Source organism: Leptopilina boulardi, unplaced genomic scaffold (genome assembly GCF_019393585.1).
Source record: "Leptopilina boulardi isolate dan_hultmark-lab unplaced genomic scaffold, ZJU_Lbou_2.1 LbouV2_122, whole genome shotgun sequence".
NCBI classification, from domain to species: Eukaryota; Metazoa; Arthropoda; class Insecta; order Hymenoptera; family Figitidae; genus Leptopilina; species Leptopilina boulardi.
In genome coordinates, this window is record NW_026137666.1 from 2,782,831 (window position 1) to 2,854,919 (window position 72,089).

Genomic DNA, 72,089 nt, shown 5'->3' on the forward strand with positions numbered 1-72,089 from the left:
AATCATGAAATATTCTTTAACTTTTTATTCAATTATTATTATATATATCACTTACATTATAGAAAATATTTAATATTCAATAAATTTAATCAAAATATATTATATTAATAATGAATAACAACAGTTAAATGTTTAAAACAAAATTTTAAAAAATTTTATTATTCTATTATCGTTTATTCATTGATATGGTAAAAAATTGAATTATCGAAAGTTAAACATCGATCTCGAGACATATAGTTGGTGAAACTTTGTTCAAAAGCGCATGTGTAGCCATTTTACCCAACTTTTTGAATAATCATTATATACAAAACATTTTTCATCACACATGCACGATTTAGTCAGTTTTACGCCCCACCGAGCGAGCTTAAACTCCAGCTTTTCGAGCGGCGTGCGCGGGTGCGTTTAAATTAAAAATTTACACTCTAGGGAGTCAAAACGTGACGTCACACACATGAAACAAATCATTTACACACACTTTTCAGTCTTTCGTTGTTGCTGTGCGCATGCTCCATACCGGCGCACGCAGGTCAATGTTTTCTGTGAGACAGTACCTGCATGTCTGCTAGATATACTAATAGGGATGTCATTGGCACCGACTCAAAAACCTGAAGTTTAAACTCACTGGACGGGGCACAAAACTGTCAAAATCGTGCATTCGTGATAAAAAATATGTTGCATGACATGGGGAAGGACCGATTTACGGAGAGAACTGAATTTTTAGCACGAGTCGAGCACTGCGAATCACTCAGCCTCCACCCTCGCGCCTTCGGCGCTTGGGCTACAGCTTCGTTTATCTCAGTGCTCGACTCGTGCTAAAAACATTCGCCCTCTCCGTAAATGGGTCTGTCAAGAAGACTAGAACCAGGAGGGGAAACTCCGTTGTAAAGATGCGGCATGACAAACAAGCCACTAGAAGGCGTGGCTTATCGTTCGTGCATTGCTATTCAGACGAATTTCAGTGTTCTGCGCATACTTTCTTGACACTGATATTTGAAATGTAGCAGACGCTGTTTTTAAGTTTCTGTTTATGCGGTTATGGCAAATGGTTTACCCATAAATTTTTTGATGCGATTATATTTAATTAATTATATGTAACTAGCAAAATTAAACGCGCGCAAGCGCGCCAAATTGAGTGTTTAATTGTTTGTTATAAAGAAATTAAAGATTAATATTATCAATAATAATTTAATTTATTAGAATATTATTACATATTAAATGATAATAATGAAAATTATATGTTTACAAGCCTCGGATTATACGACTTTTTCTGACTTTTTTCAAAAATAAGACTTTTATCGACTTCTTTTAATAAAATGCGACATTTTTTTTAACATTTGAAAAAAATGTAAATAAAATACATTTTTCTAGTATAAAATGTAGATCTTCATCATATCTTCTTCAATTAAATTATTTAACAAATTTTAAACTAAAATGATTCTTCACTACATTAATTAATTTTAATAATTTTAATGAAATACATCACAAATTCAATTATATCAAAATTATTTTTCAATTAAAATTTTTATGAAATTTAACAATTGTTTATAATTTAAAAAAAAAAATATCACAATAAAATTTAATTATTTTTTAAAAATTTCAATTCAAAATAAACTAAAATTCAATTATTACCCAAAATTTTAATTCAAAATCAATTAAAAATCCAATAATTATACAAAATTTTCAATTTAAAATTTAATTATTTACCAAGTTTTCAATTTAAAATGAAATAAAATTCAATTATTTTCTAAAATTTCTATTCAAAATTAATTAACCAAATTTTCAATCAAAAATGAACTTAAATTAAATTATTATCCAAAATTTCAATTAAAATTTAATTATTTACCAAGTTTTCAATTTAAAATGAAATAAAGTTCAATTATTTTCTAAAATTTCTATTCAAAATTAATTATCCAAATTTTCAATCAAAAATGAACTTCAATTAAATTATTATCCAAAATTTCAATTAAAATTTAATTATTTCCCAAAAATTTTCAATTTAAAATCAAATATAATTTCATTATTCTCAAAAATTGGAATTCAAAATTAATTGAATTTTCAATAATTTGAATTTAAAAGCATCTAAAATTTAATTATTTCTAAAATTTTACATCGAAATTTTTTTTTTTTGAAATTTAATAATTTCAATTATAACTCTAAGGAAATTCAATTATTTTTAACTATTTTAATAATATTCTTTGAAAATTCAACTATCTGAAACCATTTTTCAAATTATTGTATTTTGTCCGCATTTTCTAATAAATTTTTAGTGAAATCATCTAAAATTTTAATTACAAAACACTTAAAGTTTCAATTAATTTCAAAAATCTCAATTTTAAATCTTTGAAAATTCAATTAAATTTAAAAAATGTTTTCCAAAAATTGTTTGATAAATTATTTTCAGTTCTGGAAAATTTAATAATTGTTTGAAAATTAACAATATCTTTGAAATTTAATTATTTCTAAAAATTTCAATTTTAACCCTTCGAAAAGGATTATTATTAAAAAAAAAAAAAAATTTTATTTAAAAATCTGTAAAATATTTTTGTTAAAATAAAAAACAAATCCACATTTTTTTGGAATATAAATCGACTAAAACGACTTTTTTGTGTCTTTAAGTTGATTTGAGGCCTGTGTTTTTATAATTAATATTTAATAGGTATTCGTTGGCACCTGGTACCTTAAAAATTAATTTTTAAAAATAAATGTTTTTCAAATTACTATCTTATACGAAATTTCCTGGCGCATCTTTTTTCTCATCATACATTTTTTGTACAATTTTTGAATCAATATACAACTTTAAAAAGAATTTCGTTGGTAAACGTTGTGTACTTCAGCTTCGTGAATTGAATTTTCGAATTTGGAATTTTAAAGAAACTTATTCCGAAATTTGGAAACACAATTATACAACTTTGGCAAAAATGAGAAAAAGAATTGTCAAAATTTGACACGTCATAAGATTACTATTCAAAAAAACACGTGAAATCAGAAAAGGCCAACTTCAAGTTAGGACAGAAGGACAGACCAAGCATTTTATTATTATATAATTTACCTAACCAAGCAGACGCAAACATTTGCAGCTGCTTGCTACGAAATTTCCCCTTCAAAACCTACATGGATAGTATGCGCAGAATTCGTAAATTCGTTCTATTAGCAGTGCACGAACTTAAACGACACGCCCACCGTGTGCACGCTTACCATGCCACTACTCACTGCGGTAAAGCGTGGAAGTTTCACCTCCTGGTTCTAGTCTTCTTGGGGTCTGTCTTCCCCATGTTAAGCAATATAGTATTCTCAGTGTATAAATGTGTGCCTCAATGTATTCGAGTTCTTCATCAAAACCTCAACCTTTCAAAACCTCAATAAATCTGTCGTTCTTTCCTTCTTCATTTCCCCATTTCTATTCTTTTATTCATGACTCACCAATTTTTAACAGTGCCGATATTAAAATTCACTTCTTCGAACTAACTGTTAAATATTACTATAAACTTTTTTGATTTTGAATACTGTATATGTGAATTTTAGAAATGTTGAGAATTGATTTACAGAATTAACAGTAACTATATTGATTTACAATATTGTCCATGAATAGCCGCACTTTACTATAGTAAAGTTAAAGTCTCCAAAAACCGTGTTTTTTAGGGTTTTCAGTATTTTTTTTCTCCTTAACCTGACGTGATAGACACTTCTATATAGGCTTAAATTAAAGCTTATATCCTACACTTTAAGACTCATATACGCAAGATAAAAAAAATTAGGTTTTTAAAAATTTCCAAATTCTTATTATTATGCGCATATGGGACTTTAAGCGGACATTCCAGTTCAAAATAAGGAAAAAGAAGGCTTTTTTAGCATGTAGGTATTTCAAAAAGAACCATGACATTTATTCAGTAATTTTTTTTACATGTTATAAATAACTTATTGAAGAATAAGAAAAAACAAATTTTCCACTTGTAGTCCAAGATGGCGGCGATGTACAACATTTTCAAAAATGTTCATTTTTCATGGGGTTGGCGATTCCGAGATTTCTACAACACATAGAGTCATAAAATAAAAAACATTTTCTTCGTTAGATATTTATCTATGGATGGAACCTCAAAAAAGTGGAATTTTCGTCACCTTTTTTTTAGGGTACGTTTTTCCCAAAACTTGAAAAAAACACATGTTTTTATTAGGAATTTCTGTTATAGAAAAAAAGGGAAAAAGAAATTTTCTACTTTTTGAGGTTCCATCCATAGAGAAATATCTAACGAAGAAATTGTTTTTATTTGAGTACCCGGATCAAATAACTCAACCGACGCTCGGACGAACGCTCTATTACCAGTCAAGTAGCAGTGACAGCCTGTGGGCGGCTCACTGCTACCCGACTACCATTAGAGCGTGCGTCCGAGCGTCGGTCGAGTTATTTGATCCGGGTACTCCTTTAATGTCTCTATCTGTTGTAGAAATGTCGGAATCGATCCCCCCATGAAAAAATGAACATTTTTTGAAAATGTTGTACATCGCCGCCATCTTGGACTACAAGGGAAATTTTTTTTTTCATATTCTTCAATAAGTTATTTATAACATGTAAACAAAAATTTCTGAATAAATGTCATGGTTTTTTTTAGAAATACATCCTAAAAAAGCCTTATCTTTTTTTCCATTTTGAACTGGAATGGCCCCTTAAATGTACGTTTTAAACTTTAATTTAAGTCTATCACGTCTGGTTATGGAAAAAAATACTGAAAACCCTCAAACATACATTTTTCGGGGTCTCTACCTCAATTTTTTCAAATTATTTTTTGTCTTGCGTATATGGGTCTTAAAGTGTAAGATATAAGCTTTAATTTAAGCCTATATAGAAGTTACTAGCACGTGGGGTTTAAGAGAAAAAAATAAAGATAACCCTCAAAAACTCTGTTTTCGGAGACTTTACCCCCTTTTTATTCAAAATCCTGACGTGATACGCAATTTTGGAACCCGGGAACACAAAAATGCATTGGAAACTACTCTGACAAATAAAAAAAAAAGTCTTATTTTGTAGACCTGTGTAAATGCTGGAAAAGATGTTATACTTGCCGAAACGAATATATCAACACAAAAAGTTTTGTGTTGATAATGTTTTAATTTTCTATATTTCCAAGCAAATACAGTACATCTTTAATTTAGGTGATCCACTTCAGGAATTTTTACTCTTAAGATAACTATTTAATAATAGTTATACTTTTTTTACTATCAAATAAGTTAAGAGGATTATTTTTTTATTATTATTTTTAATAATAATTTAATTTTCGCCAAAAAAGTCTCACTTTCCTTTCTTAAAAAAGACAGTGCATCCAAAGCACATGAAAATGTATCGAAATATCTCGATGGTATATTCATTTTATGAAAATCATCTTAAAGTATTGCATTTATTTGTTGTAAATGTTTGCAGCTGTCATGAATCAGAAGCGAACATAACCTACATTTAGTTGAAATCATCTGATTGGCCCAAGGCAAAATGGCGCAAGCTTTTTTAAAATAATGAAATTTATTAAATTATAATAAAATATTTGAAATAAATTAAATTATTATGAAAATAATATTACCTTGAATAAAAAAGTGTTTTTAGTTTTAAAAAAAATTATTATCATTTTCAGTACAAATATAATAGATTATTATTTTTCTGTTTGAAACTTTCTCTATAATTACATGCCTTTTTGCATTTTGTTAACAATATTCTTAAATATTTAATAAAATATTTGTAATAAATTATAAAACATAAATTAAAAATTAAATTGAATGGACAAAGAATAGAAACAACGGAGACGGTCAAAGGCCGTCGGAGGCGCTAGTTTCTTTAAAACAAAATGTTAAATTCAAATTAAAAAAAAAAATTATACATACAGAAGACAATAACGAACAATTGAAGATAAAATTATATTTTTTTTGGTTTGAAATAAGAATTGTGGACCTTAAAGATTGTACACAATGGGAAAATTTCAGTAGGGAGGCGTTATATATAATATATATGGGGTAAAATTCCTGTAACGAACTAAGTGAAAAAAAAGTTGATCGGATCGGCCTGTAACTTGCACATAGTTTAGCCCTAGGGGTGAGTACTTTAACCAAAAAGTATTGTTAGGTTTTTTCAAAAACTGTAGGAGAGGGAGGGGGATGAATTTTTTTGAAAAAATTAAACTGTGAATTTTTGAAGAGTTATAACTTTTAAACAAAAGAATGAAAAAAAAATTAGACCTAAATGTTTTCGAAAGGTTTTTTCCTGCTCTTTCGAATGGTGCAAAAAAATTTTCAAAAAATTTAAATTTTGACCCTTTTTTTGAAAATTAAACATTTTTTCGAATTTTTTTTAAGTTCGGTCCTTCTTATTTTTTTTATTTATTTTTTTTTAAAGCTAAAAATGTGTATTTTCACCACAAAAAATATTGAGATGTCTTTTTTTGTTATTTTCGAGATATTAATTAATTAATTAATTAATTAATGTTAATAAAAAATGAAATATTTCACAAATAAATAATGTTATTTCAATCCTGAAGGTACCAATTGAAAGCTAACGTAATTCCGCATCCAACGAGCCCTATATAAATTATTTTGGATTAGAGGATTTTTTATAAACAATTGCCATGTTAGCCATTTGTTTATTAACAATATACTAATTCAAAGTAATTCATATAGGGCTCGCTGGATGCGGAATTACGTCAACTTTCATTTAGTAACGTCAGAATTACGATAACTTTATTTGTTTAAAAAATATATCATTTTTTATTAACCTTAAAAGTTAATTAATTAACTAAAAATTGTAAATATTATATAAGTAAATAAAAAAGATTTTGACATATATGTTTTCCAAAGGTTCTTTTGTGCTTTTTCGATTGGTGAAAAAAATTCAAAATTTGACCCTTTTTTCTGAAAATCAAAATTTTTTTTGACTTTTTTTTAAATTTATTTTTATTTTTTTTTTGAAAGTTAAAAATGTGCATTTTAACCTCAAAAAATATTGAGATGTTCGGGAGACCGGGGCAATTCGTGACAACGCGAAAAATTTGAAATTTCCGCTACACGAATTTATGTCTCACGAAAAATCTGAGAAAATTTCTGAAGGTTACGCTAGTAGACATCTAACTGATAACGAAGTTTGCTAAGCGTATCTGCAGTGCTATGTTATTAGTGACAGTCACGAAGTAGTATAAGGAGACGTAACGCCATGCATTCAAAGCAACCCCAAATGCGTGTCCTAGAGTTACTAAGGTTTTCGAATAATGCTCTTGTAGCGCCTCTACTGAGATAAATCGGAATCAAAATATGTCGTCTGCTATCGCGTAAACAACTGTAGTTGACAGCAAAAGTGTTTTGATCACGAAGTGGTTTTGATAAAATATTGTGTAATAAATAAATAATAAAATAAATATTGTGAAATAGGGTAACTGCACCAGTGGTGGATCATGCACCAGTGGTGGATCAACTGCGAGAAAAATGGTCATTTGTGTTTACACGTTTGTAAGTAAATGAACCGCAAGTGTCGGTAATTGTTAAGAAAGTTATACAGATCAATATTACTGTAAGGATATCTGTAGGGTTTGTAAGGTTACTGTGTAAGCCTGCAGTAAACTTGAGGCCATCTTAAAACTTCCGCCTTACAGTAAGCTTACACAGTAAAGCTAAGGTAAGCTTACACAGTAAGGTCATGGTAAGTTTACATGGTAAGGTTGTGGTAAGCTTACACGGTAAGGTAGTTGTAAGCTTCCTTTAAGGTTACTGTAAGGTTGATGTAAGGTTACTGTTAATATAAAGTAATATGAAAATATATTAAAAATAATTATATTATAATATATATTATATTATAAATTTTTTTGTATAAAAAATTATATATTTGGTAAAGTACTTTATGAACCCCAATAGGGTTTGTCAAATAAAAGTTACTGCGCAGCCGTATGTGCCATAGAAAACTACTGCGCATAAATATTAATAAATTTTATTTATTAACAACATTCTATGTTTACAGTAACCTTACATCAACCTTACAGTAACCTTAAAGGAAGCTTACAACTACCTTACCGTGTAAGCTTACCACAACCTTACCATGTAAACTTACCACGACCTTACTGTGTAAGCTTACCTTAGCTTTACTGTGTAAGCTTACTGTAAGGCGGAAGTTTTAAGATGACCTCAAGTTTACTGCAGGCTTACACAGTAACCTTACAAACCCTACAGATATCCTTACAGTAACCTCACAGCAAGAAGTCGTGCTATGTGGGAGTGATCCAGAATAGGATCATTGACAAATTATCTTTGATGGAGCATTAAAGTAAACGGAGGTGTCAAAATCAAGTCTAACCTTGAAGGAAATGTCTATTGGAACTATCTGGTCCATAATACTATAAAGAATAACCTCGAATTTGTCTAAAAGCAACCTAACAGAACTTCAAAGTCAAAATAAGAAAGTTAAGGGGCTTAACTGATCCACCACTGGTGCAGTTACCCTATTAAATATTAGTGAAAGTAAATGAAAGGTACGTTTTTCATTAAGAATTTAATAAATAACTTATGTTTTGAAGATTAAAATTACAACATTTATCATAAATATTACTTTATTTTAGGTTATTCATTAAATATTTGGAGAATAAAATAATAAATATAGAATGTAGTTGCTGAAGCCAAATATGGATTTTACAACATTCAATTTTACAACTTGCAAAACCAATTTAAGTATGATAGAATTGCCATCAGAAAAGTGGTGCTACATTAAAGGAAATGAATCTTTCCTTGCTTTTTTGAAATTAGAGAATGATGATAAGGCGAGTGTAATAAAAAGAGTTGTTTTGTATAGCGATTTAAGTATTAAAATTATTATAAATAAAAAAATTCATCCTTTTTCAAGGTTTGTGAGAATCGAATCTGTGGATGACTTAATTTCATTATTAAAAGCTGTTGACGAATTAGAATAATCAAATAAATGTTAAAGATTAACGTTTTTTATATAACAAAGATAATAACTTATAATACTTGTATACTATAATAGGAAAGCATTAAAAAATAAAAAACACTTCGGAAATAATTAAAACTCTAATGATATAATATTAACAATAATAAAACAATAATAAATAATAAAAATTAAATACTGTTCGAGCCGAAAAAAAACTTCGATTTTCTCCATTTTTTTCTTCTTTTGTAGTTATTTTTGATCCACATCCTTTTATAAAACATGACATTTCACTGATAACATTAACAAAGCACAAAGTGCCAGCGCGAAACACCGGTTCAAGACAATTTGTCAGCACATGCGAGCACGTGATAAATTTTAATTCTCTATTTCTCCACGCGCGGCGTCCTCATCGCATTATTAGAAAAATGCGTAAACTCTAGGACACGATTTTGGGGCTCACTTTCACCACAATCTACTATGGGCGTTACGTCTCCTTATACTACTTCGTGGTGACAGTAAACGTGTTTTCGCAGCAAAAAAGTAAAACCTAGAAATCTTCGTTTTTTTTGTTTCCACGACGAATTTTTCAATTAAAAATACCGTCCGGTAAGTAAAACTTTGTTGTCTATAATCTTATGAATGCATTTGAAACGTAGAGTATATGCTCTATCATCTCCCATAAGGTTTTTTTGAATCGAAAAATAACACATGATGCTGGGGTATTTCGTGACATGAGCACCAGGGGAATTTCGTGACACATTACCCTTTGTTAAATTAAACATTTATCTCTTTTAGATCACAATGGTGCGAAGTTATATTCGCAAGACGCTTGCTGTGGAGGGGAAAAATTAAAAAATGCTATTTCCGCAGTATTAAACAACGATATGTCTGCAAGAAGTGCATCATAATAATCTGTCCATGCCTCAAGCTACGAGCCTTGCCCGAGCCTCAGCTTTCAATCGAACGACTGTCATGGAATTTTTTGAAAATTTACAAAAAGTTTATGAGCGAATTTCTTATCCACCACGATCCATCTTCAATATGGATGAAACCGGGCTCACTACCGTACAAAATCCAGGTAAAATTGTGAGTCGTCGACGTTTTAAGCACATTGGAAAGATAACTTCCGCTGAAAGGGGAATTCTTGTGACAATGGCGTTGGCTGTATTGGCTCAAGGGAACTATATACCACCGTTTTTTGTCTTTCCACGAAAAAATTATAAATCCCACTTCTTGTCCAACGCACCAGTCGGAAGTGCCGGAAGTGCGAACAAAAGTGGATGGATGATAGCTTCTGACTTTTTGTTGTTTTTAAAGCATTTTCAAAACCACTCTCAATCTTCGGCATCCAATCCTGTTCTTTTAATTTTTGATAATCATAAATCTCACATCTCCATTGATGCACTTCAGTTTTGTCAAAAGCATCATATAACAGTTTTATCATTACCGCCATACTGTTCACATAAAAAACATAAAAAAATAAAAGTCAGAAAATTTCAGCCCTCTAGCTAGTCATTAAGGGAAGATACACTATAAGAAACATGCGCGGCGGGACAATTTGTACCATCGGTAGTTCTAGTGTTAATTAAAGTTAATAAAATATTAAATATTTTACAAACAAATAAAGTTGTTGCATTTCTGAAGCTACCAATTAAAAGCTGACGTAATTCCGCATCCAACGAGCCCTATATGAAGTATTTTGGATTAGTGAAATGTTAATAAATAACTGGCTAACATTGCCATTGTTTATGAAAAAAATCCTCTAATCCAAAAAGTTCATATTGTTCATTCGAAAGAGCAGGAAAAAACCTGTCGAAAACATTTAGGTCCATTTTTTTTTTCATCCTATTGTTTAAAAGTTATAACTCTTTAAAAATTCACAGTTTAATTTTTTCAAAAAAATTCATCCCCCTCTCTCTCCTACAGTTTTTGAAAAAACCTAACAATACTTTTTGGTTAAAGTACTCACCCCTAGGGCTAAACTATGTGCAAGTTACAGGCCGATCCGATCAACTTTTTTTTCACTTAGTTCGTTACAGGAATTTCACCCCATACACAGAAAAAACTTGGTTTCAAAATGAGTAGCGTACGCTACTCATTTTGAAGTGCACCTAAAATGAGTTAGGTTGGTGGCACCACTGTCTGAGTCGTTTAGCATTGGCTCATTTTGAGTTGCAACAAAAATGAGAGTAGGTTTTTTGTGTATAGGGGAGAGTGACAAACAGTGGGACAGTTTAAACAGTAGGATACTTTAATTTCCTGAAAAACTACTTAAAGAAACTCGACCAAAATTTAAATGTAAACCATGTTTATGACAACACACTATCTCCAAAAATTTTAGTCACATTGATTCATTATTTACGAAGAAAATTGAAAAAAAATGTTCTTTACGTACCAGAGTAAATTTTTTCTTGAAATACAATGCTGATTTTTATATAGATAGGACAGTTTTTAAAAAAAGTGTAATTGTTACTTCGTTTATTTATGTTTTTAAGTATAATATCCAATAATTTAAAATATTTTAAAATTTCACAAACAACTTTTATTTAAATAATTTATTGTGATTGCTTAATTTAAACAGTGGGACATTCAACACTTGGACAGGCAAAAATTTAAGTTTATGAAACGTGGAGTTTGACAACACTGATTATAAGTTGTGTCAACTATACGCATGCGCATTTATACTTACACAGCGACTAAAAATGTGATTTTTTTATGCTAAAAACAAAAAAAAACAAAATTAATAATTATTACAATTATTGTTCGACAACATTTAAAAAGTAACACTTGATAAGAGAACGACTATTCAAATTTTGCTCCAAATTGTTTTTAGGTTATGACCAAATTATGACGTAAGATCAGCAGTACTGTAAACGCGAAAAAATATAATAGCAATTTTTTATATGAAACTTGACATCGTATTATAAAAATGTAAAATATTATTAAATTATGAGTGTTTTGCAGCATTTGTTAACGTTATTTAATGCAAAAAATATATATTTACAAAGTATGAAACAGAATATTATTATTGAAATAATTATTCGGTTCTTAATAATAGGTGTCCCACTGTTAAATAAACACAAACCTTCAAAACAAGAAAAATGTATCAAGTTTCAAAAACTTCAAATTTTTTTATTTAATCACAATATAATCTTAATAGAATATGTGCATTGTATAGAAAAGAGTTCAAACTTTATGGTAATACCAAAAAGTGTTCAAAAATATATAAAATTGACATATTAATATGTCTTTGAAAAAAGTGTCCCACTGTTTGTCACTCTCCCCTATATATCAGGGTGGCCCTTATTATTTGAAATTTGGAATTTCTTAAGTCGCCGAAGAGAATTCACTTTAAAATGTCAAAAAAATGACCTGTGCACAAGGACAGCTCGATTAATGAATATTAATTAATTAATTTTTAAAACATTGAGAACAAATGAAATAACAGTATATTACATTTTGGAAGTGGACAGTTGTTAAAATTTTGAAATCGAGCATTTTTAAAAAGTTTTTAAATTTTGACAAGATTTTAGTACAAGTTCTGGTACAAGAACTTGTTCCAAATTCTGGTGCCGAAATTGTACAAGATCTTGTATATGTTCTCATGAACATGTACATTTTCGTGTACAAGATCTTGTACAGGGATTTTCAATAGGGAAAATATCCACTAAATGTCTCATCGATTTATTTTAATGAGTTCGAGAAAAAAATTCCTGAAATTTACATATTTTTTGACATTCTATAAAATAGGCGCCCCTTTTAAGTTCTAAAATAAAGTGTCAAACTTTGACAAAAGTTAATACTACCGTAATGTAAACTAACTGGAGAAAAGTTACTTGAAAAAGGATGTGGGATGAACAAAAAAGAAAAAAATTTCAGTGTACGGTAACAATCATTTAATCCAACATTAATATATAAATAATTCACAACTGGCTCGATGCAAGCTCTAATCCGTAATTGCTGTCGGCACAAATTGATTCCTAAATTTCTCAAAATTCAACATTTTTAAAAATAGCATTATTTTTTGAAACTGCAATTAAGATATTTCATACTATCTAATGGGTCTTAAATATATTTGACAAATTTGTGAGTGATAACAAGTTTTCGATGAAATTCTTATGTACAAAACAAGATTATTGGAAAGAAGAGGTTACTAAAAGGTAATAAATATGGCTACGAATATCACTCAATTATTAACAACTTTAATTTCAAACTAATGTCACTTTAGAACTGATTTCTATTCATATAGTAAATGTTGCAAACTTATTTTAATAAAAAATATATTAAAGCGGATTAAAGTGACTTCAAATAAATTAATTTATTCAATACCAGACTATTGTTAGTTTTAAAATGTTGTGTAATCATTTTTATACATTTTAAAAAACCTCTTCTTACCAGAAAATTAAGTCACGATAGAAAATTACAGAATATTTATTGTACCATGTCAATATTTCATAAATAAATTTTATTAATTTTGTCACATACTATCACGTTTTTTGAATTCTTCCATATTTCAAAATTGTGCCCAAGATTAAATTACTTTTCGCAAAGCCAATGTCTTTTCTTAAATATGAAATCTGAAAAATTTGTTTTGTCAAAACCCTAATTTTGACCCAAACACAATATTGACGAATTACAATAGATTAAGGAAAGTAGTAAAGACGATTAATTTTAACGTTAAAAGATAATAAATTAAGTCAAAATAATTGAAAAATGATTGAAAGATAGAAGTTATGTTAGAAAATAATAAAAAATTAAAAAAATTAAAGATTTCGTAGTTAATAAAAGTCTATCTTACAATTTTTAGAGGTAGGATACATGAAAATAAATAGTAAGAGTAGAAAAAAGAAAACTTAGAGGACGGAAAAATATAATATAAGACTATTTATAAATAATTGATTAAAAACAAATTAAACCATAACTACAAACATAGGTACATCGTCGCACATATACATGATCACATCTCACATAAGTTTTTATACAAAAATATATTTGTCGATAAATAAATACATACTACAGACAAAACATGCGAAATAATATAAAAATCTTCCGGCGCAAATTAGGTTAAAATTTGAAAAATTAAACTATATAATAATGACGTTAAAACATCTTAAACTTGTGTGGAAAACACAATGTTTTTAATATGTTTTAAAATCTAAAACTAAACTTTTGGGATTAGGATTTTTTGTCCCATATTGTAGTTATCGGGGTAAGTAATTTCATGGAATTTTATAATTTTTTCAAACTTTTATCGAATGTAAACGATTGTTAAACTTTGTACTTTTTTATTTGATTTACCACTTGTTGCTAATATGTAGAACTTATATATCAGGAAAGCCAGCATAGATCAGGAATACATTTTCTGTACATATTACGGTTGGCTTTTAAAACATTTTAAAAATGTTTCTTAAACATATTACAAAATATTTTTTCCAAAAGGCGTAAAAATTTTTGAATTAAAAAAAAATTGTTTACATAATCTTACGCATTTAATCTGAAATTTAATTACCGGCTTTGAAGGAAAATTTTCTAAAAGACAAGCTTTCTAAAAAAAATTTGTTTTTAGTTTTTCTAAGATATAAATTTAAGTGTGTTTTTATACCAATTAAAAACTAAACTCAAATCACTTAAGAATTTTTTCGTGCTCAACGAATGCTTTACATTTTAATTTTCATCTCCTATTTCACTGAAAAGTTAATTCTAAACTTCACAGAACTTTGAAGTAAAAAGTGAGGAAAAAAATTGTGACTTTTTACTTTAAAGTTGCGTAAAAAATTTAAAATTTAATGTTTTCAAAATTCTTTGTTCACTGTGAACAAAATCTTTAAATTTATATATTTCAGTTCATCTTATCTCGAGCTATCATGTCCACCAGAAAAATCAGTTATTTTAGTAAAATATTTGAAATTACTTTAATTATTACTTATTTTTATGAAAAAGTTTCTTACAGGGATCTACTACTCTACAAGCCATCTACTTACAGGGATTATAGTTTCTATAAACAGCATAATTGGTGGAAAACCTACATTTACCTGTGGATGTTCTAAATTTTTTGACGCATGTACCGTCCAAGTTTCTTTAGATTACCACTGACCAGCATAGGAAATTTAAGAATTTAGTCTGTAGAAACAATATATTTTACGTTTCTGTGATTCTGTGAGTTGGCGTTTTTGGCTACACAGGAAATTTTTTTGCACGTTTCCTGAAAGCTAAAAAAACTCTATACTGAATTCGATAATTCTTTTCTACGTAAATACTACATAAATATAATTCCTCATACAATTCCTGCTTTTTAAGCAAACGTGTGTAATTCAAATTATCACAGTAAAAATACATTACATTTTCTAATTTATAAATTAGAAAACGTTCCTTTCATAAATTTTTAATATTTAAAGGTGAATTTAACTTCAAATACCGTCCATCATGGCAAATTTATTAGAAAAGCGGGTATAAAATCAATTGAAAAGGTTATAAAATTTTATGTAAAACTACATCTAGTGCAAATATTTTTAATAAATAACCCTAATAGCAACGGACAATTCAAAATATCCTATGGACATCATATCCGTATCCGGAAATTTAGATATCTGTAGGATGTCCTACAGACCAAAGTTGACCAAAGTCAACGTATGAGAAAAATTAATCAAGTTTCTGATTTTTGCAAAAATTCATTATAATTTTTACACGTCCTTTTTTTCGGACTGACAATTCTGTCCAGTATCGTACCTATATACATACATATATAGGGGGTTGTTTGAAAATCTCAACAGTCCAACAAGTTAAAAAAATTTTTCATACCTTTATTTTCCTTTTAGTTAAATGGTTTTAAAAATATATTTAAAAAATCAACTCTATAGACTCATAAAGAATTTCGTTATATAATTATTATTTAATATTTTCTAAATGTTAATTTATATTATTAATTTACCAAGAGATAGAATTATTAACCATACTAATTTATATTTTTCTTTAAAGTACAGAAACAATGATAAATTGTTCAATGTTGAACATTCTGAAATAGTTTCTGGCATATTGTAATCTCTAAATTTTTACACCTTCAATAACAATTCTACAAATAGTACAATTTGATATTTCAATATTTCTGAAAGGAAGAATGCAGTATACTTTTCATATTCACTTTCCCCAATAACTGTAAAAACAATGTCAAAGTGGAAAATTTTATCTTACTTTATTATATAATAGATTTGTAAAAATATAGTTACTCTTTTGCGGATTCAATATTTTTGCCGGTAGCTTATACGTCTTTTTATTTGTCTATTATCATTCATTTAATTCACTGTTCCTTTGTTTAACTTCCGTACAATGGGTGGGCGTTCTTACGTATATATACATCAAACGGCATAATTTGACTGTTGTCTTTTAAAGAAACATCACTTTAAACACGAGATCGTCTATCGTTGAATTGCAATTAAAATAATACAAAAAAGATGTCATATGACGGCTTAATATTTTTTTAAAGTTCAATCCTACGATTATAATAAAAAGAAGACAAATTTGAATTTAAAATTCTTTGAAGCCCCTTAAATATTATTTATTGTTCCCTAAGTAAACAAACCATTTCGTATCATATCACACAATGTAACTTGGTTTGAGAAGACCAATATGTACAAGGCACATAACACTAATGAGTTTTTTTTAAAGGTATTTAGTGTTAATCCCTGCCAATTCTTTTATGAATTTGTTGATGTTTGATAAGATGAGCTTTTTGCCTGAAAGCTTTACCACAAACCTCACATCTAAAAGGTTTTTCACCAGTATGTGTCCTCAAATGAACTTTGATATTGCTTTTGTTAAGAAATCCTCGATTGCATATAGAACACCTATGAACGGGTTTCTCCTTTCCACCAATAAGTCCCGATTCAGTCCCATAGGAAAGAGATGTAGAACCTGAATTTTTCTTGGAAGGATTTTGTGAACCAGGATTCGGTCTGGATCTTTTCCTGGGATGCGATGGTGCTGCATAAGATGAGTGTAAAAGATGATCTGGACTACAAGAGGTTGATACTCTTCCTGGGGGACTAACAGGTGGGTAAGGGCTAGTTGAAGAGGGTGTCTCACCACATGGAGTATTTTGAAGGACAGCGTTTCCGGCTTGAAGCCTAGCCTGAAGAAGCGGCGCATATCCATGAGTTAACAGATTTTGTAAAGTAGAACCATGTTGCTGGACTTGATTAGATGATGCTGTTGTTGTATAAATTTGCGAATAAGGACTGGGTGAATTTTGCTCATGAGCTTTTGGAGAACAAGCAGTATCAATCCATTCTGCAATATCTATCCAATCTCTTGATGCATCGGGATCGTGATCCGAGTTGGGTTCATTACCTCCTCCAGGTACTGTTGTATCAGCAATAGCAGATCCGATTATTTGGGCAATGTCTTCAATATCGTAATCGACTTGTTGTGTTGACTGTGGCAATTGTTGCTGCTGTTGATGCTGATGTTGGTGTTGTTTTTGATTACCTTGAGGGCAAGGTGTACTAGAAGAAACAACTGGAGCTTCATAGTATTCTTGATTTGAAGACGGCGATGGTGATGATGATTGCAAAGTAGGTCGCTGAGCTGAAGATGCTATTGCATGATAGTGATGACCCGGAATTCCGTTAATACTAAGATGTCCAGTGTAACCAGTAAATGGTGGAAGTGGTTTTAACTCGGCAAGAGATTGAGCAGATGCTACACCCACTGAGGAACCAAGTAGAATTGTGTCCCAAGCATCTTGTAAATCAGATGCAGTCTGCTTGACGTCAGACGTTTCTATAAAATCTGGCCCGGAAGCACTCCACGGTGATAATAAAAGGCTTTCAACGCCTACTATTTCAGCAGGTGAACTTCCAACAGTAATTCCGCTCGCTTGACTACTATGAGGTGGTTCAATTCCAGAAGATGTAAGATGTGGTGGTACAGTAGGTGCACCTGACTGGGTTTCGTACTTCATGTCGATCACGGATGCAGTCGTTCGAGATTCTATATGTCGGGAATAAGATTCTCTTTTCGAGAAACTAAGTGTTCTGCTGTTAATTACTTTTTGTGAATTTTTATTACACGTAAAAAGAAAATTGGAGAGAGATGTAGAGACTAAATCTTTTTGCGCAGCATGTGAAATATTTTCAGTTAACGCAGAGTACCCTGCTTTAGTGACACCTTCTTTTTGTTTAAATTGATTTCTTTCTTGTTTTGGAATATATACCGATTTTACGTTCTTATTTAAAAGATCTTCTTCCTCTTCTTCTTCTTTTATACTATTATTTGGTATGTGAAAAGAGGAAAGAAGGGAACTTAAAATTAAAGGATTTAAGGGTTGAGAAGATTTAGGTGAAGGTAATACTCCGATAGTTCGATCTTCAACACGATTTGTATTAGAATGTTCTTCTTTTATCCTAATATTAATTGAAGAAAAAGTATCATTTGTGGGACCAAATGCATCATCAACATTAATTTGAATATCCGGAGAAATCTCAGCAGTTGGAGATACTAAAGAGGAAATAACGTTACTCTGACCCTCAGAAAATGCTCTTTTTAGTAAATACGAATTTTCCTCTTCTATCGATGTAGAAGATGTAAGTGAAGAAGACAGTACTTGTTTATTACTTATGATTGAACAAGCAGGTAATGAATTTGAATCTTCTGTTAAAGATTTTGAAGCATCAAGGCATTTCGTGTTTACAGAATCGAGATTTGGGCCAGCTTCCTGCTCTAAAGTTTTAATAGAATTTGACTGCAGGAAATGTTGTTGTGACTGATTATGATGACGAAACTGTTGGTTCGAAGATGAAAAAGACGTGAAACGATGTTGCAGATTACAATAATGAAAATTATCATTCAGTGGTCCTTCATCGGTATATGGTTGCCTTGGACTTGATATCGAGGGACAAAATGAATTGGGATTCCACCAAGGATCCAATTTATACCCAGATGTGCTGCAACCGCCTACGGCGCCGCGAGGACCTGTAACAATAGATAAATAGTGTTTTTTCAAGACAATCCTTTAAAAACTTATTTTTTGTAAAATAATTAAGAAATTAAGTTTCAAAACTTATGCTTAACTTTAAAGTGTTTTAAAGAACTTTCATCTGTTTAAAATTTCTGTATGTTGTTTATATAACATTATAAACTTTATATCTGGGCATTATGTCTGAATTGCCCCAAGAAAAAAAAAATTTCTGGGATTAATGATTAAAGATGTTTTTTCCATTATTGTCATATGTATGCGGTTAAATTTTTTCAATTATAGGAATATGTATAATTAGAACACAGTTAATTTTAAAGTAACAAATTAATATATCAATTTGATACTTTCAATTTAATTGTGAACACAAAATTCACTTTTTTGGCAACTTTTTAGTATCTTGGTACGACACCATCATCAGAACACTAGTTAAGTGAAGTCTAGTAATTGAAGTAAATATTAACCCACTAGTCACATGCGCATTATTTATGTAATCCAATGATAATAATGATATTATATGCCCTAAAATACAGACAAAGAACGTCTTTTTTGCACTTTTAGGTTAGAATATTACGACCCTAGTATTGGGATATTTCATTAATTATGAAATTCGACAAACCATGAAAAAATTAATTGAATGTTACCTATACAAATAAGATATTGTACTAAAGCATTTGCATTGTCTTGTACATGAACACTTTAATGGTCAACACACTTGGAACAACAACCATGTTCATATTCAAATGATTTTGATTCAAATATATTTTCCCTCATTTTGAAGTGCGAAAAAAATCATGAATATTGTTTAAGTCATAATAAATCGGTGGTTAAATTTTTAAAAACACCATTACAATGCTTATCGAAATCCGCATCCAACGAATCCTATATGAACTATTTCGGATAAACGGGTGTTAAATTAATAATATAAATTATTTAAGTAATTAATAACATTTGAAGGAATGAAGATAAAGCGTCAATTCTTTTTTATTTGAAAGATCATCTAATTCTGTGTCAAGGAAAGAATATTAAGTATAACTAAAAATCAAAAATTAATTATAAAATGTTATTTAGATAAAGACTGAAAAATACCATGCCGAGTAGGTAGGCATAATTAATTTGGATTGTTAAAAATGCTATTTACACTCGTCTGATTTGACACAGAATTAAATCATCTTCCAAACAAAAAAAGAATTGACGGTTTATCTTCATTCCTTCAAATCGTGTAAATGTAAAAATACTTTTCCTTTTCGCGCGCTTAGTTTAACATTTTTTAATATATATTCAATCAACTTATTCTAACTAAAAAGATTAAAAAATCTAGTATTATTAGTATAACTATTGCAAAAGCAAACTTTAAAAAGAATATGTATATATTTCCTTTATTTTGATACATAATAAATAGAAAAACCATTATAGAAACCCAAAAACCATGTTCGTTTTTTGCCCATTAGGCATGATCTAAATTAACCACTTAGGACCCATCAAAAAGTTAATTATTTTCATTTCAAAACAGTTCACTTAATATTTTAATTAATCACTTATGGATGAATTAATTAAAACTAATTATCAATAATTTGAATTAACTAATAAATGTATTACATTTTGAGGTTAGATTGTCATATATATTTATCTCTCGCATGATAAGAAGGTGATCCCCAAGAAGGATAATTTGTCCCTTGATTTAAGTCGATTGTCCCTCCAGGAGATATGAACAAAACATCTGTGAAGGGTTTGTTAAAACATTTAGAGGGATGTCCTATAGTTATCCCTCAAATATGTATAACTGCCCAGTAAAAAAAAAGAATTGGGAGTAAGCGATAAGAATTGGTGGTAACTTAATCTGAATTCGGTTTGGCGAAAAAACCGAATTGGAACGTTACGGTGAATTATTTTTTTCTTACCGTGAATTCTTTTTTCTTAAACATTTGAATTGACGTTTGTTTATTCGAGTTTGCATTATAAATGAATAAAATAAATGCTTCGAAGTCTAAAAAAGCCGATTTGGAATAAGAAATATATAATTTAAAAAAAATAAATGAAAGTGAAGTGTGACAGATTCACCGAGGATTTTATCAAGTGAGTAGTGTTCATATGATAAATTTACCATATGAGTAGTACTCACATGGTAAAATTGTCGGTAAATCTATCACATTTCACTTTTATTTCTTTTTAAAAAATTATATATTTCTTATTCCAAATCGGCTTTTTTACACTTCGAAACATTTATTCTTATTCATTTATAATGCAAACTCGAATAAACAAACGTCAATTCAAATGTTTAAGAGAAAAGAATTCACGGTAAGAAAAAAATAATTCACCGTAACGTTCCAATTCGGTTTTTTCGCCAAACCGCATTCAGCTAAAGTTACCACCAATTCTTTTCGCTTACTCCTAATTCTTTTTTTTTACTGGGTGACTGATCACTCTAAATGTTTATTCTGAGCTATAAGTATACCCTGATTCCAATCAGCGTATATGCACTGATGAATTAGTGAAATTTTCCGAATTTTTCAGCATACATACGCGCTGATTGGTAGCAGTTAGTGGTATACTTATCGCTGATTCAAATTTACACAGTAGAAAAAGCTTCCTGTTAAGAAACCATCAAGCATTGTTAGGTCTAATGTACAAATAGTTGTCATAAAGCATTTGACACTTTCATAACAATTGCTTGAAGACTGTATAAATGCACCAGGAAAATTTCTGAAATTGAACCGGGTAATATATAAAGTACAGTGGGGCGTGTTGGTGAGTTTGGCATGCAGAAGTATGTAGCGATCGCAAAAATCAGTCAATTTTAATAAACAACACCTTATTTGAAAGCTTGATTCTTTAGGTTCAACTTTGCTGTACATCATTTTGACGTATCTCGTATGTGGATTAAATTATAGCCGCCGAAAAAAATGTTATCAAAATCGCAATTTTCAAAAAAGATGGGACGAGGTGGCGAGTTTATGTTTTTCTGTTTCAAAATTAATAAATTTCAATGGAATTAACTTTTTTTTACAAAATATATAATATCGCACCATGGGTCCAGTAGACCCGAGCATTTTTTAGAGCTCAAATTAATTGAATGTGGATTGAATGTGAATTGAATAATTTTTATAAGTTTTTTTGATACAACTAATTCGATACAAAGGAATAAATAAGCTTCAAACATTAATAGTTATAAATTTTTAATTTTAACCTAAAAAGTCACATTTTATTCTGCAAATAAATAAATACCTTTTATTCAAGTCCTGCTAATGTGGTAATTTTTTCCTTAAATATTAATACATCAAAAGTATAACCTATAACACTGTGTGACAGCAAAACAACACTTTTTATCAGACCTACTAGAGGTTGTAGGTAACAAAAAATTAAGAAGAATGGTGTATTTAAAATTTCCCTAACACCCCCAAATTTTGATTTTAGAACCAAAAAACTGTTTTCACGTATATTTATGAATATAATCCCTTGTAACTTTTTTATTTTTGCACCAATTTAAAAGTTTTTTTCTTCATTTTGAAGCTGAAAAGCAGGGCTTTTCAACCCACATACAGTTCTTTTATTAAACGTAATATTTACAAGAGAAAAGTTCCAAGAAAGAAATTGTCAGCTTTTCCTCAAATTTTCAACTTTAACTGATGTTTACGGCATTGATTATATTTTAAACATTTTTTTTCTTCACGCAATATTTAAGCATACTAAATTCTGCGTCGAACGAGCCCTATTTGAATAGATTTCTTTAAAAATTGACTGATTTATTGCAGTTTTTCTATTTGCAATACTACACGGAGAGAAAAATCTAGCTTTTATAGCATGATAAGGCATACGTTTAACGCATACGTAATTAGTATGATTGTTGTCAGTTTTCCTTAATTTTTCATTCTTAATAATTGTTTTATGTAAATTGTTTTTGAAGTTTTTACATTTCTTTTTGTATCTTGATCTTGTTAAGAATACCTTTTTTCATTAAATATTAATTTTATTTTCCATATAAGAAAAACATTGTTAGCTTCAAGAATTAAATTGCAACATTTATAAAAATTCATCTTTTCACTTCCATTTAGACTTATTTTCCATAAACCTTGGGCAAGTAAGTAACGATCAAGGTGAAAGATTTCATCAAAAAATAGAAGCAATAAAAAAAACGCATCTAAGGAAAAGAACAGTGAATATGATCTCCGAATATTGTTGGACGCTAAAACGTCACGAGGAAGATTCGAAGATGAAAATAAAAAGATTGAATAAGTACTTCTAATTTCAAAATAATTTGAATTTACGGCTATTTTTTTAATTTAGTAATTAATATTAGCAATTTAAGTTGAATTTTAGTTGACAATAAGAACATTCTTAACAAACAGTATATTTGTAAAGTATGTTGCAATTTCATTCTTGAGGCTAACAACGTTTTTCTTATATGTAAAATAAAATTAATATTTACTGAAAAATGTTATTAAAGTTGCTTCAGACACACCGTGAATATAAATCTTTTTGTAAAGCCATAGATTGATGTAAGGTGGAAGGTCTGCGAAGTTGGCTCTCCCACATTAAAATTTTTTACTTTTCTATACACTGTTAAAAATCGGGCTTCAACTTTACACTAGAAAGATTGAATTTATATTTTGTCCAACCAATGACATGCAATATAAAAATGAAAAAAAATTAAAAAAATTGCTCAAAATCACTAAAATTGAAAAAAATTGGAAATCAAAAGTTTTAACCTTATATATCGTTTGTCCAAGGTAAGTCCACCTTCAATCAATCTATAACTTTTCAGTCCCTAATTTATAATTACAGTAAAATGAAAAAAAAGATTCCTCAAGTAATAAAACAAGTGAAATCATCTATTGCATATCACTTACAAAAACAAAAATTATTTTACAACCTGGACAAATACAATTAATAACCAAAATAATTATTTATTCACTGTTTTAAATAATTTCTCCCGTCAAAATTTCACATTGACCATTTTTCATTTTTTTCGTATTTTTTAACTTATAACACTTGGACATTTACATCCAAGGGATGGACATCGAAAATAATGTTTGAACAATTAATTTTACCCTCTGGACAATCGAAATAATTACCCAATGTAGTTTTTCCTTCACTTCTTTAAGCAAATGCCCTCCCCAAAATTTAATATTGACCATTTTTCACATTTTTTTGTCCAGGAGGTAAAATAAATTGTCCAAGCATTATATTCGATTGTCCAACCCTTAAATTTAAATGTCAAACTATTATAAGTTGAAAAAGAAAATGAAAAATGTACAATATGAAATTTTAACTCGGGTTATTGTTTAAAGAAGTGATTGAAGAAACTATTTTGGGTAATTATTTCGATTGACCAGAGTGTAAAATTAATTGTCCAAGTATTATATTCGATTATCCTATTTTTACCCTAAATTCCATTATACAATTAAAAATCAATGCTAAGCGGGGGAAACTGTTTGTCCTGTTTGTCGACTTTCGAGGGGCTTTTCCGTCAATTAATCATCAGCTTCTTTGGAAAAAATTATATTGTTTGGGCATTAGTGATAAGGTAATAAAGATTCTTATGGATTTATATAAAAAAGCAAACGTCTCTGTCAGGAACAGTGATGGTGTTTCTAAATCAACTAAAGTTACAAGGGGGGTGTTACAGGGAGAAGTTTGTAGCCCTATCCTTTTTTCACTTTTTATCGCTGACTTGGAAGAGTTTTTAAGAAACGAGGGTATTCATGGAGTGTCTGTGGGTCACCTCATAGAAATTCTTATTGTTGCTTATGCCGATGATATAGCCATTATGTCTGAATCTCCGGCAGGGATGAATAAAATACTGAAAGCATTACGTAAATATTGTGAAATTAATGAACTTGAAGTAAATGTTAGTAAAACTAAAATCGTCATTTTCCGAAAAAGTGGAGGGAAGAAAAAGTCGGGATACGAATATTTTATGTATGGACAGGAGAAAATTGAAACAGTCAAGAAGTATACATATTTGGGAGTCCCATTCTCAGAATCCTCTATTTTTTCCGATGCTTCTCAGGATTTCATAAGTAAAGCTAATTTAGCCGTTGTTTCATCAATATCAATAATAAATAGAATAAATGAAAATCAGTGGGCAACAAACGAGAGAATATGTAACAGTCTTATTATTAGCGTCTTATCTTATGGTATTCAAATCTGGGCTTTGAGATATCTCGATGAAATCGAAAAAGTGCAGTCTAATTTTTATAAAAAATTACTAAGAGTCCCTTTGAATACACCAGCTTATGCTATTCGTTTAGAAACAGGAAGGAATAAACTTGAAGTTAGAGTATTTAAATTGATATTGAACATGTTAGAAAGAATTTTGAGTATGAGTGATAATAGATATCCCAAAATATGTTTTAATAGATTACGGGATACTGGATTCCTTTCTGATTTGAACGTGAGATATAATTGGGGCAAACAAATATCTAGATTTTTTGAGTCGATAGGTGAAGCAGATAGCTGGAGAACAATTTCACTTGAATATTTAAATAAAAATAAAACACGGCTAATTAAAGCATATGAATTTTATGTACATGAGGAAGACCGAAAAAGATTGAATAATTCGCAATCCCTGCAGATTCTTCCTGATTTGTCGAGTGTTCTATGTACAATGATATACGTCAACAATTTATATGTTCCAACAACGATATAGAAATTGTTAGAAATACATGGACAGACTTTTTAAATGATCCAAATTACGACCGAATGAAGAGAATTTATTTATTTGTTAAATCGGTTATTGAAAGAAGAAATTTGAGATTGTAATTTTACGCTGTATTAACCGCAACTTCTTTCTATGAACAATTGGTTCTTGAACAAATAAACATATACATATTCGATTATCCAACCCTTAAATTTAAATGTTTAACTGTTTAATAAAGTTAAAAAAAGAAAAAAAGTGAAAAATGGTCAATATAAATTTGGAGCATGGGCAATTGTGTAAAGAAATGATTAAAAAATTATTTTAGGTAATTATTTTGTTTGTCCAGGGGTTAAAATTAATTTAAATAAAATTAATTTATATGTTCAATTGTTATAAGTTAAAAAATACAAAAAATGAAAAATGGTCAATATGAATTTTGACGAGAGAGATTATTTAAAAAAAGTGAATGAATAATTTGGTTGAGATTTCAGACAAATTGGCTGTACGGCACATAACTAAATACACTATGCGACAATAGTTATTTATGATACAAGTGCGTAAAGTGAGTGATTATATAGGAGTGTGACGTTTGCAGCACGAGGCGAAGCCGAGTGATGCAAATCACACCAGTATAATCAGATTTACGCACGTGTATCATACAACATTTTTCGCAACTCTCTATTAGAATAATTTCGATTGTATAGAATTAAAAAAAATCAATCGAAGATCAGGAAAAATATCATTAAGCAGGAGTGTGTAAATTTAAAAGTAAAGTTCGCTTTTTAATTCTGTGGTCTTGTATGGTCTAAAACAATCCTTATATTATATGAGAGAAATTTCGGTGCGTAAAGTAAATTTCAGTGCGCAAAGTGAATCACTTTACACACCGTTTGAAAAAGAGCTTCTTTACACACACTTTTCGGTGTGTAAAATTTAACTTTAGAGGTTAGTGTTGCAAAAAAAAAGTTTAAGTTTAAGTTATTTGGTTCAATTAAATAATTAATTGAATTGAATAAATGAATTTATTTAATACAAATAATGAGTTACTTGAAACTATTCATTCATTTATTTCACTCAAATATTTCGTTTATTTCATACAAATAAAAGGTATTTGACACAATAAATTTATGTAATTGATTTAAATAAACTGAATTATTTAATACAAATAATTCGTTATTTAATGCTAATACACTATTTTATCAAGACAAATAAAAAAATATTCCAATCAATTAAATATTTATTTAAAACGATAATAATGATTTACTTGAAACAATTAATTTATTTATTTTACTCAAATATTTTGTTTTATATTGAAACAAACAAAAAGTATTTGATACAATAAATTTATTAATTCTAATTAATTAAATTATTTAATAAAAATAATGCGTTATTTAATGTTAATACACTATTTTATTAAAGGAAAATAAAATATTTTGATGAATTAAATATTTAAGTGTAATGAGAATAATGAGTTATTTGATATTATTCATTTATTTATATACACTACCGTCGGAAATTGTCGGTACGTTTGACGTACGCGGGATGAAATGTTGATGTCGCACCTAAATTAAGATATTTTAAGTTTGAGAAAAGCTAGAGACTTGAAACTTAGATCACCTGAAAGCTGATAAAATTCTGCTTCTGAATATATACCTAGAATTTTTTTTCGACTTTCTGGAGCGATTATAACACTGGAAAGATTTCGAAAAAAAACGTCTAATTTTCCCAATTTCGTACCCAGTTTTTGATTCCCTGCATAATCTAGGAAAATGGAAGGAAAAATTTGTAACTCCTACAACATAATCTTTAAGATCTTAGCTTTAAAAGTAATTTTTAAGACTTAAAAAATATTGTTTCGTTTTTGAGATAAGTTGAAAAATGTCAGAGCATGTTTTTTACACAACTCAGCGTCAAAGATTAGTTCTTGCATCCCCGCTGCTTCGCCCGTTCCTTGCGCCAGGGCCGAATATGCGTGCGGGCCCCTGCTTGAAACCCGTCTTGTATTTTCTTACATTTACAGTTATTGATTATTATAAATGTTATAAATATTTTATTATTATTAATATTTATATTATTATTATTTATTATATTATATTATACTATATATAATTTAGTGTACATAAGAAAGTTCTTTTTTTCTGAAAATTCACTTTCTGCCCTTTTAATCGAGACTAATTTTTGTAACTACATTCAAACTTTTGGTTAAATTTTACCTATAATATTGTCAATAGCTTGAAAAGTTTTGGAATCTTATGAGAATAATGAGAATAATATTTCAACAATTTCTAATAAGCAAAGAAAAACAATGATTCATTGAATTTTGCAAACAAAAGCTTATAGAATTTATTGATAAATTAGGCAGTACTTGTTCAAACTTCACATTTTAAATAAATTAATTAATATTCTAATAATCAATAACTGTAAATGTGAGAAAATACAAGACGGGTTTCAAGCAGGGGCCCGCACGCATATTCGGCCCTGGCGCAAGGAACGGGCGAAGCAGCGGGGATGCAAGAACTAATCTTTGACGCTGAGTTGTGTAAAAAACATGCTCTGACATTTTTCAACTTATCTCAAAAACGAAACAATATTTTTTAAGTCTTAAAAATTACTTTTAAAGCTAAGATCTTAAAGATTATGTTGTAGGAGTTACAAATTTTTCCTTCCATTTTCCTAGATTATGCAGGGAATCAACAACTGGGTACGAAATTGGGAAAATTAGACGTTTTTTTTTCGAAATCTTTCCAGTGTTATAATCGCTCCAGAAAGTCGAAAAAAAATTCTAGGTATATATTCAGAAGCAGAATTTTATCAGCTTTCAGGTGATCTAAGTTTCAAGTCTCTAGCTTTTCTCAAACTTAAAATATCTTAATTTAGGTGCGACATCAACATTTCATCCCGCGTACGTCAAACGTACCGACAATTTCCGACGGTAGTGTATATTATTTAATATTTGTCCAAAAGTCAAATATTTTGTCATCAACAAAAAATTAATGTCTACAATGATTCAGAACAACGAAAAACGCGTTTTTAATAAAAATATATTTACACTTTTTTTTAAAATTCACCTGGGATGATTCATGATAATAATCATGAAGCATATAATTAATTATATTTTATAAATTGCATTTAATTGGAAAATATAATTTAATATCTTAATTTTAACTCAATGATGTTAAGCACTTTTCTAAGTTAGGTCTTTTGCAAGTTTAAATGACATCAAGAAGTTAACATTCGTTTTCACGTAGCGTGCGTAGCGTATAGTTGGTAAAGCGTTGGGCTCATAGTCCGTAGGTTCGATTCCCCCCATGCGTTAGATTTATTGATTTCTCAGGTTTGCGTTTAATAATTAATTCTATGTATGGATTAGTTGAAAAATGAAAATATGCGATCATAGTATGTAGAAATGACATATTTTTAAATTTATTTATTTGTGTAAGAATTTAATTTAGAAATAGAAGAATTAGTAAATAAATATGTTATTTATTCAATTCAAATTTTGATTTATTTGAATAAAAAAATTCTTACATTTTATGCAAATAAATTATGTATTTCGATCAAATAAAATAATAATTGCCGCAATTAAAGAGGTTTTAGTTTCAATTAAAACAATTACTTATGACAAATAATCGAATATTTGATTCAAGAAAATTTTTAGTTGTTTCAAGAAAAATATTTTATTAATGCAAATAAATATTTATTTGAATCAAAAAACATGCAGTATTGAATGAAATAATTTTCATAATTGATTCAAATAATTATTTATTAGCATTGAATATTCCATTTATTTGATTCGAATCCTCTGTATTTGATTCAAATAACTATTTATTTGATACGATAAAATAAAATACTTAGGTTTAGTAAATGTGTATTTGATTCAAATACATATTTATTGGATAATAGACAAGTAAATGATGTATTTGGATCAAATTCTTTTTATTTGATCCAAATAAATTTTTTTTTCAGTTTACTACAAAAGATTTTTTCGTGTTTTATATTATTTTTTTCATCTTTTATATCTGTTAATCAGATTCTGTAAATAAGTTTGTGAATTAGTCTTTTATTTTCATTGCTACACAACTTTTTCCCTATCCTTTAATGGAGAAAAGCGGTTTCTCAGAAATAAACTATTCAAGTGATACTCACCAAATTGAATGAAAGTACAAAAAGTTCATAGAACTATGAAAGAAAAGCAATTTTTTCAAATCGGCACAGTTTCGATTTTAAGGGTGGAAATTACCCTTTTAGAGGGGGAAGAGGGTTAAAAACAAAAAATTTAAAAAACTAATAAATTCCCTCGATATTTGCTACACAAGGGTTTTAGGCCTCGCTGATTACGAATCCGAAGTCAATTTTTCAAAATTCAAAATGGCGGATCTAATAAGGCTACTAAAAAAATTTTTTGGTTGACATACTGAATCAGCTGTTTTGAATTTTCAAAATTATACTTTATTTTCGTAATTAGCGACCCTAAAAACCCCCGAGTAGCAAATTTCAAGCGAATTTATTACTAGGGATCATGGGACACTTCCATGATGGGAGACTATATGTGACGCTCCACGAGATAAGGGACCTTATGCGACAAAAAATTAATTTCCTGTTTTATATACGAATCGATAGTATTTGAGTTGCTCTTTCATGTAGAAATGTCAAAAATAATATTTTTCTAATTACTTTTTTTGTAATAAAGCTTTAAACATGACCATGCATGTCAATCGCGTTCCAGCACGGACTAAGGAAACCATCCCCACTACCACTACTACTAGTATACTTGTTGTATCCGTGAGACGTAGGAACGATGTAGCCAAGCACAATTTTGGAAGACGAGTTCGAGAAAATTGTGCGAGGCACATAAAGGACTTACCGAGTTGCATACGATTTTTTATTACACATATGATCGAAACCTCGTACTATTGATAGTATAAAGCGATTGGAACTCGAAGTTTACAGGTTAGGTCCCCGGCAAGAAGACTGGAATTAAAAAGAATTAAAAAAATCAATTCCATTTAATACCTGATTTTTTTGTCATTTCGTAAATCTATGTAAGGAATAGACAGCAGTAAACTTGAATCCCTTTTAGTTCCGTTTTTGTAAAGCGTGCAATATGAAATAGAATATATATAGAATATATTTGAATGAATAAAAAATGTTTTATTAATAATTTATTTATTGAAAAAAATATTTGTTATTTTTTTTTACTGATAAAATAGGTACATTTTTTCCATAAAAAAGTGAAGGCGACTATTTTATATTCAACGCATAACCTAAAAAATGTCGAGACAAAATATATGTTAAATTTTTGATGCTTCACGTTTAAATTTATTAAACTTTTTACAAACATCATATTCACTGTAAATTATTTATTATTTTCACATTGAAGAAAAAAAACACAACAAATTTATTCACTATTACTTCTAAATAAAATGATAAGCGAATTATTTTCGATGCACAAAAATATGTCCAATTGTCATTATAATAGAAAACACACTTACCGACTTTAACGTAATGCAAAATGGATTTTACAATTAAGTGGAATTCATTTCGTTGGCCATCTATATTATTTCGATGACTTTGAAAAAGTGGAAAAATCAGGTATTAAATGGAATTAAAATTTTTCAATTTCGTATACGAATATGAGATAACTTTAATTCTTTTCTATTCCAGGCTTCTTGCCGGGTCGTCAGAGGGGAATAAAGTCGACAGACAGGGTAATAAAGTGATTGTATCGTGTAAAATGAAAAACTCAAAAGCTAGAGAATGTTATCTTCGAGCTGTATACCAAATTTGATGTTAATCGGTCAAAATTGGTTGGAGTAATGTTTTCCCCGGCTGAAAAAACCTGTACAAGAAAATGTACCAGTTCTTGTACATGTTCAAGTAATGTTCTTGAACAAGTGCAGCATCCGGAATTGAGACATGTTCTTCTATCAGAACGTGGACAAGATCCTGGACAAGAAAATATACTTGTACAAGAAAATGTACCTTGTCTTGTACATATTTTATTGTGCAGGTTTCATTACATTTTCTTGTACCAGATGTGGAATATGTTCTTGTACATGTTCATTTATGTTTTTTAAATTAAAAAATTTAAAGGCTGCGCAGTAGTTTTCTTAAGCCTTTAAAGCTGCGCAATAATTTTTAGCATACATAAGTGATGAGTTTTAATAATTATAATTATTAAAATTTGAAATTTTTTTCAAAAACATTTTTTATACAAATTTTCTTGTACAAGAACATAAACGTGTTCATGTAAATGTAGGGGAGGATGGGGCTAGAATAGTTAGGTAAGACGTTTTCGAATCTAGCGACCAAACCTGAATTTGTATCTGCAAACGAGTAGTATTTTTGGAAAGCCTGGTTATTTGGCTATAATTTTGCTATACTACTATATACATTAATTAATTTCTTTTTAAAATTGATGCAAGAAAATTAAACTATTATTTATATTTGATAAGCAAATAATTATAAAGAAATAAATATTTATTTGTTTATTATTTTGATTATTAAATTCTGAAATAAATTATGTCAAGTATTAAACCATTTTACTTGAGAAATTCTTACTCATATGGAGAAAATTTTGCAAGTGCTTAAAAAAATTGGAAAAAAATAAAAAAATTTATTACATTATTTTTAATTTTTGGATTAATCTATTTTGGATTTTTTTTAAATAAAACATTTTATTACATTATTTTTAATTTTTCGATTAATCTATTTTTGGGTTAGTTTAAAACGTAAAATAGATAGTTAAGTAGGTAGCTCGGTAGGTTGATGGATACGAAATTCTTTCTTCTTTCACTCTTTAAGTTCTTCAGATCCTGTTTGTTTCTCCCTACCACTGAGAAAGACTTGCTCTCACTAACTAGGTTAGTAGAACGCTAGCCAGCTATGGCTGAGCACACTTGCTCGACCAAATTGCTGTGTTTAAAAATATATTTTACAGTGCAAAGGATTGGGGATAGTTTAAAAGAGAAGGAAATTAAAAGAGAAAATCATTAAAAAAGTAAAAGAAATGAATTCATACAAGAAAAATTTGATAAGGTGTGATATAATTAAAGTGCTCCATACAATAACGGTACAGCTTTATTTTCAAAAATCCTGACGTTTTCGGTGGCTCATTGTACAAAGGGGACTTTCACATTCACATGTATCCTCTTGTTTTATGCAACGTCTCAATTGTCAAAACTTACTGTTAATTTTTTGCTTTCATTCAGTTATTAGTCAGATTATAATATAGAACTAATATTAAATAATTAGGTACAAGAATTTCACAGGATTTGACATTTTTAAATCACATTTTTTCACCGTAAGTTATCAACTTACATGGCTACTTTTCATGGTCGGTAATCTAATTTTATTGCTTATTTACATGCTAATACTGACGTCCAGCGATCGATTGAAATTCTAACTACTATTTTATGGGAAATTTTAAAAAAGGTGAAATTATAATATACTATAGGAAGATAATAATTGTCCATTAATTCAAGAATGACTTCTTGTAGATTTGAAATAACTAAAAACAGGGAAGCAATTGTTCTTATAAGTTAAGATTGGCCGGTCGGATCAATTATGTAGGACATACCTTAAACATAATGCAAATTGTATTTTGATACTGTCTAATACCGAAAATAATTTTTTTTTAAGTTCTCCACCTGTGGAGGTAACCAGTTTTTTTTCTTCTAAGACACATGATTGGTCCGTCCTTGTAAAACACCATAAGCGACCATGGAGAGGGTCGTCGAGCCATGACACAGCTAATGATACCGTTATCCAGTGGCGTAAAAGCCATTGTGGGCAACTGTAGATGCACTGATCCTGAATGCCAGATTTCTAATTACCATAACATAAAAATAAAATATCAAGATGGCTAATAGTTAAATTCTCAGCAGGCAAAATTTAAATAATTGATTCTAATGAATCAGTAAAAATAGTTTATACGTACTAATAATGATTTCGCGAAAGTAAACTAGGAATCATGTCCACTTTTCAAGACTCCGTCGTCAGTGGTGATCTACTTAACAATGAGATCACTGGGTAGTACAGCCAGCATAACGAATTCACTGGATCGACTTATGGCTCATTTCACCGCTCATTGAATTATTTTGACATTAAAACGAATCTGAATGAAGACTTTACTTTTGTATACTGTGCTCTTATTTCGAAAATATATATTGACTTTCCTAATCCACTCTGTTGATGATTCGCTAAAAAGACAATTTAAGACTTAATATTTACTTTCAGTTTTGAATCAAAATATAGAAAATAAGGAGATACTATATTTTCTACATTAGCCTCTTATTTTCAAATAATTGAACGTAAAAGCTGAAAAATTAAACGTAATTTTATTATTTTATGAAAATATTTGCAGAAAAAGCAAAAATTCTAATTCTATTATTATGCTTCTATAAAATACGTTAATAAAAGGCTGTTGGGGTTGTTGGGTTGTCCGGTAGAGTGCGTAACTATCAGTCCCTCTCAAAATTGAGATGGAAAGGAACGTTTATAGGAGTCATGTCGAAGAAGAGAAAAATATCTTTTCTTAATAGACAAGTATAATTTTGCTTAGTTTTTGTCTTTTTAGTGAACTATTTCTTTAATAAATAAAAAATCAATTCCAATTTCAAGATTTAAAAAAATTATTAAATTGCCAGGTATTATTAATGAATTAATATTTTCACTGAAACATGCTTTTTTTATTAAATTTTCTTGTATATTTTAGTCAATTTATTTATTTTAATAAAAAGGGATGAAGACTTTATCGGGAAATGCTCAATAAACCCGATCGGAACTCCCAATATGATCCTGAAACTGGGTAAAAAACTGCACATAAAAAAACAAAAATCGTTATGGATATCAAAAATGAAAATCTATTTAAATAGATACTGCTTGTGTCTTACGGGGTAGTGAAGACGCACGTGACTACATTTAAAAACGCACACGTTTATCAAGAACTATACACGTGTTGAGTTATACATAGTCTTACAATAGTGCGTTACACACGAATGAATTAAACTCACATAGATGAACAGCAATGGTTAAGTGGGTTAGAGGTACCGTTAACCCGCTAACAGAAAATCCAACCCAGCACACAATCGTCCAACTCTACTTCAAGCTAGCTGACGCGCGTAAGATGGCTTTCCTTTTCATTGTGAAAGATGACGAGTGCAAATTATTGAAATTTACTTTAACCTAATTTAAAAAATTCCCAACTTACTTCGTTTTTTTTAAATTACAAATACAAGTAACGAAAGTAATTAACATTAATTATTTGCGCTGCTTCTTAAACAAAATAGACTTAGTTCATTTGAAAATATAATATTACTTAATTCTATAATGGACAGGTTTTCAAAATTTAAAACACATTTTTGTTATTTGGGTATTATTTTTATAAAAATGCAATTATACCAATAATAAATATTAGAAATGTTTGTTTAATTAGTTATAAACAATGAAATGAAGTTTGTTTGTACTTTTTGTATAAAGATCATGGTTTAGTATATTTGAGTCACAAGAGATAAACAAATTTTTTCATTCTTTACAGAGTTATTAATATTTTAGAAATTGACAATTTAAAAAAATTTTTAGGATCAATAAGAGTTGGCTTTTATAGAAAAATAAAATGCAATGCTGCTTACTTATTATTTAAACAATGTTAATTAAAAAATAATAACATTCTTAAATTTTGAATCAAGAGTATATTTTTTCTGTTACGTATAAGTGGAGTAAAAATAATGCAGGTCTATTTCCTGAACAATAAAAGCTTATTTTATTGTTTAAATAATGAGGTTTTTCGACCTCCGAGAAAATGGATCTCGGATGTAGTCAAAATCATTGAAGTACAATCTTGTAAACAGCATAAAAATCATTAAAAAAAATTTTAAATGCAAAACCTAATAATATATATAGTGAAAAGCCTTACAATATTGTAAATTGTCATTTACTTTTTGAGGTAATTGACTGCAAAAACGAGATATAAATTAGTTTTACGGAAGGCTATATTGCAAAAAAATTGTTTCGCTGAAGTAAAAAAATATTCAAGATTATTAGAATATTATATAATGAGTAATACTGCCTCAATATTGTTTCTGTATTGCCGCACAATATTATATGGTCGCTACTGAATAATATTGCCATAAGTTTGCTAACCTGAAAATGCCAATCACTTTTTTGACTCTACTACTTTTTATTTATTTATACTTAAAATATTCTTTAATAACTCGCAAAATATTGAAAATTACTTTACAAAGGTGTGAAGTCTTTCCTTTTAAAAAAAAGAAAACCATGAAAACAAAAAAAACAACCTGCTACACCAGTCTAGCGACAATGCAGCATACACTTGAAAAACGAACGTCACCGAAATACTTTATCAGAAGACAATGAGATAAATTTGAATGTCTTTCCTATTTGAAGTTCCCCTACGTACTTTTCTAGAGAAAGTTACCATGAAGCTGTATACAAATACACTGAGCACTATAAGCACGTAGTAGGCATCGCGCAGATTATCAATTTAGGCTTTTAAACATGTTTTCCCTCTATATGGCACATAATTATTGTATGTTATTTTTAAGAACGGTTTTTCGGTTTTGGTATTTAAACAACAGTAAAAAGACAAATGTATACCTATATTTCCAACTTATGTAATTAAATATTAATATTTTTAAGGAAGATGAATAGATTAGTAGTAAAATGAAATCATTGAGGTGAAAAAGTATAAGACCAACAATAATTAAGGGTCCCGATCAAATAACTTTGTTTTTACAGTACCAATACACTGAAAGAAAATTATTAGTAAAATCTTGAGTAAAATGTACGAAAACTCGTACAATGCAAAAATAAGATACTTCTTTTTGCAGTGTATTACATTTTAATATATTTTATTTTAATTCAGGGAAATTTGTACTTTTTTTAAATGATATAAAGTTCGTTCATATTCTATAACATAGCTTTTTACAATTTGATAAGTTTTATATGAAAAATTCTAAATGTCGGGCAGATCACGATTCGCCGCCGACTCGTCCCCTTATACCTGCCCGGCGACGAAATTTCGTCCCTGACTGTTCCTCCACTCTGTGGCCTACCCCTTCGTCCGTAATGGTTAGAACTAATAATTTTGCAGAAGAGTTAAAGGTAATTTCTTACATTTTTCTTATTTTTTGTTTATAAGTAGAATTATTATAGGTCGTAAATAACTGTACCAAATATGAATTAGATATTTTTATCATTTTTCAAGATATTTGCATTCCAAATTTCTTGACATTTCTTTTCACTTGATTACAACTTCTTTATTTTTCAAAATTTTTAAAATATGTTTCATATATTATAAATATTACATATAACATATATTTAAATACTGAAAATCAACATAAATTTATAAATAGATTATTTAAAAAATTGATATTTTTTAATTCTTATTTTATTTTATTAAACATCAATGTTTTTGACATAAAAAAATTCTTAAAATATTTAAAAAATTTTTTTAAATAAAGAACACGACTTTTAACTCTTCAGTAAAATTATTAGTTCTAACCATTACGGACGAAGGGGTAGACCACAGAGTGGGGGAACAGTTGTGCCGATAGGAATATCTCAAAAAAAAATTTTTTTTTGAAAAGTGGAAGTGAGAGAAGTATTGTTTTACTTATGCGCATCTTTAGCAACTATTTTGATTTTGTTTGCTTTACGGAATAATTAGCTGTTAGTAATTTGGTGCTTTGGCGTCAGTTACGTGCAAGTTTTCATGTTTACACTTTTTGGTCTATTTTTTACATTTTTAAAGATATCAATACGTATTTTTTTAAAATGATTCAAATTTATCGTGGGATTCAATGGTATATTGATCTTAACATTTAATTTATCTAGTTTTTTAATATTTGATAAGAAGTTAGCGCCGACGCAAAGAGGTTATTTCGGTGATTTCGAATTGCGTGCGATTTTTCAGGTATGATCCTTTTTAGTACGAATTGCGTCCCGATCCGTCTCTCTCTATGTTTGAATTGCGTGCCGTTTCCTCCCAAATCGCCTTCGAAGCTAGGCGCAAGGCGCTATTGCTGCTTTTATTCATTTTTTTTTTATTTAACAAATGACAAAGGATTATTGCATTACTGCTGCCAGCCCTAAGCCTATACAGGGTTTCTACAAATTTCTCTTCGCAAAATTCCATGATTTTTCCATTATTTCCAGGTAATAAATGATAAAAATTTTCATGATACTTTAAAACTCACTATAATTATAAATTATGACGAATTAAAATACTGAAAATGGGTATAATTTTCAACGAACGTGTAAATTCGAGTCTCAGATCATGGAATTGAAAAAATTCCATGAGATTTCTATAATTCCATGATTTGTAGAAACCCTGCTGGATAAGGCTAACGCAAAATAACCTTGCAAAACGCAAAATGAGAATCTATTTTGCGTTGGCTTGTAGAGTGCGAAGGGAAATGTGTAACGTAAAATGATATATATATAGGACAAAGACCACCGCACGCAATTCGACTATATTAGGGTTACCCATGGCACGCAATTCAACCTATACCTGCCATCCCTTGGTACGCAATTCAACCAAGCGCACGCTGGTTGTGCCGCTGTCAATCGCTACATAACCATAATCTACTATTGCCTCGTTTATTCAAATAGTTATTCTAACCCGAAATCAAGAGAAAAGTTGATTCAATGCATAGTTTGCAAAAACTGGGCGCATTTAAAATGTGTGAAGGGTAAAAGGGTCAGTTATATGTGTGTCAATTGTAATTTCAATAAATCGCATTCGGAATAAGTATTCATGTCTTAAAAATTATTAATTAATCAGAAAGTAGAGTTTTTACAATTAATTAACGATACAAATAATTATTCTAACTAGGTGTTCATTTCATGACCATTTAGCTTCCTCATCATGATACACTTATATTCAAGATTAAAAGAAGGATTACAACTAAAATAGCGATCACTTTTATAAATATTAGTAAAATGTAAACTTTGTATACCTCAATCGATTCGTTTTTATGCCAGGAATACAATTTTGATAAGAATTAACTAAAATTTTTATATCAGAAAAAGTTATTTCAAAAAATACAAAAAACGATTATTTTCAAAAATTCAAAAAAATGATTTAATCTATAGATTTCAGTAAAATATGAACTTTATATAGGCTAATCCACTCGTTTTAATGCAAGAAATAAGTTTTCTTACTAAACAAAATTAAATTTACAAAAAAAATTTTTTTTTCAAATTTTGAAAAAATTGTAAAAAATAAAATGTTGTGAATATATTTGGAAATCCTTGTGTCAGATTTTAGATATTAATGATTACAAAAAGCATACAAAATTTCAGGACAATCCGTTAGAACGTTTCTGAGATAATTTGTACAAAATATTTTGTGACATACACATACGCACACATCTGGACATTTGCTCAGGACTTCATATATATTATTTCTAGATGAAAATGAGTCCATATAAACCAATTTTAAGAAATCGAAAAACGTCACGAATGCAAAGCTTTCTCATGAGGAAGCAAAAACGTACATGTCTTCTAGAATAACATTCTAAAGACGTTTCATGTTTTAAAAACGTTATTAGAACATAACTTATTTTCAAAACGTTATTTGAGGAGACACTAACTTTCTAAAAACGCTATAAGAATGTTTTTGGAACATAGAACCTACTGGGCAGTCTCATTTCTATGATTTCATAAGTCAAATATATTATTATTACTCTCTAAATCTGAATAAGTGAAATTCACGTAGAACATGTCAAAAGTCTACCACGTAGGACAATAAGTGTATATATATATGTATATATACACTTATTCATTTGTGAATATGCACTTATTTTTGAGTGAAAATCACTTATTTGTATAAAGGAGTAATTTTTTTCAATTGTAGGTCTCATTGGCGGACAAATAATGAGAGTACTTTGAGCCATATTAATAAAAATTAACTATTATTTTTTTGCAACTTGTCATTTATAGTAACTTAAATATTCAAAAATATAAGAAATTCATTATTAATTTATTATTTTAAAAGATATTAAAAAGCCAAGTACCACTGACTGAAATTCTTTAATGGCATAGATAATCTTTACAAAAAATGTTAAATATCTAAAAAAAATTTCTCCGATCACGCTTAAACTCTAGTAATCATAGACGTTAATCTTTAATTAATTTATTTAAAAATTAATATTAAGTGCTAAACACGAATATCATGATGAACTTTTTCATATTTTATAGTCAAAAAATTGTACAAGCTTTTTTTTGAAAACAGTCATTGTCATTGTTGGTAAATGGGGACAAGAGGTGTTGGAGATTAATTTACAGTTTTAAAATTAAGTTCAACGTCAATATTTTAACCTCAGATCACCTGCAAGAGGTTCTGAGTATAGCCAAGCTTTTATCTTGACAATTGGCAGCAAGATAATTCAACTCTGTGGGCAAAAAACCATGTTCGTTCTAAAAACGTTTTAAGGACGTTCTTAGAACGTTTCATGTCCGCCGAATAATGTTCTGGAACATTTTAAGAACATAGAAGTTCAAATAATGTTCCAGAACATTATTTGCTAGACATGAAACGTTCTAAAAACGTTCTTAAAACGTTTTTAGAACGAACATGTTTTTTTGCCCACAGGGAAGTTATCGCTCAATGCATAAAAACTTGAAAATCAAAGTCAAACTGTTTCAGTATTTTGTCCCGCATTTCAAAGAAAACAGACTTAACAATCATACAAAATTTTTTTCTTATTCCTTATGACTCCCATAACAGTAATTCACTTGACTTTTTGATTTTTGTTTAAACTCGGGGTAAATGGGGACAGCTTGTTATTATTAACCAAATTGACAAAAATCAAAAATTCAAGTGAATTTCTGTTATGGGAGTCATATGGAATAAAAAAATTTTTTGTATGATTTTTAAGTCTGTTTTTTTAAATGCGAGACAAAATACTAAAATAAAAAAAAAATTAAAAAATTTCAATTGGTAAAATTAGGTTTAAATCACCCAAAAAGATTATTGGGTCCTTATCTCCATTTTTTCAAAATTTATTTGAGCTCTTCTAAAAATTATTTTTTAAAGAGATATATGGTACATTGGTGTACCAAAATCAGTTATTTTAATCTGCACTCCACAATAATGAATGAATATTAATAAAATTTTGTACAAACTTACAGTTCATCAAGTAGTTTAACTTGAATGAAGAGAAAAATTAATTTAACTTAACACTTTTGAATAAACTCAAGTGCGCCAAGTAACCACTGCGCCAAACAGCCCCGATCTCCCCTATAATATGTATAAACAACCAATAAAATGTATTTCTTTGAAAACTTTTTACTAATATTTATAACATTAAAATTTTAAATGCAAGTTAAGGTTAGAAACTTTAAAACATTTGAAAGTAAATTATAAATAATCTCTGTATAATAAAAGAGGGGTTACAATAAGACAAAACACATTACACATTACATTAGTCATTCCTCTTATTCTCTCATTGAGTTAAAAATTGTTTAAACCTAATATTTCACAAAAATTTTATGCAATGTTCAATCAAGTTTCATGCCATCATTTTTCTCATTTGAAGAACTATAGTGAACCACAAAAATTTTTCTGAGCTTTGCAATTAAAGACTCCCAACCTTGATGTGCCAGATAATATCAAGTTTAAGGAGGGTGGCGGGTCAACATAACCTCAAAAACCTGTCAAAATTAAAAAATTGTTTTTAACGCAATCAAAAATATTATAATAAATATTAATTTCAAACAATTTTAGAAGATCTAGATTTACTCCTTTCGAAAAAATTATTTTTTTCCAAAATATTTTGTCAATAATTATTTTTTTAACATTTAGTTTTTCTTTCTTTTAAATCAGAAAAAATTGCAATTTTTAACCAATTTTCATAAACAGAAGCTCATTTTACTCAGTGAAACATTCTCTACAACTGTTACCTTTTTTATATTATAATAAGTATGTTCTTTAAAAGTTATAAACAATTAAAATTTTATTTATTAAATAACTTTTTACGAATATACTTATTACAATATAAAAAAGGTAACAATTGTAGAGAATGTTTCACTGAGTAAAATGAGCTTTTGTTTATAAAAATTTGTTAAAAATTGCAATTTTTGTCTGATTTAAATGAAAAAAAAAAATGTTAAAAAAATAATTATTGACAAAATATTTTGGAAAAAAATAATTTTTCCCGAAAGGAGTAAATCTAGATCTTCTAAAATTGTTTGAAAGTAATATTTATTATATTTTTGTTTGCGTTAAAAACAATTTTTTAGTTTTGACAGGTTTTTGAGGTTATGTTGACCCGCCACCCTCCTTAAGGAAATAATTGCTGGTGCTGTGTGGCTATATTTTTATAAAAGTTCTGTATATATTTAAGTATAAGTTTGTGCCCAGGTATGAATTTTTGAAAGACTCGGCCAACCTTTTGAAGGTCGAAACGACTCTAAGTGCAATGGTTGGGCTGACCAGCCAAATGATAACGGTTTACCGACTATTGGTGTCGATTGTCGACCGAAAAACTACTCCCAAAGTCGACAAAACTAAATAGTATATTGACCTACCTTTCATTGACAATACTTTGCACGCCGAAGTTACTTCGACCTTGGTACAACCGTCAAACCCTGGCCAACGACCTAAATTAGTAAATTCTTTTTCTAATTTCTTTTAGTAGAACTTTATTAATAATATGTACTAACAAGTTTTTAATTCACATCAATTGACTTTAATACCTGAAGAATTTGATATAATCTATTAAATACTGTAAAATGGACATTTATTAGTCGTACCCAACTAGAAATTGATGATAGACGTATTACTGATTCAGTACGGAAAAATGAAAACCAATACTGATTTTAATACTGAAAATCAGTGATGGGTTAGTACGAATTTTCTGTTCATGTCAGTAGTAGAGCAATGTTGGAGAAACATAACCTCCAATTATTATTAACCAAAACTTTATTTAATTTTATTTTTCTGATCTTATATGGGTTTAATTTTCCACATAATTCTAAATCAACTTTAAACCATTAAAATATTGTTTTAGGACATTTGATATTATCTTTAAATAATAAAGAAAAGTCAATTAAAATTTTGTAATATATAGGGGAAGGTGGGGTAATGGGAGAGCGTGGGTAACGGGAGCTTTTGAATTTCAAGTAGGGGAGACCGGAGCTGTTTGGCGCACTTAAGTTTATTTATAAGTGTTAAGTTAAATTAATTTTTCTCTTCATTCAAGCTAAACAACTTGATGAACTGTAAGTTTGTACAAAATTTCATTAATATTCATTCATTATTGTGGAGTATAGATTAAAATAACTGATTTTGGAACTCCAAAGTAATTTTTTAACCTCTTCTTTTTTTTGTGATACCTCTTTAAAAAATGAATTTTAGAAGAGCTCAAATATCAAGTTTTGAGTTCTATACATTTGTTATTAAGAAACAAAAAATTTTTTTTGATTTATATTAACAGTTTTTATAAAAAATTAATAAATATTTCAAAAATACATTCGGGGTTAGGTGGCGCGGTTATCTGAAAATTACATTAAATATTAATAAAATGATTCAATCAAGTTGATTATATGAAATTTACACATTAATAAGCACCAATAACAATCCTTTTCAAAAAATTTAACCGAATAATGAGTTTTTAAATATTCACAGCGTAATTATAAAAAAAAAGTATATTTTGATAATTTTACGATTGCATAAAAAATGCTTTTAATTTGAATGAAATTTTCTAATTTTTAAAATAATTTTATTGTAAAATTACAGTACAAGACTTATTTTGTTAAGTCTTATATTGTTAAATATAACGACTTTAAATCATATAATTTAATTAATTTCACTCCTGCTTTCACTCCACTGGGTAGTGGATTGGACGTCAACTCCAATTCATTAAGGATTAAAATAAAATATTGTTCTGGTCATTTCTTACTCCATTTGTTATTTATCGTTAATTATAATTAATTAGAAAATAAAGCAAAACAAAGTAGGGGAGGATGGGGCAAGGATAGTTAGTTGCTACTATGCTCAGACAGCTTGCTCAAAAATCGTGTCATTCATGCTATATTTGCGTCTTAACACCAGTAGATGATAGTAAAAATTGGAAATAAATCTGCCACCATTTTCGAAGTCTCTAAGAACTAAAAATTTAAAAGCTCCCATTACCCCACCTCCCTCTATGTATTAAATAAATGTAATCTGTAAATGTAAATTGATTTTTTTGGGTAAAAGGGACGTGATGTTTCTTATTAAAAAAAATAATTTTGTCTATATATAAAAAATACAATGTAAGAAAGACACAAATTCATTACAAGTTTTGATAAACATTTGATCAGGCTTTGTAAACTTGCAAATTATATCCATCCTGAATATTGATTACAACACCAGGCCATACATAAGTGCGTAATTTCTTTTTATTTTGTACTCTCAGATCTATCTCTCCCCCGGGATCTTTTACCGCACTTAAAAGAAACAGAAGAGACCTTGTTTTCTTTTTCTGTTGCAGGGGAGAGTGGGGTGTTGTGCCTCTTGGGGAGTCATGTTCCACCTTAATATTTTTAATATGGGAATTAATATGACAAATTTCAATTATTGTCATATTCTTTTCTCGTTAAAAACTAACTTTTTAAGTGGTACTCGTTATGGAAGCATTTTTCGTGTCTTTGCAGATGAGTTAAAATTTGTTTCTAAAAGTTTTTTTGTCTCTTTATGTTTAGGTCATTTCCACTAATTATTTCAAAGTGATCACAATGTTTAATGCATAAAAACTAGCTGACATTAATAACTGACTGACGTTCAAAAAAGAAATTCGCATAAACATTCGATGTATTAATTACCCAGTGGGAAAAGCACCATTGGCTGAATATTAGTCCAATATTGGGAGCACTTTTGCCAATCTTGGTTCATTATTTTAGCCAATATTGGACCAAGTCTGGGAGTGTAGAGACCAATGCCAAGGCTCGAATTTCAATATTGGCCCAATATTCAACCAATATTCAAAAATACAAAAAATCTGACTTCAGCCAAGATTAAAAAAATTAATTATTAAAACTGAAAAATAATAAAATTTTTTGTTATACTTATATATTATATTTTATTATATATAATAACATTATTATTTCCATTCGGATCAAGGGTTATATATAAAATCATCCGCAATAAACGGAGAAAAAGAAAAAAATATTTTCTAACGTCCTGCTAGGCATTAACAATTGTCAGCTAAATAAAAGAGATATTGTGAAGATTCTGTTCATATCGCGGATACTTATACCCTAATCGATTGATGTTGTTTATGAAAGAGAAAAACACTGCCTCTGGCGGATAGTTGGAAAGTTAACGTAGCGCGAAATTCAAACTGCATGAAGGAAAAACTGTAAGTATAAAGAATTAAAATTAAAAAAAATATTTGTAAACATTATAACATTAATTAAGTTTTTTTAACACAGAAAATTAAAAGGCATTAAAATAAGCTGCAACGCTTCTTATTTTAATCCAATTTTGCTTATTTTAATCCATTTTGGTATTAAAATAAGCAAAATTGGATTAAAATAAGAAGCGTTGCAGATTATTTTAATGCCTTTTAATTTTCTGTGAATGCAATAGTATGCATTCTTAAGTAAATACATTTTCAAGTAAATGTTTATACTTACAATTTTTCCTTCACGCAATTTGAATTTCGCGCTACGTTAACTTTCCAACTATCCGCCAGATGGCAGTGTTTTTCTCTTTCATAAACAACATCAATCGATATGAACAGAATCTTCACAATATCTCTTTTATTTAGCTGACAATTGTTAATGCCTAGCAGGACGTTAGAAAATATTTTTTTCTTTTTCTCCGTTTATTGCGGATGATTTTATATATAACCCTTGATCCGCAGGGAAATAACAATGTTATTATATATAATAAAATATAATATATAAATGTAACAAAAATTTTATTATATTTCAGTTTTAATAATTAATTTTTTTAATCTTGGCTGAATTCTGATTTTTTGTATTTTTGAATATTGGTTGAATATTGGGCCAATATTGAAATTCGAGCCTTGGCATTGGTCTCTACACTCCCAGCCTTGGACCAATATTAGTAAAAATAACTGGTCCAATATTTAGCGAATATTCAGTCTTGGCAATTTCCCACTGGGTATTTTATGACTATTCTGAAAATGTAGAAAGTGGGGAGTTGTGCCTCACTACATATTTAACAGCTTTTAAGGCTAATACGCATTTTTTTTTATTTTGCATTATTTATGAATAATTAGAATGTTTTATGCAATTTAAATATTGTTCTTTAGTGAAATGAAACTTTTTATATCTGTATTCACTGTAAATGCAATGAATTACCTAGTTTAAGTCAATTATTTTTAAAATAATTTTATTTTATCTAAATTATCTAAAATTAATTTTTTATTATCTTATCTATAACTTTATTTTCTGTAAGTTATCTTACTTTTTCACATTTCATAATTTAAATAAAGAATATTTTAAAAGATGTGTCTTTTTCTTCAATTTTCAACGGTGGAGCACAACTCCCTACTGTTTTTGAAAAGTCATAAAACCAGTATTTTCGAAAAACAAGCAAAATTTCTATTTCCGTTTTGAATTTTAATTAATCCATCATGCCAAAAGTTGTATTTTTACGTGTACTAAAAGTTCTATATAATAGAATAATCAAAAAAAAATTTTATATAATAATTTTGATCGAAAAACAAAACCTGGAACACAACTCCCCACTCTCCCCTATTTTTTTACGTTGTAATGCTTATGACAAATTTATCAATTCGTAGAGTATTTTTTTTGTATATTTCATTATTTTTCCAATTTTTCTCATTTTTGAATAAGCTGTTTTTGCAATAAATAAATAATTGAGGGTCCCGATCAAATAACTCGACCGACGCTCGGACGAACGCTCTACTACCAGTCAAGTAGCAGTGACAGCCTGTGGGTGGCTCACTGCTACCCGACTACCATTAGAGCGTTCGTCCGAGCGTCGGTCGAGTTAATTGATCGGGACTTTCAATTAATAATAAAAAGATAATTTATTTATTTATAATTTTAACAAACGAAAACAATTATAATATTTACAAATATTTTTAAATATATTTAATCAGATCCACTTAATTATAAATAATTAAATTTTACATACTTTTACAATATTTTAATTCATTATGTAGAAAGCATCTTTACAATGATGAACATTGTTAATTTATTTAAAATCTACAATTTCGTAGTAGTATTTCCTTTAACATGTACATCAAAAAGTGATGGCAGACCACAAACAAGTCTGACACTATTTTCCGAATGGAGAAAGTGCAACAGCTATTAAGGTAAAGGTTAGAAAGAAAGAAGAGGATAGAGAAATTAAATGCTAAGCAGTACCGCAAGATTCCGAAGGTGAGCATCAAATTCTACGAGTTTTACCGTTATATACTACCTGCACTAAAGAATACAAGAAAAATTAAGATGTAGATGATCACCTATTTTAGAACAAAAAGAATTTTTTATTCCAATTTTTAAATTATGACATATCCGACATTTAATTTCAAAATAATAAAATATTTTATTTATGTTAAAAATCCTCTATAGGCAAAAAATGTAGTAAATAAGTAATAAAAAAATTTAGTTAATACTTGTAATGTAATATCACAAACTTTTAAGATGAAATTTTAATAAATATATATATATATATATATATATATATATATACTTTAATCTTTCACCACGTTGGTCACATAGCTTACAAGTGCAATTAAGATAGCACCTTCTATTCCTGGTGGTTTTGTATACAGGGTGTATTAAAATATTTGACTTAATAAAAGTTAAATAGAAAGAGGTAAAAAAGTTTTCTTTTCTGGTTGATTAGTATGTTAAAAACACCCAGAGAAATGATTTATTTGAACCAAATAAAATATATTTGAGTTAAATAAACGTATATTTGTCTCAGAGCCTACTAACATATTTATTTGGCGTAAATAAAAATTTTATTTGTCAGAAATAAATTTTTCTTTGGCTCAAATAAATTTTTTATTTCAATGAAATAAAATATATTTGCAACAAATAAATGAGTTAGTAGGCTCGGAGACAAATATACCATTTCTCTGAGTGAACATTCTAGATATAAAAAGGGAAAAGCTCCGATGTAGGACCAAATTAGAAAATTTACCAGTTTTTAGAGTTGAAGGCTAATTTTACTTAACAAGAGAATCTGGTACAAGTCCTTAATAAATATCTGATCAGTTTAACAGTAACTGAACTACGTTTTATAGAAACTGGTGAGTAGCTCAATAATCCTCATAGAAAATATAGTCCGCTATCAAAAAGGAAAGCTTGACAAAATCAGTTCAGAGAATTCAATTTTGTGTAGAACCTCTTGTCCTAAAATCTATCTCAATTGAGGCTTCGGATCTTAAAAAAGGATACGCTCGAATTTGTATAATAGGTTTTGATCCGTGGAGTTAAAATTTTGAAATTTTTCAATATGAAATTTTAACATTTTATTCTTATTGTTGGAATCTAGAGCCTCAATTGATATATAGAGAATTATTCCTGAACTACCTCATTCAAAAATTGGATTTACTTGTAACTTTTGTAAATTATTGTTGCCATAAATAAGAGTAACAAATCCCTAAAATAATTTTAAAAAATTATAAAAAGTAATGGGAGTTAAAGATGTGAAGTTTTAAGTGACACAGTCATTTTCAAATCCGTATAACAAATTATAATTTTTATATAATGAATTTTAAAGCATTTTTTATGAAATTTTTAATACTAACAAAATTTCAAAAAAAAATTTATCTTTCTTTTCACAAAATTAAATATTATTTTTCACTTTTCACCCAATCGGGCACATTTTTAAATTTTTGAAAGAAATATATTTTTTCTTTCTTTAAAAATTGTTCAATTTAATAGTTTTACAAATATTATTAATTAAATATTTTTTTATTTTTTAAATTTAAATTCTTATTAAGGGAAATTGAGGCTATTAGGACAAGCGTCGACAATGGAACCGAGGGAACCACAGAGAACAATGGAGCCTAATAGACTAAGACTTGATTAATTTTTTAGAGTATCTTATGAAAAATAAAGAATATTAAAACATTTACAAATAAATTGAATTATTGACATGCGTTAAAAAAATATAACAAAAAAATTTGTACACAAATAAATATGTATAGTGTTCTGTACATTGTAAGAAAAAAACAAATCCATTTAACCTATAATATTATTAAAGTTATTACAGTGTTATTTTAATGAAACATTTTAGGACACCCTATATATAGACATATGTATACACATGCGGAACTGAAGAGTCGGAAGCCTCCAGGTTTACACCGGTTAATGTGGTACACTGACCTACTGTCGAGTCACGATGACTGCTCTTCCCCTACCATTGTTTCTTTATTCCCCTTCTCTTTTACTTCTTAACTCTTCCTTATACTTCTTTACCTCCGAAACAATTCTGAAGAATCCTTTGAATTTAATGCTTTCCCTTCTTCTTAAAGTCCTTTCGTTTTTCTTGTCCCGTTTACCTCACGAGCTTATATGATTTGTGTTAATAATAAAACTAATTAATTTTTTTTCCAAAATAATACAAACAAACTTAATTCTTAACTTTATCAGTTTTCCCTTCAGCAAATATCATTAGTCAATTATTAAGATTAAAGAAATAAGCCTTGTGGAAATCTTCTCAAATTGAACCAAATTATAATTAAGTGCCAATCAGGGCAAAAATTAGTTTCTCAAATTGTGAGAAATAAAATAGTTAACTTATTTTATTAATAATAAAAAGATTCATTATTATTTTTAAATAAGTGCACCATTTTTAAAATGCGAATCAATTAATTTAAATTTTATCATATTAATTTTATAATTTCATCATATATATATATGGGAGATTAAATTTAAAATGGCATTTTTCTGTCCTGCCAATAAAACTGAAGTAATACTTAATATATAAAATTTTCTTTAGTCAATTAATTTTTGTCATCACTTAACTTGTTTAAATTCGAATTTTTAACTGACAGGAGCACTTTGAAAACATTTGACAGAAAAATTACTGTCAGAATGTCAGAGGTGTCGTTTATGTCCTCACGACGAAACCTGAACTTATCAATGTATGAAATACAATAAATTTTACGTTTTTAATATTGAGAAAAATTTTGTTGTGAAATTAAATGACCATATTTTAAGAAAAAAAATTGGGTTAATAATATAGTTTAATTCCAGTGTTTGCAAAAAATCATAATAATAAATAATAACGTTCTAACGCTAGTCATTTTTGTCGAGCGTAAACGTCAGTGGTGTCGCTACCGAAAAATGGTACGTAATATTAATATTTTTTTGTAACAACGCATTATGACCTTAGTGCAGTCATGATACAAATTAACAAATTTGAGATTTTACACATTGACTGCAGTACAACGCTGACTTTCGTCGTGGTATACTTACTGATTGTCGCAGTATACTGGTATTTAAAAGTAAAATTATAATTAAGCTTTGTGCTGCTGCACACTTTTCTATATCTATACGAAAGTTATACACATTTTTCTAAAATAATGTAAACGTTAAGTATATAAAAATTTTACCTTGGTTAAATATAAAATTTTTAAGGTTTTCAAACTTTATAAATTGATCTATTTGGAGGTTATGTCTACTTTACAATAGATCATTACAATTAATTATGGAGCAAGTATTTCATTATATTCTGACTAACACTTTGTAAATAAACTTGTATATTATAACTTTGTCAAAACTTCGCATGGCTGATTCTAAGGCGAAATAATCAACGCATAAAGTTTTCAAATTCAAATGGGTAAAGTAGTAGTTTAAAATGGAATTTAATTAAAAATGAACTTTTTTTCGAATCTATGACGAAAAATGCAAATAAAAGAAAATAATTACTATAAAACAGATATTAATTAATTTTTCTAATAATGCACTGCATGATTGGCGCCAAGATACAACTAATTAGGTATTTATCATGTTAAGGACTCAATTAGTATAAAGGACTAAGGATAATATTAAGGTTTTCAAATATTACTTAAAAGTCGATTATGCAATTATACTTGAAATGTACAATAAAAGAATATAGCTAATTAGTTTTTAATTGTAATTTTAATATCAGTTGTCATATTTAATATTGTTGTTGTATTTGAAAGAACTAAAATTCTTAAAGTGGCAAAAGGAAAAGTTTTGGTTATGTATAAAAACAAAAGACTGACAAACCACAGGTTCATTATAAAAATGTCTAAAAAACGTTTTTAAGACGTTCTTGGAATGGAGATTGAAGTTCAAGCCCATGTATATATGTCTACATTGTTCAGGTTGATATTCAGGATACCTGATATTTTGAGTCGTAAGATTAATTTTCAACATTTAAAGAAAAATATATTTTTTATACAATAGAAACTTATTGACTATAATGTTGTGAATATATTGAAGTAATTATTTTATCTTTTTACGAATAAAAGATGTTTTATAAGTTAAACCGGCAAATATATAGCGATAAATATTTTTATAAATTATATCGTATTAATTTTGTTTTAAGAAACATTTGATAGTTTACTGATTTCGTCTTATAAAAATTAAACGAAAGGGTCGCCTATCCAGGTAAGCGAAATAATCTCTTTATATGCATTGTATATTTCTCACAGCAAAAACCATTGACATTTCTTACACTGCTCATTGATGGGTGAAATAAATACTTTGTATTTTGTAATAAGGTAGACAAATTTGTAACGAGTGAATAAGTTAATAATAAATAAGTTTCATAAGTAGGTCAAAAAAAATTGATAAATTTGCTTTTTAAAAAAATTTAAGTCTGATTATTTACACTTGAAGTAATTGTATATTCTAAAAAAATTAAATAAAAACACATTAATACAAAATTAAAATCAAACTTTACTGACACTGCTTCAACAAAATTTAAAAAGTAGAGAATGGCTTATGTAGTACGAAAGAAGACATTAAACCAACTCTCATAGTACCTGTGATTGCAGCAACACTGACAAAATTTTTTGTGGGAAGCAGAAGTAATCGAATACATTTGCAAAATAAAAATTAATACGGGTAACTTACATATGAGCAACGTGGTATCCAGAGTGGAATCGTTGTCTTCTTCAAATTTTTCACGTAAAAATCGATTCACTGTACGAAACACTTAAAATCTCAGTCGATCACAGTTCCACGTGGTTATAAGAACAAATAAAAAACATAAAGGAAAGAGAGAGATAAATTAGATATTGGACGTGCAATTCGTTAGTCCACGTGACAGTCTTCAATAGATTCATCCATAATTATTCTAGAATCCATAATAGACAGCGGCTGATTTGAATTATAGCAGGTTAACTAAACACAAATGACACATAAGTACTTTCCGTAACTTCACTACTCCTAAGTATTTATAATTTTCGGTTAATTCACTTGATTCAACTTTTTGAAACTCGCAATAATATACGGAAACTGACATTTAACTGCACCACTGATGTTTCAAAAAACCATCTCTTCAGTGATTCAACCGCACTTTCTTCAGATGTTTCCTGTTAGGGTCATTTCCGCAGATTTGCACTTTCGATCCCAAAAAATAATTTAAAAGGAGGAAAATGTTCCTGAATAAATAAATAATATACTTTGAAATGAAATTAGGAAAGAGAAACTTCAATTAACAACCGGACACTTAAACATTGATTTTTAATTGAAATAAAGTTTGTCCAACACTGTTTATAAGTTCTGTAATACAAGACCTCGCTTGCCCAAACACGAGGTGAAATGCAACTAATTTCTAAAAGTAGGCGATGAAGAACCGAACTGGATGGCCTGCGGGCCCTTACTGTGAGGGGCCTTACAGGTAGACCCCTACCCCAGGAATTTACCTCAATGGTAGGATGCACTCGACCCTCTCCATTGGCAGAATTACCTTCCTCCGTTCCTGCAACCACCACCTCCAACGACACCACCATTAACTGATTCTTTCTCCTTTCTTATTGCTTGTTATGTGTGCTATGGAAAGGTCCTTGGGTCTCTAACTCTACTGTAAACATTTCCCTATGTTCAGGAAGAAGAGTGGATGTGAGTTTGCTCTTGACTTCATTACTCTATAGTTCTCGCCTCAAGGAAACGATATTTTATTCATGAGAACTCCCGCAATGAATAAGATGGTGACCATAACATAACCTTAAACTGAAAAATGATTTTCAACGCAAACAAAAATATTAGATAAATTAATTTCAAACAATTTTGGCAGATCTACACATTTCAAAAAAAGTGATGATACAGTAAAAATCTCATTAAACAAGGATTTTTTAACATTATTTTTAACTATAGCTTATGTTACTCATAGAAACATCTTTTGCAATCTTAATTAATTTAATGTTCTTAAAAAATTATTTAATAATAACAATTTAGTTTGTTCATAATTTTTGAAGAAACTAAATTTAATAACACTGATAAAATTACGTTTGTAGAGAGTCATGTAAAATGTCTAAAATTTGATAAAAATGGCGATTTTGCCTGAGCTGTAAGAAAAAATCAAAAAGTTAAAAAAAATTATTTGATTCATCATTTTTTCGGAAAATTGCATGATTTTTCCAAGACTTAATATGATAATTTTCCATACTCCATAAAAGTATGGTTTATATAAAAATAGTTATTAAATATACAAAATTCATTAAAATACACTAAAGTTTATTATTATAATAAATACTTTTTGAGTTCTCCACAAAATTTTAACTCAATCTATCAAGTTTTTTGCGAAAGAACCTGCGGAGAATATTTTTATGTGAATTAACAACAATCACATGACCCAAAATGAATTTTGATGAATTTTATGATTGAATTTTTTTTCCAGGTGTTTTATACTTTTTCCATATCAAATATAATTCCAGGTTCTGACTTTTCCAGGTTTCCAGAAAGCGTAACAATCCTACTCAGGATATCCATTTGCTTGCGACAGTTTGGACATCCCTAGGATATCCTAGGACATCCTAGGGATGTCCAAACAAGCAAATTGATATCCATATGATATCCCAGGGATATCTTTAAATATCCTGTGTTATGAGGGTTTTATTATATTTTAAATTGCATTAAAATCACAATTAAAAATCACTTTTCTCATATATGTAAATATATTTCACACATCAATAATTCAAATGCACTTATACAAAAGTGAAATTTTCATTTTTTAAGTGTAAACTTATTTTCATTTATCCACAAGTGAAATCTACTTCTAATTAAATCAAATTGAGTTAAAAAGAATACAGTTACTAAGGCTAACGTCATTGAATATCAGCTGATGTATATGGGGTAAAATTCCTGCAGCGTACTAAGTTAAAAGAAGTTGGTCGGATCAAGCTGTTATTTTGCACATTGTTTAGCCCTATGGGTGAGTATTTTAAACACAAAGTATTGTTAGGTTTTATCAAAAACTGTAGAAGGGGGAGGGGGTTGAATTTTTTGACAAGTTATAACTTTTAAATAATAAGATTTTAATAAACAAATTTAAGAAAATGTCTTTTATTTGTTTTCGAGATATTTATTAATAAATTCATTAATGTTTATTAAAAAGGAAATATTTAACAAATAAATAAAGTTATTACAATTCTGAATTATTAACATTAATTAATTAATTAATTAATATCTCGAAAGAAGAAGGACAACTTTCTAAAAAAAATTTGAAAAAGAAAAAACAGACCAATTTTGAAGAAGTCAAAAAAATTTTTAATTTTCAAAAAAAGTGGTATAATTCTGAATATTTTTTCATCATTCGAAAGAGCCGAAAAAAACCTTTCGAAAACGTATAGGTCAAAAATGTTTTCATCTCCTTATATTATAGTAATCACAATTTTTAGTTACTTAATTAATTGTAAAGGTTAATAAAAATTGATATATTTTATAAACAAATAAAATTATCGTAAACTGACGTTACCAATTAACAGTTGACGCAATTCCGCATCCAACGAGCCCTATATGAAGTACTTTGGATTAGTGGATTGTTAATAAACAATTGGCTAATATTGCAATTGTTTATAAAAAAATCCTCTAATTCAAAATAGTTCATATAGGGCTCGTTGGATGGTTACAAACAATAGGCTGAACTAAACATTTCTGTGAAGAGCGAATGTCAGATTTTAACTGACAGATCTATAACCAAAATTTTCTGTTCTGAAATTGTTTACTTTGTAACGTCATATTTCTCGAAAGTATACTGCACCCTGAGAACTAAGTAGTTCATGTTTGGTGGGGGAAAATTCAAGATGGACGTAAGCCGGAGTATAAACAAACATAATATAATTATTTATTTTATATTATCGCAAATATCTAATAAAATATACGTATTAGTTATGTATAGATTCAAAAACTTAAGGTGACTAAAAAAGATTGGTAATCCGCGGCCTTAAAAACCGCCCCAGTTAAAAAAACTTGTACAGGATCGTGTACACGATCGTGCACCGATCTTGCACATATTCATTCACCAGGTCATGTACAAGAGCAGCAAGTGAACATGTAAAAACAATTGGAACAACGATCTTGAACAAGAACATGCATAATATGTATATTCATGGTAACTAAAGAAATCAAATTCTCGAGTCCATGCTTGTGTACTTGTGTAAGATCGTGCGTAAGTTCATGTACATGATCTTGAGTTTTCCCTTATAGTTTATAATCAAAAATTTTAATGGCTGCGCAATTGTTTTACGCATGCACGGAAAGAAATCTTGTTAGAATATTTAATAAATCTGAATAGAAATTTTGATTTTTTTGTTTTTCAATTGCGAAACATTCTGGTTTGATAATAAAAGTTGGTATAGTTTTACGAATACCTTTAACTGAAAACATTTTACGAAAACTGAAATTATTATTTCTTAATTCAAATCTTCAATTTTCGAATATTGAAAAAACTATAGGAAAAAACAGTATAGGAAGTAAACAGTCTAGCACTTTGTTATTTACTAAATTTATACGAAAAACAAGAACTAACATTTCGTAATTTGCTAAAACTATACGAAAAAGCAGGAGCCGTGAAAAAAAGAAGAACGTCGGAACCACCAATGGCTCTTTTCTCAGGTTTTCTCTCCTTTTCTATTCGAGGGTAGTGGGGGTCTTTCTTAATACACACACATAACTGGTACGCTTTCATTGGCTTAAAATTATTCCTAACACATCCTAACTACAATACTTCTTTATATACTAAAGAGACAGATTTTTCTGCATTTGTGAGAAGCTTAATAATACATTGTTAAATATTTAAAAATAAAAATAATTATTTATTAAGAAATAATAAAATATTTTATTACCTTTCAAAGAACAATTTTTATCATAAAATCATTTAATTTAATTATAGAAGCAAACTTATAACAAATATTCTATAATTATATTTAGGAAAAGAAATATAGAATAATTAAAAACAATTATTTATCAAAACTTTTTCTAGTCTATATTGCAGAAATAAAAATTATATCAAAATTATGAGCAAAAAAGTGAAGTATTTTATTATTAAACTAGCAAAATTAAACGCGCGCCAAATTGAGTATTTAATTATTTGTTGTAAGGAAATTAAAGATTAATATTATTAATAATAATTTAATTTATTAGAATATTATTACATATTAAATGATAATAATGAAAATTATATGTTTTACAGGCCTCGGATTATACGACTTTTTCCGACTTTTTTCAAAAATACGACTTTTACCCACTTATTTTAATAAAATTCGACATTTTTTTTTATATTTGAAAAAAAATGTAAATAAAATACATTTTTTAGTATAAAATTTATATCTTCTTTAGATCTTCTTCAATTCAATTATTTAATAAATTTTGAACTAAAATGATTCTTCACTAAATTAATTATTTTTAATAATTTTAATTAAATACATCACAAATTCAATTATATCAAAATTATTTTTTAATTAAAATTTTTATGAAATTTAACAATTGTTTATAATTTTAAAAAAAATATCACAATAAAATTGAATTATTTTTAAAAAATTTCAATTCAAAATAAACTAAAATTCAATTATTACCCGAAATTTTAATTCAAAATCAATTAAAATTCAATAATTATCCGAAATTTTCAATTTAAAATTTAATTATTTACCAAGTTTTCAATTTAAAATGAAATAAAATTCAGTTATTTTCTAAAATTTCTATTCAAAATTAATTATCCAAATTTTCAATCAAAAAAGAATTTAAATTAAATTATTATCCAAAATTTCAATTCAAATTCAATTATTTCCCAAAATTTTCAATTCAAAATGAACTGAAATTTAATTATTTTCCAAATTTAAAATGAAATAAAATTTAATTATTCTCAAAAATTTGAATTCAAAATTAATTGAATTTTCAATAATTTGAATTTAAAAGCATCTAAAGGCGCACTCACACCTTTTGGCTGCCTGCCAGCCTGCAGGAGTTGTCATGCCAAAAGGTGTGAGTGCGCCCTAAAATTTAATTATTTCTAAAATTTTCCATCGAAAATTTTTTTTTTAAATTTAATAATTTAAATTATAACTCTAAGGAAATTCAATTATTTTTAACTATTTTAATAATATTCTTTGAAAATTCAACTATCTGAAACCATTTTTCAAATTATTGTATTTTGTCCGCATTTTCTAATAAATTTTTAGTGAAATCATCTAAAATTTTAATTAAAAATCACTTAAAGTTTCAATTAATTTCAAAAATATAAATTTTAAATCTTTGAAAATTCAATTAAATTTAAAAAATGTTTTCCAAAAATTGAAAATTAACAATATCTTTTGAAATTGAATTATTTCTAAAAATTTCAACTTTAACCCTTCGAAAAGGATTATTATTAAAAAAAAAATTTTTATTTAAAAATCTGTAAAATATTTTTGTTAAAATAAAAAACAAATCCACTTTTTTTGGAATATAAATCGACTAAAACGACTTTTTGTGTCTTTAAGTTGATTCGAGGCCTGTGTTTTTATAATTAATATTTTATAGGTATTCGTTGGCCCCTGGTACCTTAAAAATTAATTTTTTTCAAATTACTATCTTGTACGAAATTTCCTGACGCATCTTTTTTCTCATCATAAATTTTTTGTATTTGTAAACAATTTTTGAATCAATATACAACTTCAAAAAAATTTCGTTGGTAAACGTTGTGTACTTCAGCTTCGTGAATTGAATTTTCGAATTTGGAATTTTAAAGAAACTTATTCCGAAATTTGGAAACACAATTATACAACTTTGACTAAAATGAGAAAAAGAATTGTCAAAATTTGACACGTCATAAGATTACTATTCAAAAAAACACGTGAAATCAGAAAAGGCCAACTTCAAGTTAGGACAGAAGGACAGACCAAGCATTTTATTATTGTATAATATTAATTAAAATTATTTTTAATTCATATTGCAGTATTAAAAATTATTTTAAAATCAGGATGTCCAGCAAGGCTTAAAGAAAAAACTTCCCTGACTTTTCTCTGACATTTTTTTTTCGTGACTACTCGTTAGTGATCGGTCAAACCCAATCGGACTCACTCGCTTAACTTCGTCAAACTTCGGTGATTTTTTATATTTGTCTATCATTTTTTGAAAGAAAAAGTTTCTATTAGTATTATATGTAAATATGAGGAATAAAACTATTTTTACACCAATCCACTTTCTTATCGACTACATCAAAATGTAAAATGATTATACCAGTTAACGGAATTCTAAATACAGAAAATGAAATATTTTATTCTAATACTTGTTACAGGGCGTATTAGAACTTAACATTTGAAGTTTTCATAATACAATTATGAATTTCGCAAAAACTATTCTGATTTTTGTTTCTAAATATATTAAACTTTATTATTTTTATTTTAGGCATTCTTAAAAAATAGTAATGAAATCTATTACCACCCCAAAAACTGCAAAATCTTCCGCAATTGTAACTTAATATACTAAATATGAGTGTCAAAATATTAAATATTCTAACAAAATTTCTTTCCGTGTGTATAAACAAAGAGTCTTTATGACCAATGTTAAAAATTTCAACAAATTTTGCAAAAATGAAAAAATTAACACTAGATTATGTACATGAACTTGCGCACGATCTTATACAAGTACACGAGCATGGACTCGAGAACTTGATTTCTTTAGTTATCATGAATAAACATATGCATGTTCTTTTGCAAGATCGTTGTTCTAATTCTTTTTATATGTTCACTTGCTGCTCTTTTACATGACCTATTGAATTAACATGTGCAAGATCGGGGCACGATCATGCACAAGATCGTGTACACGATCCTGCACAAGTTTTTTCAACCGGTGCTAGATACAAAATTTGAAGAAAGCCCTATTGAAAATCCCCACATGGGATCCTATAGATGATTCCATATAGTTTCCTTTATAAAAACCGTTATGAAATCCTATAGGTCCACATAGGAATCCACATGGAATTCCATGTAAAATCATATATGAAATTTGTACACGATTTGGTATATGATTTCATGTAGGAATTTATGATATTGTTTATACATTAAAGTCTATGTGAATTCCTACATTATTATTCCTATAATTTTTCTGGCATATTATTCTTGTCAATTTTCTTCATAATCAACTCACATCAAATCTTATAAAAAATATCATATAAAATTCTAAAGATTTCCTTATATGAAATCTTACATGAAAGTTTTAATATAAGAAACCATATGGGATTTCATGTGCATTCTTACATATTATTTCACATGGATTTGAACATAGGAAACTAAGGCTATATATTTATTAAAAATTAATATATTTTTAGCAAAAGCTTTGTAGAAACAATTTTAACAGAAATTAAAATTACTATTCTAAAATTCATAAGAAAGTTTTCTTATTTTTACTAAAACTATATGAAAAAGGGAAGCGGAATTAAAAAGCGCGCATTTCGTTTGCTAAAACTATACGAAAAATTTAAAACGACGTTAAAATAAAAGACAAATTTTTTTAATTATTTGCTACCTGTCGAAGGATTGGGTCATCGCTGTTTATTGTTCTCTATTATAGTAGAGGATGCAGGTATGGTTTATATATACACAACTACACACCCACGCAGGTTTATTTTGATTTTCTTAACATATATCCCTACCTAACTTATCGAAAATACGCATATACATAAACGCAGAATATCGCAACGCACACACTTATATTATATACTAGATGTAGACTGCGCGCGCAAGCGCGCGCCTTTTAAGTTGGTGTTTCGTGCTTGACCAGAAATAAGTAAAAAATTATTCATATTGCAAATGTCAAAATGTGTTATGATTGAAAATTAGTCAAAAGTTCAAATTTTCTAGAAACGTCGTGGAATTTAAAAAAAAATTTAATGAAACTTTTTAATGCCTTCATGGAACTTCATAGAAACTTAATGAAACCTTCTAGAATCTTTACAGAACTTTCCCTAGTAGAAATTTGTCGTGGATGCACTAGATTGACTCAAGTTACTTGACAGTTTTTCTCGCGGACGCTGATTCTAGCTGAACTGATAAATAACTGTGAAGTTACTGATCAGTGCTTTTTGAAAGAAATTCAAGTTGAACTTGATAATTCCACGACTCAAAGCTATCCAGTTTTTTTAATGGCACTGTCCAGTGCTGCTCGAAATTAAATTCATATCCTTGTCATGGCGGTGGCGCTTCAATAAGTCTAGTAACTGGACAGCTATGCTAGGATTTTGTGTATTGACATTTCGCTTGCTTGATTTAAAAAAATTACAACTTGTTTATAAAAATTAATAATAATAATATTAATATTCCTTTCTCAAAAAAAGACAGTGCATACAAAACACATGAAAATGTATCGAAATATCTCGGTGGTCGAAAAAATTGAATTTAAGAAAAAATGAACTTTGCTTTCCAGAGCATCTAAATCAATATTCATTTTATGAAAATCACTGTAAATTATTGTTCCACATATATATTTTTTGCATAACTTATCTTATTGCAATAAATATACACTTGCAAAATATTATTTGTTGTAAATGTTTGCCAGCTGTCATGAATCAGAAACGAACATAACTTATATTTAGTTGAAATCACTTGATTGGCCCAAGACAAAATAGCGCGCGCTTTTTTAAAATAATAAAATTTATTAAATTATAATAAAATAATTGCAATAAATTAAATTATTATGAAAATAATATTACCATGAATAAAAAGTGTTTTTAGTTTTAAAAAAAAAATGATTAAACAATTATTATTATTTTCAGACAAATTTTACAAATATAGTAGAATATTATTTTTCTGTTTGAGTATATTATAATAATATAATAATAATAATAATAATAATAATAATAATAATATTATATTATATCAATAATTATTAATTTATTAAAATAATTTTATTTATAAAATTTTACATATAATTTTTGAGGATAATAAATAAAAAAAATTAGTAATTAGTTTTTTATAATTGTCTAATGTTTAAATTAAATTATAAGTAAATCATTTAAAATCAAATAAACATCTAAAATGTTTATTTGCCTAGAAAATAATAAAAATAATATGCACAAATTCATAATATTATTAGGTACAGTGAAATACGTCAAGCATTTATTCTAATATCACTGATCAGAACGGCCGAGTTGCGTAAAGCGTGCGTTTCTTTAGTTCCCGCCCAGCGAACCCGTGTTCGCTCCCCGGTAGCCCCAAGATTTTTTCGTTGAAACTGCGAGAAGTGTTTTAAGGTTTATGTTATGACATTCATATTAATATAAAAATTATAATTGTTTCAGTGTTGTTAACAGTTCAGGTCAAGATGTTGCTTCAATCGTTTTACTTATGTAAATTTTTTTTTTAAATCCAGTTTAATTGTGAATGAAAAATTACATTTTTATAACGAATTACTATATTTAGTGCAATATATTTTCTTATAATAATTTTTGTTGATAATTGGAATATTTTTTTTAATTACATAAAATAAACGTGTTTACTACATTAAATCTTATTATTAAATGAATTTCGAAATATTTAAAAGAATTAATTTGACTAGTTTTTCAAAAGTCCTATTGATAAATAATTATCAAGTTGGGCTGGATAATAACTTGATGAAAAAAGCGTGACATGACATTCGAGTTTTTAGCTAGCTGGTCAGTCAAGTAACTAGACAGACTCCAGCGCGACTAGGCAGTTCCTTTAAAATAGCTAGGACAAATTTCTACTAGGGTTCTAGACAATTCATGGAACTTTTCATTCATGAAACCGTGTAGAGTCTTTATGAAACTTTCTAGAACGTTTTATGAAGCCTTTTAGTAATTTCATAAAACCTTCTACAATGTGCATGGAACTTTATAGTAACTTCATGAAAACTTCTAAAATATTCACGGAAATTTCTAGAAACTTCATGGAACTTTCTGTTCATAGAACTTTTCAGAGTTTTCATGAAACTTCCTAAAAACTTCATGGAACTTTTCAGAAACTTCATAAAACCTTCTAGGAACTTAATGGTACTTTCTTGAAATTTCATAGAACTTTATACCTAGAAAGTTCGTAGAACTTTTGAAGAAACTGAATGAATAACCTTTTAGAATCTTTATGGAACTTTCTATGTATAAACTTCGTAGAACTTTTTGGAAACATAATGGAAAAATCTAGGAAATCTTCATCAAAATTTTTAAAACTTCATGAAAATATCTAGAAAATTCAGGAAAGCATCTAAAAATTTCAAGAAATCTTCTGAAATCTTCATAGATCCTTTTAGAAACTTGATGAAACTTTTTAGAAACCTAAAGAAATATTTAGAAATTATATTTCACCTTTTAGAAACTTTATAGAATTTTCTAAATATTTCATGGAATCTCTTAAGATCTTTGTTTATGAAGTAGAATATTTGCTAAAAAAATATTTACCTAAATATACACATTTTGAAAACCATCAAACCTAAGCAACTTTTCTTTATGAACTAAAAAGTAATAAATAAAAAATTAAAATCACAAACAATTTTTTTAATTAGAATGCTTTTATTATGGCGTAGAAAAGTAGAACTATAAAAATTTTAATAAAAGAATAAATGTCCGATAAAATATTTCAATTTATTGCAAATATTCATTATGGCAGATTACATCAAAATGAAACATGACAGTTTTAAATAGTTTGTCGAATTAATTAAAGGTCCAAGAAGAAATAATTCGTAAAAACATTCAAAGTTGTCTAAAATATTTTAAATCATTGAAAACATTCTTTAAACCATATTTAATGAAAAAAAATTTTCCAATTTTGAATGCTTTTACGAATTACTTCTTCCTGAACCTTCAATCAATTCGAAAATATATTCAAAACTTTCATGATTCATTTTGATTCAATCTGGCATAAATAATACCTACTCGCAATAATTTTAATTATTTTGAAAACATTTATTTATTCTTTTATTGCAACTTTCAACAGTTATACTTCTATCTTTTATTTATCACTTTTTAGGCCGCCATAATAATAGCATTCCTATTAAAAAAAATTTGTTAAATTTAATTTGTTTAACTGGGGCGCATGAATAAGTTCTAAAATTAATTTGTTAGAATTTACATTTGTTAGAATTACATTAGATAGAATTTTCTTTTAACCGAATTTTTACTTGACCGAATTATTATTTTACAGAATTTCTGTTCATCCGATTTTCTATATGACAGGATTTTTATATAACCGAACATTCAATTGACAGAACTTCTATTTGATCGCATTTTTATTTCTCACAATTTTCATAATACTCGATTTTTTGTTAAACAGAATAGCTATTTAGACAAATTCTTATTAGACAGAATTTTAATATAAAGAATTTACTTTTATCCTGAGTTTCATTTTTTATAATTATTATTTCACAGAATTTCTATTTCATCGTTTTTTCACATTACAGAATTGTTACTTAACCAAATATTCATTTAACAGAATTTCCATTTGATCGAATTTTTATTGTTAAATAAACATTCAAAGTAACTTCTTCACTTACACTTACACTGTTAATCTATACATTGTTAAATAAACATTCACTTAAATATTAAAATATAAAAATTTATCTAACAATAAGTTTCAGATGCATTGCTTCTTTCCATTGACTTTTGCGTATCGCTTTCAAAATAATAATGTACTTCATTTTGGTCGCAACTGAGACACCGAAGGATTTTAAATATTAGGTCGATAAAATAATACTTTAAAAGAAAAAGTGTTTTCCTATTCTCCTATAGAACGTATACTTAAACTTTCCATGTGTCGATAAAAAAGATCGTTCCTAAATTTCAAATTATCCTCTGAACGTGCTTTCATGATAAACACTCAGAAAACAGAACGTGGATAAATAGAAAAAAAAGAATGTGTCTCACTTTAACGCGACGATGAAAGGGAGAAAAGAATCAGGTTCAAGATCCGACCAATGGGATACGCGTTACGTTACTCTTTAGAGATTTCTTATTAAGGACATGTTTCGCGAAGGTAGAAAATTTCCTTATATACTAAGAAGATAGATTTTAATGCACTTGCGAGAAACGCTTTATTTATTAGTTTAAATTATATGCGCTATTATTTTTTAATATTCATAAGAAAACAATAACTAACTTAAACTAACGTTTAAGATGTCATTTTTTAAAGTAACAATGATTATGAATTTCTTATGATTTCTTATAAAATTCTTGATAATCTAAAAAACCAGTACTCCTAATTTAATTAGTTAGTGAATTGAGTAAATATTTAAAACTTTATTAGCAAATTTTGAGAAATGTTTTTACTTTTAAAAATTAATTACAACTCGTTATGTGAAATTTTAAGTTGCTCGGTTATAAGATCCACATTCAATTCAGTATAATCTTAATAATGATTAAATATATATACAATACATATATATTTTACATAAATTCGAAAAACAAATCATTTTAATAAATAAATAACTGAAATAGAATGAATCGAAAAAATGGTCAAATACAGGAGTAATCTTTGTGACTTTTCGTTAGCAATCGGTCAAATTCGTTCAGACTCGCTCGGTTGCCTTCGGTCCCTCTTCCCCAACCTTCTTTTCTGAAATTTTCGTATCAGCTATACCAAAATATGAAAATATTGAAGCAATTAACGTAATAATTTAATAATGATATTTCTAAATTCTTAATAAAAATGTCATTTGAGTTTCCTATAGTAAAATTTTAATTTTTCAAATGACTTTACTAATTTTTATTTTCTAACTATATTATATAATATTATTTTTATTTCGGGCTTTCTTAAAAATGATAATAATCATTAATGAAATCCGTTAGTTTCCATTACATGCTACCAACTATAGTAAAAATTGATTTCAGAATATTAAATATTATTACAATTTTTCTTTCCGTATAGGAAACATTATAGGATTTCATGTGGTAAATTTCATTTGACTGCTTTATGCAGAAGGCAGTTAACAGAAATTAAAAATTATTTAATTAACAATTAAATAATATTACTGCAATTTATCTGAAAAGAATAAATTTGGTCTTTGTAATACACCTTCTGAGTTAAAGTCTCAGCATATACATATATAGTATTCAAGAATGATCTCAACTGTGAGAAAAAAAATTATCACCATCTGGCGGTGTAAGAGTGGAATTATGATTTACATTTACATTTCCTATGTAGGACTCCATGTGAGAACATATATAGGATCTTATGTAAGATACTACATACGATTCTACATGGATTCCTACATACATGACGGTATTCCTGTATGGTGAATTCTTACACGGAGAAAAAGGAATAGCTAAGCTAACTGAATATCTAGTTAGACTTACTATTCGGCGTAGTGAAATATGGGCGCACTAAGCAGCGTAGTTACACTTACTAAACGCTCTAGTCACAGTGGTGTAGTCAGACGCACTACTCTATTTAGTTAGTTCTACTAAGTGGCGTAGTAAACCGTACTACTCTCTTTAGTTAGTTTAACTAATTTTCGTAGTGAAACTAACTAATCTAAATAGTTAAGTTAACTAGGTAGCGTAGTAAAACGTGCTACACTCTATAGTAAGTTTAACTAATTAGCTTAGTAAAACAAACTAAGCTTATTAGTTAATTTTACTAAATAACGTAGTTGAAAACACTACACTCTTTAGTTAGTTTAACTAATTAGCGTAGTAGAACATACTACATTTTATAGTTAGTTTAACTAATTAGGGGTCATCCATAAAGCATGTGATACTTTAGGGGGTAGAGGGGGGGGGTCAGCAAAATATCACACTCCATATTAATCGGTATTGGAAAAAGCATCACAAGGGGGAGGGGGGGGTGTTAAAATTCTGAAAAAATGTATCACATGCTTTATGGATGACCCCTTAGCTTAGTAAAAAAACTAATCTCATTAGTTAATTTTACTAAATAGCATAGAAAAACAAAATTGAAAAAAATTCAATTGTTTCAACTCTATTAATAACTATAAATAACGAACATAAAATTTTTCTTTTCATTGGATACAAAATTGAACACCACTATTCACTATTTTTTAAATGTATAATACATTAAAAATTATATATGTTTCAAATCCCCACTGTTGAAGAACAGTTTGGCAATCCATTTTTGTTACTTGTCTCTCACTTTATAATTATTATTACACTATATAATTCAAACTAACACTATATATTACAGTTTATCACTATATTTTTAAAATTATCACATTAATAGGAATGATCACTATTTATTTAAAACTTTATTTTACATAAAAGTTTTTTATGGCACAATAGACAATTTTAACACTTTACGTATGCGAAAAATAATTTTAATTTGATGAAGAGATGAAAATATTGAAGGTGGGATATTCTATTCTCTTAAAAAAATTCGAAATTTTTGAACAAGTATTTTCATATTTTTATTTCCGAAAACTATGAAAAATTACGTACGACTTCAGTTTGAATCTGGCAAATGCTCAAGAGCAACTGACGTTTGAGAAGGCCTTTCAATGGAAATTTTTTGACAATATTAAAAATATTGGGATATTTGCTATACCTTTTTTCATTTGAAAAATTTCTCGAACATTCTGCAGTCATAAATCTTTAACAAAAAAAACGGGTATCGAAAAACTCATGAAATTGTCCCTTTTGTAACCAGAAACCCTTATAGCTGGCTATCATAATATAAGACAAACCAGATGTGCCAAATATTTCAAAAACAGAAAATACTTCAAGTATTTTAAATGAGGCAAAAATGTTCTTTTTCCATTTTTGTAGTTTACAAATTTCGAATTTTTTTATTGCAACAATTGTTATTTTATATTAGCATAAAATATATAATATATATAAATAAATAAATATATATTTATTATAGGGTAACTCCGGGGGAGTTGGCCATGCGGGAGAGATAGCCAATTCAAATATTTTATAGAATTTGCTGCTATGTATCGCTTATTAAAGATTCGTTCGCTTTGTTTTGTGGCAAAACACAATTAAAAGAAAAAACTTCACAAAAAATATTGAAAAAGTATGTAAAAATCAGATTTGTTATTTTGACTAGTTCGGAAAAAAAGTGATGAGTTTACGTTTCTCACTGGTGTTATGTTATTTTGTAGAATAATTTTGAATTTCATGTTTTTTTGTCAAGTACATGATCCAAGCTTTGTCATAACTTTACATTTATTCAAAAATTTTATTTACTTATTTATATTTTAGTTGTGTCAATTTGTCTCCTGACATTAGGAGAGATGGCCATGTTTTTTCGAGGTCAGATGGCCATACTGTTTAAGTTATTGGCACCATTGAGATTCGTGTGTTCGCTAAAAAACATTAATTCTGTGGCAAATGACATTTTTTATGACATATATTACAACAAGACTCTCCAACAAAGATTTTCAAATTTAAATATGATCAAATAAAATAATCACTATTGTGTAATTAAATCTTAAAAACGTTTATAAACAATCATAACACAGGTCTACAAAATAAGACTTTTTTATATATATAGCGGAGTGGTTTCCAATGTATTTTTGTGTGCTGAACCCGATTCCGGGTTCCAAAATTGAGTATCACATCAGGATTTTGAATAAAGTGGAGGTAAAGTCGCCAAAAACAGTGTTTTTGAGTGTTTTCATTATTTTTTTATTCCTTAACCTGATGTGCTAGACACTTCTATATATGCTTAAATTAAAGCTTATATCTTACATTTTAAGACTCATTTACGCAGAATTAAAAAAAAAATTGAAATTTTGCAAAAAAATGGGGGTAAATACCCCAAAAATCTTTTTAGGTGACTTGAACAGGTTAAGGAGAAAAAAATACTGAAAACCCTCAAAAACACGGGTTTTGGAGACTTTACTCCACTTTACTCAAAATCCTGATGTGATACGCAATTTTGTAACCCGGGATCGTGTTCAAGACACAAAAATAAATTGGAAACCACTCTGATATTTTAAAAAAATACCTTGTAGACTAAATTTAATGATAAATGTTCGAAATGTGGTCAGAAGAAGAAAAGAAGACATTAATCACTTTAAATTAAGAATTCTGATAAAGCGAGATGGCTGTGTCTGAAAAATGTTATGTAGCTGTTCTAAAATTTTGTTGCAGATTAGTTCTGGATGACATTTGTACCTACAAATCGGAACAATTCTGCAACAGTGTTACATAACATAACCCGTGCAGAAATTGCCACTTATCATCCCGATTACCGACCAGGCCTCGATCCAATTTCCTGTTCTGGCCCCGGGTTAATAAATTTCTATGGGCCCGACCAGGACCAGGCCTGGTTACCATATTTAAAATTTTTTAAAAACTAGTGAAAATACATTTATAGCAATTTATGACATTTTTGCTCTCTAAATCTGAATTAGTAAAAATGTTTACTAATTTCAATTAGTAACTCACTTTTTGCTTATGAATTAGTAAAATTTTACTAATTATGAGTAACTTTTACTAACAATTAGTGAAATTTAACTAATTCTAAAGCAAAAAGTGAGTCTCTCTTAAATTTTACTAATTATTAGTAAAAGTTACTAAAAATTAATAAAATTTTACTAATTCATAAGCAAAAAGTGAGTCACTAATTTAAATTAGTAAACATTTTTACTAATTCAGATTTGGAGAGTAAACGAAACAATTATTCAAATAATTTTTTTCAACCTTTTATTTCATTTTCATTTCATAAGGTGTTTTTTTAAATGCAGATTCATAAAATAAAATAATATTGATTAATTTTATTGTTTTATTTATCAATTAGAGATAAATAATTATAATTTATTGAAAATTACAATTACTATAAGATCGGGTAAATCCGACCAGGGGCGGACCCTGGTCGGGTCCCGACCAGGATTACAGATTGGGCAAATTGGCAGATATCTATAAGAAAAACCCAATTTTGTTCTTCCTTAACGTAAGCAATAACCCAAGTTGAAATGTCCGTAGCTCGCCGTAATTAAACACCGGTATGGTACTGATCCAATACTGGCCGTCGGTATTGACTTTCAGTACTGGCAGTGTACTGACTAATACACCGAATCAGTACTATATCGTAGGTAAACAAATATTAAAACCAGTACTGGCAGAACACTGTCATTCACACCGAATCAGTACTATGTCGGTGGTAAAAAAACATTAAATGAAAAAGTCTTTAAATTATTCCAATAGGTAGAAAACGATGATTTTTTATTAAAAAATATGTTTATTAATTTCTTTCCAAAACTTTCTCTCAAAATTTTTTGTGTAATTGTAATGTATTATTATTATATATATAAAATATATTTGTTTGTATTAGTTAAAAATTTTGTGAGATAAAAAAATTCAAGAATAAATACATTTTATTTTCGTGATCAATAGATAATACGGTCTTCGAAATCAAAACTTTTGCATTAGGGTAAACTACTTCAAGTCAGCACTTCAAGCCAGCGCGGCTGTGCGGTATGTGTATCCGACTTGCGTTCTTAGGGTTTAGGGTTCGATCCCTCATGCGTGCGAGATTTTTCATTCTTAGTTTTAAGTGTTATAAGTACAATATTTGTTTATCTGTAATATTAGTTATTAATTAATTAATTAATTAAGTATAAGTGCACGGAGAGAAAAACCATGCGTTTTTAGTATGAAGAGGCATACGTTTAATGTATGAAACTTTCTCATGCGAATACTGTAAGAGATTCATAGTTTCGCAGTAAGAAGTCCATACGCCAAACGTATGTAATACAAACATACTACGATTGTATGAGCTTCATACTCTCTCGATATGATACTCATAGAACAGACTATTAAGCCACGCCCACTTTCAGTTTGCATATTTCTGAATCACCTGCCCGCTTTCAATTCTTTGCTCAGTTTTGATTTATTTAAATAATTTTTTATTATATTTCAAAGATGAAGTTAAGATGAATATGTTATGTATTGTTATTAATATTTATGAAATTATAAAAAATTATTAATAAATGTAAAATGTAAATGTAGCAGGAAACACCTCTTTATTTTTTTAATTTGTCACTTCACCAAATAATATATTTTCACAAATTTATAATAATAATTATTATTATTATGACAATAATTTATAATAATAAATTATGCGGGGATCAGGAACAAATTCACAAGATATTCTCTCGATAGGAAATGAGCAAGCTGAAAGAAGGCGTGGCTTAATCGTCAGTTGTATAGCTATCATACCGAGAGAGTATGAAGCTCATACAACTGGACTATGTACGGCATACAGTTAAACTATGCAATACACTCATACTAGAAACGCATGAATTCTTACATTAAGCGTAGGAACGGTTCATACTATCCTAGTATGAACCACTTTCATACTAAAAACGCATGCTTTTTCTCTCCGTGTGCAAAGTAAAAAAAAATTAAATAGTATGAATTAAAAAAAAAAAATTACAACACAAAAATATTTTTTGTAAATTAATTTATTAAAAATAATATAATTTAATTAACATATATGATAATTATTATTTTAATTATTTATTATTAATAATAGTTTATATATTCTAAATTAAATTAACTATTATTACCCTCACATTACCTTTTCGTGGTAAAAATGGGAGTAATAAGCTTATAAGGATGAAATTTGCAATGGAAAGAGTATTATATAGTATTTTGTAAAAAAATGAGATTTTAACTCCGGATGAGTGCTTTACCAGTATTATGCCAGTATTATTCCAGTACTACGTTAGTACTGGTGAGCGGGACAAATTCAGTACTGGACAGCGTTACCAGCCAGGGCTGGCCCACTACTGGCCCAGTACGGGAGTCTGTACTGTTATACTGACTGGCAGTGTTGACCAGGTGCGAATTTTGGTCGGCAGCCATAGTTGGTACGTCGGGCCTTGGTCGGTCCATCTATGGCTGCCGAAACCTCGGCAGCCAAAGTTGGCCCGACTTTGGTTCCTACTTTCACCCAAAGTTGGACCGACTGTGATTGCCAAAGTTCAAAAAACCCAATTCTAAAAGGTCGGGCCGACTCTGGCCAAAGACGGGCCGATGGTCGGCAGAACTATGGCAGCCAAAGTTCAAAAATCTTAATTTTAAAAGGTCGGGCCGACTCTGGCCAAAGACGGGCCGATGGTTTTTTTTAATTGCACCTTATAAAATCATTTTTGTTCTTAAGTTCCCATGCGAGCGTAGCGTAGTGGTTAGCGTATTAATCTTCGGTGCGTTAGGTTGCGAGATCGATCCCAGTAAGCGTTAGTTATTTTAAATATGTATGTATAAGATTGCGTTTAATGTTAAGATGTAAACAACACATAAATTATGAATTTAAGATAATACCCTATGTATATTAATTGTAGAAATAAATAATCATTTTTTAAACTTTTCTCCGAAGGTCGGCCAAACATTGGCACCCATAGTTGGCCCGACTTTGGTACCGATAGTCGGTCCAACTTTGTCAGCCATTGGTTGGCGGCCGTTATCAATTCGCTAGTTCGGCCGACCTTTGGTTGCCAAAGTTGGTACGACCATTTACAAGATTGGCCCAACCATGGCCCGACCGACAATTCGCACCTGGGTGGGTCAGAACTATGCCAGTGGCACATTTCTACTTGGGAAGCCATATAAAAGTTGGGTCAAAAAAAGTCAAAAAATTAAAATTCAATTTTACAACAAAATATAATGCTCAAAAATCAAGTTAATAGACCATCTTAAACTTCTCTAATTAATTTAGGTATATTTAAGATTTGTACATTTTAATGATAATTTTTTGTCATTTAAATATTAAGGGATTATTATTACCACATCTGAGTGACTTTTCTTAAACATTTTTTTTATTAGAAAATTTATTTTATTTACTTTAAACTTTTTATACCTGAAAGAAGGGGTTTTAAACTATTAAAAAAAAATTTATTCCTTATTTATTATGGATTATCTTGCTGTCATGACCGCCTGAAAATACCCCTACTTGTGATTGGCGGACACAATATCTCCAATTCAGGTCATCGAAAAATAAAATTTTTGATATTTTCTTGAAAAGTATCGTCGCTATCGTCGGAACTACAATCAACTATTTTCGATGAAAAAAAACAAAATGGCGGACTTTTTTCATTTTTGACCTTGTTTTTTCAACTTAAATTGTTTAAAGAAATGGTTAAATATTAATGAAAAATTTTGATTGTAGTTTCGACGATAGCGGTATATGTGTAGAATAAGAAATAAAAATTTGAGCTTAATCGGTTTTGAGAAACAGCGAATTTACGAACACATG

At 28.4% G+C, this 72,089-nt stretch overlaps 1 protein-coding gene across 1 annotated transcript; it reads right to left on the reverse strand.

Annotated features, from left to right (window-relative positions):
• Positions 1-12,783: 12,783 nt before the first annotated feature.
• On the reverse strand, positions 12,784-52,400 carry LOC127287027 (ichor). Its single transcript, XM_051313730.1, has 2 exons — positions 51,580-52,400; positions 12,784-18,868 (listed from the first exon to the last, which is right to left on the reverse strand). Exon 2 carries the CDS (start codon positions 17,856-17,858, stop codon positions 16,575-16,577), a length of 1,284 nt encoding a protein of 427 aa, XP_051169687.1. The 5' UTR covers positions 17,859-18,868; positions 51,580-52,400; the 3' UTR covers positions 12,784-16,574.
• Positions 52,401-72,089: the final 19,689 nt, after the last annotated feature.

Coding starts and splice junctions, on each gene's coding strand:
- LOC127287027 (XM_051313730.1), bottom strand. CDS start 17,858: ATGAAGTACGAAACCCAGTCAGGTGCACCTACTGTACCACCACATCTT.